At 39.5% G+C, this 72089-nt stretch overlaps 5 protein-coding genes across 8 annotated transcripts; 3 read left to right on the top strand and 2 right to left on the bottom strand.

Moving 5' to 3' along the window:
- Positions 1 to 74: 74 nt before the first annotated feature.
- LOC103426848 (uncharacterized) lies at positions 75 to 509 on the top strand. Its single transcript, XM_008364927.2, has one exon. It carries the CDS (start codon positions 75 to 77, stop codon positions 507 to 509), a length of 435 nt encoding a protein of 144 aa, XP_008363149.2.
- A 4660-nt stretch (positions 510 to 5169) lies between these two features.
- On the bottom strand, positions 5170 to 6893 carry LOC103403082 (uncharacterized). Its single transcript, XM_008341907.3, has one exon. The coding sequence runs from the start codon at positions 6744 to 6746 to the stop codon at positions 5526 to 5528; it is 1221 nt and encodes a 406-aa protein (XP_008340129.2). The 5' UTR covers positions 6747 to 6893; the 3' UTR covers positions 5170 to 5525.
- A 29891-nt stretch (positions 6894 to 36784) lies between these two features.
- LOC103403058 (uncharacterized) lies at positions 36785 to 40713 on the bottom strand. 4 transcript variants are annotated; one of them, XM_008341876.4, is made up of 13 exons: positions 40144 to 40713; positions 39998 to 40036; positions 39757 to 39899; positions 39412 to 39487; positions 38984 to 39281; positions 38790 to 38899; positions 38633 to 38680; positions 38339 to 38542; positions 38012 to 38113; positions 37695 to 37828; positions 37442 to 37580; positions 37128 to 37274; positions 36785 to 37044 (listed from the first exon to the last, which is right to left on the bottom strand). In XM_008341876.4, exons 1-13 carry the CDS (start codon positions 40338 to 40340, stop codon positions 37020 to 37022), a joined length of 1662 nt encoding a protein of 553 aa, XP_008340098.2. In that variant the 5' UTR covers positions 40341 to 40713; the 3' UTR covers positions 36785 to 37019. The 4 variants fall into 4 exon arrangements, with proteins under 4 accessions (XP_008340098.2, XP_017180227.2, XP_070671977.1 ...); XM_017324738.3 differs by having other exon boundaries at positions 37128 to 37271; XM_070815876.1 differs by having other exon boundaries at positions 38984 to 39278.
- Positions 40714 to 47605: 6892 nt separating this feature from the next.
- LOC139191225 (ethylene receptor 2-like) lies at positions 47606 to 51649 on the top strand. The gene is made up of 2 exons (XM_070811798.1): positions 47606 to 47868; positions 50590 to 51649. The coding sequence occupies exons 1-2, from the start codon at positions 47606 to 47608 to the stop codon at positions 51452 to 51454; spliced, it is 1128 nt and encodes a 375-aa protein (XP_070667899.1). The 3' UTR covers positions 51455 to 51649.
- A 6938-nt stretch (positions 51650 to 58587) lies between these two features.
- Positions 58588 to 59786, top strand: LOC103418350 (uncharacterized). The gene is made up of 2 exons (XM_008356477.4): positions 58588 to 59098; positions 59231 to 59786. The coding sequence occupies exons 1-2, from the start codon at positions 58708 to 58710 to the stop codon at positions 59308 to 59310; spliced, it is 471 nt and encodes a 156-aa protein (XP_008354699.3). The 5' UTR covers positions 58588 to 58707; the 3' UTR covers positions 59311 to 59786.
- Positions 59787 to 72089: the final 12303 nt, after the last annotated feature.

Here is a 72089-nt window from a genome sequence, read left to right as displayed (position 1 = left end):
CAAGATTCAGTGTGCCAGAAGCAATCATAACAAATAACGGTACGATCTTTACATTCGACAAATTTAAGGACTATATGGCAAATCTAAAGATTCGACTCAAGCAATCTACACCATATTACCCGCAGGCGAATGGACAAGCCGAGGCAAGTAACAAGGTTCTTATTGGTATTCTTGAAAATATGATAAAAGAAAGGACAGGCATGTGTCACTTAAGGATAAACAAAGCGTTATGGGCTTATCGAACCTCTCTACAGACAGCCATCGGAACGACTCTGTATGCGTTGACTTATAGACACGACGCAGTGTTGCCCGTCGAGCTAAGTATCAACTCGTTGCGAATAATTGAAGAAAGTAGTTTGTTCGACGCCGAGTACAGTCAAGCCATGAGACAAGAACTAGAAGATTTAGAAGAAGCTCAACTTAATGCTTATAACTTATTAGTGGCTCAAAAGAAGATCGTCGAGCGTGCATATAATCAACGAGTTAAACAAAAAACGTTCGACGAATGAGAGCTGGTTTGGCAAACCGTGCTACCTGTAGGAATTAAAGACCCCCGATTCGGCAAGTGGTCGTCGAATTGGGAAAGGCCATTCGTTATTCATAAAGTCATCGGCAAGGGGGCATACCATCTTAGAGGTCGAACCGGTATTGTTCACAAGTTGCCAATCAATGGAAGGTTTTTAAAGAAATATTATCCAGTCACATGGGAGATGCGAGAATAAAAGTTCACTTCATTTCATTAAGTTCATTTCATTGGTCAATCAAGTTTACAATCAAATAATTCTAGGGTGACAAAGGAATAAGAGATTCAAGAACAGCCTTCAGCTTCAACCACCTCACCTCACCCATCGTGACCTCAGCTTGTCGATTCCTCTTGTCCATCTTCAGATGCTCAACTCGATTCACGCTCGCCACGTATTCGGTTAAGCAAGATTTACCGCCCGACTCAAAATCTTTTGCAAGCTCAAAAGAAATTGACGACCTTCGATTTTGAAGTTCGGCAATTTGATGATCAAGGTCGGCCATGGTTTCTTTTTTCACCTTTAAAACTTCGACCTTCGGGGGAAGAACGTCTCGACCGACTGTTGTAACTTTCAAGTCATCGTCAGCCCGAAGAGCTTTCTCGAAAATACTGAAATATTCTCGAGTTCACGTTCGATGGCCACTGAGGTGGCCAGGAAATATATATAACACCCTTTGGCGCATAGAATTTTCGGTGAAATGAATAATTGGGCACTTGACATTTAAGGTTTTTCTCGGTTCAGACTCGTTATAACAAAATTGACAATAGAAAGTAGTTGAGCCTTACAAAAGTCGAGGTCATTTCTTAAAAGAGAATGCCAAGGTCCTGGTCCTGCCGAGGTCCTAATCCTGCTGGATGCCGAGTTCACCCTCGAAACGCAGAGTCTTGATTGTGTTCCGATCTATGAAGTCCTTGCATTTGTTGCACTCAGGGGAGAGCTCTGAGATGAAAGAGGCCAGTGATGAAGGCTAAAAATTTCTGAGATGGAAGCTTCAGATTCTCTGGTTTTTAAAGGTTTTGAAAACAGAACGGCGAGAAAATTTCAAAGGTTTTAAAAAGCGTAAGGTACGAATGGTAGGGATCCTGATATTTATAGGCATTTGGGATGGAAGGCTAAACGTTTGATTTTCAAAATCAAGGATAGAATCGAGCAAGAGATTTACTAATCATTATACATGCTCAGAAGATCAAGGCGAAAAGACCGAGGTTCGCGGTTTGAGGACGCACGATGGCATGTTGCGGCGGGTTTAGTTCAAGAGAGACGTTTCGGTAGTCGCATGTTTTCGAGGGTCATGATTGAAGGCTGCTAGGGTAACCAGTGGGCTGACATGTGGCAGGACAGTTGGGAAATTGAGATCGTGGGGTTACGTCTCATAAATGCGCATGGTGGTAGTTCCCAAGAGTCGGTTTCACTTATTCAAGGTCCAGGCTCAAACCAAGGAGTATAAGTTGACGACCTCAGAAGCGAGGGGGCAATGTTTGGGCCCAAAAATATTGGTTTGGGCCGAGTTTAGAATTGTTCTCGGCCCGGTGCTAGTTGGGCCGAGTGTAGAATTGTTCTCAGGCCAAAGGTTGTGTTTAGAGAGGTATCTAGCTCATGGGCCACGTTGTCGAAGCTGGCCATATCCCGTCGGGAACCTATGGGATGTGGGTGATGCCTATTATGAGAAGGAGTTTCGACAGGATAAGGATGTTAGAGTTTGAAATTGAATGCGGCCTGATAATGAGTTAAGTTCAAAGTCCTAACAGGAGTACGACTGGCCAAGATAAGGTTGAATCGGGGAAAGGAGTTCTAATCCGAGAATGATTGGGATTCGATACAGGTTGGTTACTATAAATAGGGAGGGAGGACATCGAACAAGCCCCTCCAATTCAATACACAAACTGCCCTGCATAAACCCTCGCTCTACCCGAAACCTCTCAACAACCTTGAGATTTTTGTTTTCTTTTTCTGCCGACATACCTTCAGTTTGGATAAACAGCACTGTGGAGGCAACCGGGGAACATCTTCAGTTTGGATAAACAGCATTATTGCTGTAGAATCAGCCGACTGTGAAGCATATTCAGTTTGGATAAACAGCATTGCAACAGGGTCGACTAGTTATCTATCCAAGTCTCGGTCGAGAAGGATTTTCGGATCCTTATTGGCAGAGATCATCTCATCAGCCTTCTCGGCAAAGTGAGGTGTTACTAGGGCTCGGCACATCAAACGCCAAGTTGATTATGATTGGGTATTCTTAAGTAAGTTTCAGAGTTCGGCATTCTGACGGCCGAACCACTTTCACGATCAAGACATACATTTTCTTTGAGTACCTGTGTCCCTATACTCTAGTGTCAATTCGGCGTGCTTATACTTTTACGAATATAATCACTGTGACCAAATCTGACGCCGACGATCTGTGAACTTCGCAGAACTAGTAGCCTTGTCTTCAGGCTCTAGAACTCGAAGGCCGAGAGTGTTCCTTCCTCGGCCGCAGTCGCAAGATCGAGAAGTCAGCCGCGCGCTCAACGCAACATCAACACATTTTACTCCTCGGCCGAGCCTGGCCGATGAGTTGGCACGCCCCGTAAACAACCGAATGACGTAGTTAGCTTGTTAATTACTCGGCCTGCGCGCCACGTAGGCTTGGTAGTTTTTAGGGTTAACAGCCGGCCATGCTCTATAAATAAGACTCCATTTTCTTTGAAAGACTAAGTCCACACTCTTGCAAAACTCCAAAAACTCTCTAAACATTTTTCTCTCTAAATTCTAACTTTGGCATCGGAGGTTCTTCGGCCAAAACCCCCCATTCATCGTGTGCGCGTGAGGCTTTTGGCTTTAACCAAAGGTATTAATTGTTTTGTAGGTGCAATTTTGTCCAAGATCAAAGATGAAGAAATTTGCATCCACATATATACTTATTTAGTATTATACTTTTCATTTGATTATTTATTGGTTTAAAATATATTTTTCTTAACAGGTAACGGGTTGGGTCATATTACCTGTTAATATTATCGGGTCGGGTCATTTTACCCGTTTATTTTAACAGGTGTTACACAACACGACCCGTTAAGATATCCGGTGTGATATGAAAACGACACGAACATGAAAAACACGACACAAATGTCAGGTGCACACTTCCAAAAATTAAAATAAGTATTTAATCTTCCGAAAATTCTCTTAGAAAAGTGCTATGCTTACTCCATTCAGCAAGAATTACTGAGTGTGTAAGTCGTAAATGCATATTATCGTTTAAAACAACAACAAAAAAAGGAAGTCCAAAAAATAGACCTACTTAAAATGCCAATTATCCACAAAATTAATACGTACATATACAAAATTCTTTGGTGATCAGGATTCTCTTTGAGTCCTTATTTTGAGAATCCTAGAAATCAAAAAATCATAACCATTCATCTCACATCCTGCTGTCATAAATTATTTAAATTTTTAATTTTTTTTACATGGCATAATAACTTTTAGCCACAGTGTGTAATAAGGGGCTATGATCGATTGATTCCTCCAAAATGATTCAAATCCGTTTTTGGGACCAAAATTCACGGACACACCTAGTAGGCTAGTAGGCTAGTAGGCTAGTACGATAGTAGTTGTGTGTCTTAAAAGCATAACACATAGGAGAGGGTTTCTTCCATGTCCGGGCTCATTCACTCTTTTCTTCAAATACCATTATTTTTCTCGGACATGGATATGCCCTCAGGATTCATTGATCATAATTCATCAAATTACGTAATTCAGATCATTGAAATTTAATTCAACGGTTACAAATAAAAATTCACTTTAAAATTATAATAATTTTAACCGTTTGATCAAATTTAAATGATCCGGATTACTAAATTTGGTGAATTACAACCAAAATCCGAAGAGGATCCATGTCCAATTTTTCTCCTTTTTTTTTTCCCAAATTTCAAGGCAAGGGAAGTAAATTTTAATTTTGCCACTACTGACATTTTCCTGGTTTCACTTCCCACCTGCCAATGCCATTCCTCCCTCCCGCACTCCCCTACTTTGCTTTGGCCCCATGAGAACGGTGTCGTTTAGCCACTGCTCGCTCACTGCCGCCTGGAAGCATATCATGCTGTCCCACGCGGACACAGAACACAGCCCAGCGCATCGCACCATCGCCAAATCTTTGGTTGGGGCGCTCTAAGTTCCAAAATTTTAAAAGATAGCACACGTGCATTACCCCCAAGAAACCATTACCCCATTCTTTCTTCCTATAAAATAATAGAGAAATATTACAAAAACTCTCTCAAAATTAATACTTCCGTGGACTCTCTCACACATCATTTTTTTCTACAATATTTTATAATATTAATGTTAAACCGTAAGTTGTCAGAAAATCTATGAAAAACCATTCTTTAAAAGAGTCTCTTTAGCTTTTTTTCTCAAAACAATATTAAAAATGAAAAATTCCACTAAGTTGCACAATGAATTAACGAATAATAATTTAGTTAAACAAGGGGTAGAGAGGATCTGAATTCAAAGACAGAAAGTTGAAAAGGAGACGCTAACAAGCTATTAATTAGAACATTTTGTCATTTACTCACGAAAGTCTAACTTAAAACCAATCGCTCATAAAAATCGAACATAAAACTATTAATCATAAGTACAGAAAAATAACACTAATACAGAAAGGAGGATAAACCAATTTAAACAAAAGAACCAATCATAATAAAATTAATTAATAGTATTTTTATGCTTTTGTACAACTAAATAAACCCATCAGTATGAGCTGTTTCCACATAATTAAGCCAACAACATAATTACAGAAACCATAATTTTGTCTTAAAAATAGGATTATCAATTATTTATGTTTAAATTATTTCCTTGTAATTTGAACTCTTCATTTTGTCTTTTTTACTCATAATCTTTGTTTAATAATACAAACGCGTCCCCCTATGTATTCGATTTTTTTAACCCGATGGGGGAAACCCGAAACCCGAGGCCCAACGATCCTTTCAATTTCCCAAAAAATTATTTTTAAAAAATAGAAAAATGCAAATATTACCGGGAAACCGACTCAGCCAGTTTCCCTATTTTTTCCACGAGCTCCGGAGACAGCTTCTTAGCCGGTTTCCTCTCCTTCTCGGGTCGAAAATTGAAACCCAAAGCGTCCGAAACTTCCTCAGAGCTCCACCCGGCTTTTCGGAGCGAATCCGAGAACCGATCCGCTTTAAGCAGCAGCGCGTCGAGCACCGCTTGGTTATCCAGCATGACCATTTCTCCCTCGAAAAAGCCGGAGGCCGATACGGAAACAATGTCTGATATATCCGTGTCGCTCCACCCGCCCTGTCTCAAAGCCGACCCGATTTGATCAATGTACTCGTCCACCCATTTCGGGATTTCGAACCTCGACGGCATATCGAAGAACCTTTCCGGCGAAGAGCACGAGGACGAGGAAGAGTTTGAATTCCTCCGGCGACGATCCACGGCGGCGTCGCTCCAAAACTCGACCCATCTCGGTGTTTTGGTTCCTGACCCGTAACCAGTGTCTAGGCTCCGCCGCGAGAAATTCGAAGACGACCCGGCCGATTTCTCGCTCACTGATCTCTGCTTCTTTAGGATATACGGGTCGGTCTCCGATTTCCGAAACAATGACTCCCGCTCGAAGAAATCGGATAGATCCAACCCGCAACAGAAGATCCGATTCTCGTCGACGAAGAAGATGGGGTTCCCCGCCAAACAGGGGTTGCAAGGAATGTAGCAATGGTTGAAAATTGGTATCAAAAGCGGGGCTCTCTTCAAAGCGGTTCTCGCGACCCGCAAGGCCTTTTCCGGGTCGGACGGTCTCAGACCCCAGGACTTAGACCAAAGGGTGTTCCTCGCGATTTGAAACGAAATCGCAGCGATCGGGAGGTCGAGCGAGGCCTTGAGACCGAGGCGGGCACCGGCGGCGCGCCAGTCCGGGAAACCCGGGCCCACCGGCAACCCAGCTGAGAGAATGGCTTTGAGGTCGGGAGGGAATATGAATCCGAACTCAGCTTCTGCCCGGGCGAACTCGGATTCGGACAGACCCGGCTGGACCTGGAAACCGGAACTTTTGAGGTGGGATATGACGTTGTCAGCTAACGAGGCGAAGGAGAGAAGGCCATTCCGTACGGGAAGGGTGGATTTTGAGGCGGTTGTCGGGGTTGGTGGGCCAGCAGCGGCTCGGGCGGAGAGGCGGCGGAGGCCGGCTACGTGAGCCGGGTTGAGGCCGGTCATTCGCCGGTCGACGTCGACCATTGTGAATCGGACGGAGATGGGATTTGGAATGCAGGTGGCGTGTTTGTGAAATGGTCCGAGTGAAGTGACAACAAGGGACGGTGTGCGGGAGAAGGTGCCGACTGCTGCCGAATGGGGAGTGCTTTTGGGTGGGGAGAGAAGATGGAAGGACTTGGTTGTGAAAAGCAAGATTGGACATTTATAGCCGCTCTAATGTGGACCCCATTCAGATTTTGGTCTTGTTTTATTTTAATATTTTCATTTTTCTAGCCCAGGCGTTACTAAATTTACTAATTAATTTCCCTTGGATTTTTTTTATAATGACTAACCTACTAAATTTACCAATGTTTTTGGTTATTTGATTGACCACAGTAATTGACCATGATCCGATAAAGAACAATTTATAATTGTATCTAAAGTTCCGAGTTCCTTTGTTTTTTTTTATATATATATTATAAAATCAAATGATAATATGGAGATTAACTCAAACTCATATAAGAACAATTTATAAGAGCATGCAAGGTCCTTCATCTCATCAATGTAAGATTTATTCTCAATATTCCTCCTCACGCATAACAAATTTTCTAGTCGAACACTTGGACAATATAACTCGGGTGAGGTGGAGCACGTGTGGCATTTGGGCTTCACATGTGGGACAACATACTCTGATAGCATGAAGAAATTTAAGTTTCTACTATAAAACAAATTAGCAAAATAGGAAAAAGCCCAACATCTTATAAGTCTATGTCAAGTCCCTCTCCTCGTCAATATGGAATTCATTTTCAACATTAATATTGCTCGTAAAATACAAATTATGAAATTAGCTTCCTAGATGAGATATCAAATATAAACGGTTTTCAATTTTATGTACTTTTTTATTGTTAAAACCGCAAGCTCAATATACTTTGTTGTTAAAACATCAAACATGAAATATTGCTTTATTTTGAGGGGTAATATTTATGTTTTTTCTGATCAAGTATAACTTTTTTTTTATTCAATAAATTTTTTTTCTGTCGAGATTTTCCTTAAAAAAAAAAAAAACGCATGAAATGTTGCTTAGATGAAATATTCTTCTATATATGATTCTAATCATTAAATCCATAAATTGTTTGATAAAAGAAATTGATGTTCTTTTAGAAATATATAATTTTACCAACTTCTTGAGCAACGGCTAAAAGTTAGAAAGTGTGGTATTTGGGGAATTGATTGTGCTTTGCTGTGAGGTTGTCTCTTTTCTAACGGGATTTTAGTGCAACAAATTCCTAGACCTAATTATTAAGCAAAAACAAGCTTTGTTTGTGCTAATTGGTGTTTGTTTTTTCATAATCGATATTATCTTCATTAAAAGAAAATATGGTCTGAGCCTCACAATGAGTTAATATAATGTAGTTTAAATTCGTCTTTAACGTCTTTGACGAGAATAGAACCTAAAACTTGATGCTTTTTGGGATATCACTAAACTGTCTATAGAAGAGAAATATTACCAGATTGCAGTACTAAGAGGTTGGTAATTGGTATTTTAACAAATAAAAAAAGCAGAAGACTTGATGCCTTCTTTCTTCTGCTATATATGAAAAAGCGGCCCATAAATAATGATGCGTTTTGGGTTTGATTTCTTGGCCGAAAAGATAAAAGGGAAGGAAACCATCATCATGATCAAACCACGACATTGCTGTACACTAGACGTTCAATTGCTTTCTAAATATTTTATTTAGGAAAACAAAGCATTTTTATTTTTATTTTTTCTTTTAGCTGCGAAAATATTAAGATCCCTAATCATTGGTCATCAGAATAATAAGACCAACAAGGAGATTGATGTTCCTCAATGTGAGAGCATGCTTAATTGGATCATGAGAACTGGAAAGAAGATTATCTTAAAAGTGGAATTCTCTGTCACCTCATATTTTTAGCATAATTAATGTTTTATATGTTAACACGAAAATTAAAGTTAAACTGTGAGATATTAGAGAGTCTATGAAGAGTCTCACTTTAAAATAGTCTTCTTAACATTTTTCATTGGATCATCATTGCCATGACAAGTATCCGAGTCCCCTCTAGGGGTGGGCAAATGGGTCTAAGAACCGCGGGTCAGGGTGGTTAATCGCGATTCGGGACGAGTACAAGCCGGGTACAATTTTTCTAAAGAAGAAACGGGGCGAGGCGGGGCGGGGCAAGGCGGGGCGGGGAGGTGGTATTCACGAGGTAGGGAAATTCCAAATATGTAAAAGCATGGGGCCCCGTCCGGGCCGTTTCTAAAATGGAATGAATGGATGGGATTTGTTTCTCCGAGTGACCCAGCCTCTTTTCCCACTCAACTCATCTTTTACCACTGCTATCTCTCCTTGCCGACATCACCGAACGCTGACATCACTGGCACACGAACGGATTCCAATCAAACTGTCACCGATTTACCTTCGTCACCCGAGACCTTCACCGATTCACCACCGATGGTTCAGCTACTGGTGTAGGTATGGTTGCTATTGCTGCAGCTGTTGTCACTGTATTAGCTATTGATGGAGTTCTTTATGCAAAAGGTGGGTTTCAAGAAATGTTGATGATTTTACCATTAGCAAAACAATGGGTAAAATTAGAGCTGGTCCCAGTGATTTGCTAAATGAAGCAGAACTAGCAGCTGCGGCTGAAGAAAAAGAAACTCATGCATTTGAAATTGATCTTTCACAGGTAGATTGTTTGTGATTTGAAAAATGAAGCCCCTTGTTTCTCATTGTTAGCTTGTCTCCCTCACAGTTTAGACTCATGCATTTGAAAATGATCCTTCACAGGTTGATCGAGAAATCAGTTTTGGAGCTCTATATCAAAACAAAAGTAGAGGTGGCCGAAGTAGGAATTGGGAATGGGGAAATGGGGAGGTGGAATCTGAAGCGGCAAGGGAATAGGAAATGGGAAATTTGTAGGATATGGAGGGGCAATGAGATCCAAGAGGTGGGTTTTTGTTTGGGTACTGGGGACTGAGAAATCTCAGAAAGATGATGGAAAAAAAAAAAGTAATTGGACCCGTGGACCCTTCCCGAACCTGCCCGTTTCAAACGGGTTGGGTTAGGTCTAGTTTCCAAACTTACAATCCTTGTACCCGGCCCGCCCCCCCCCCCCCCCGGTTACATTTTAAAACGGGTAGGTCCGGTTCCTCCAAAATTGGGCCAGGCCCGGCCCGTGCCCAGCCCTAGTCCCTTCCAAATAAAGCTCTCTCCTTATCAGTTTCGATAATGTTACAAGTTAAGATTTCATCAGTTGATTAAGTTAGTGTTTTTTTTTCTTTTTTGTAAAATGAAATAGTTTTAAAATAAAGAATTGTCATTCAAATCTACTTATTTAAGAGTATTCACTTTTGTATCTGAGAAACTGGATACTAAGTTATAAATTACTGAATGAGTTCGTGTAAGACGAAGTACATCATTGGTTCAGTTAGGAATCTTAGGATCCTACTTTGTAGGCTATGTTTTGGTGGTTATGGTATTACCGGAAACTCTACTATACTTCAATCTATGACATGCACAAATGCACTAGATGTAAGAATCATTGAATTTGCAACCAAGGTCCAATAGTTAAACATTCAACTACCACAAATGTCATTGTATAGTATACACGAGTGTGTACCAAAAACTCTCATGGTATTATTACTCATGTTTACATATGTCTCTAGCAACGGAATCAACAAAAATGCTACTTTTATCATATATTTGTATCATTATTTGTACTATCTTTTTAATAAAGATGAGACTCACATATATTGATATAAATACGTGACAAGTATCGCATTATTCTGGAATCAAATAGCAGCTCACCAAAAAATAGAATCCAAATTGTGGTACCATGCAGAGGATTTACTTTCAAAAAGTCAACCTAATCGATCAGAAAATCAGAAACAGTGGCCATGGGTGTTTCCGGGCAAGCAGGCCAAAGCCTGCATATTCAAATTCGGAAGTCTGGTTTTTCTAACATTGGATGTTGGATTTACATTATCTCCCACACTAATAATAAATTATTACATAGTTGAGTATTTTCCATGCCATTAAGGACATGTAAGTCATGTTTGATCCAGTAATTTGATTGATATAATAAGATTAGTGACTAAAAAACCACTTTTGTACCCCTTTTGAAGAAACTATAGGAATAAGACAGATATAGGGATGAATTATTTCGAGTTGTCATCGTATGGTACACCAAAATCTTGTCTAAATATTTTATTTTATTTATTTTGACCAAAGCATTTTACTCTCAAGTTAATAGGAAAGTTTGAATCTTGCTTTGTTTTTTCCTCCACATTAAACAAACAATAAAATGAAATTAAATACCGGGTCGATGTGCTTTTGGGAGAGCTAAAAGCGATTCTTAAGGCGTAAAAGAACCTTCATTTGAAAATTAGTTATTTGGAAAAAAATTTAAAACTGCTTTGGATAAAAAGTAGGAAGCATTTGAAATGGTTTTTGAGAAGCACCTTAGAGGTGCTTCCTCCTAGAAATGTTGATTAAGGAAAAACACAAAGACTTTGAGCTGTGTAATCACTACAACAAAAATGAGCTTTGGGTACAAAATAAAGGGCACAATTAAGAATTTTGTGTCAGTTTAACCACCAAAAAGCTTAAACAGTTCCCATTCCATAGAGGGCACCATCTATTGTGCCCAATGTTAAAAAAAGCAGACACAAAACAATAATGGGCACGGAAACCGTGCCGAGTGAGGTCAGATGACAACTTTTTTTATTGAAATTGGGCACAAAAAACATTTTGTGTCCATAAAAATTGTTTGTCAGCATCACTTTATGTGTTTTTTCGTTTGTCTTTACCTCTACATGTTGTGATGCTACATATGACTGATGCTGCGTTGTGATGTTGTATCTACTGATGCTGCGTTGTGATGCTGCATCTACTGATGCTACATATGGAATACCCACTCGTGATTTTCAAGTCTACTACCAAGGTGACCCCTAGGGTAAATCTCTAGGGTAAGGCTCATTGTAATATTTAGGGTCAGGGTATTTAATCACCTTTCCCTTAATTTAAGGGAGGAGACTGATTGGGGTATTGTCTTTGTGTAAGGTTTAGATTAAGTAGGCAACATGCCTTCTTCTTTCTTGTCGGCTGCTTGCTATAGCCATATTTCCCATCTCTTTTCCCTCTCTCTTCTCATATATACCCGGTCACTCTTGTACAAAGATATATGAAATATACATTGAAACTTTAAACCAGAAAATATACACTACCACACCAAAAAAGTAAATTTATAAAATTGTGGTAAATAATGTTATGGAGCTGTTTATTACTGTACAATGTTTTAGCCTCAAAATAAGTCAACAATAATATTGTTTGTTTTTCGGCAAGAATTGAACCTCAGATCTCTCACTTACACGTTAGGGGATGATGATATAGTTCAAACAAGGCCAAATGTTGCAAAAATTGTTATTGCGGAACGATTATCAAACTTATAATGATCAGGAACTTATATCTACTATGTACGTAGCTTGGTCATGTATTTTGTTACGTAAGCTATTACCATTAAGGAAAAAGGGGTTTAAACTTTTTTTTTTTTCCTCCTTGGACTTAGTCAATTTAAGGGTAAATTTGGCAAGAGAATACAAATAAGCTTATGTGGATAATGAATCACTGGACCTCACCCAAAAATTAAAATAAAATTGGACTATAACTAATAATGACATATAAAATTGGACTCCTACAAATTGGACTTCTCCCTCCCTCTATTTTATGGTGCATGTTTAGGTTCCCCACCATCAAATTCAAAAACTTGGGTTTCCCACCATCTATTTTTTATTTTAAACGCACAACATTACAAAATTGTGCCCACTAACTGTTATAATAAAATAAAAAAATAGGTTTTGTGCCCACTAACTATTATAATAATAATTAAAAAAGAGGTGCTATAATAAAGGGTGAGAAGCTGGGAAGCTTCCATTCTACACTTTCTCCCACTTTCATCAGACAAAGGCAATCCCTAATTCTATCTCTCAGTCCATCTCACCCTCAGTCTCCAAAAAATCGAATGACGCTCCTCCCCGCTCCTCCGTCTAGTTCGAACCCACTCATCCGTAGAGTTCGTCCACTTCAACGCCGCTCCTTTGTCCAGTTCAAAGGCACTCCTCCGGTGACACACATAGAGACACATGAGGCCCAAAATACAGGTAAGGTTTCTGAATCTCAAATTTTCAACGGGTGTTTGTTCTTTAGGGTTTAGGTTCAAATTGGATGTTTATTTTGTCGATTATGGTTTATGGTTTGAGGACAGTGGGTTTCAGAGGACAATGGATTTCAGAGGACAGTGGGTTTAGGATTAGGAATCTAGGATAGGTGCAGGTCTTTGGGATTAAAAGGGTTTCAAGTTGGGTGTGCTCCAGTTTAGGGTGGGTGCAGGACCTGCAGGTCATTGGAAAGGTGGGTGGTTAACGGTTCATAGGTTTAGGTTGGATAAATCAAGTCTATAAATCAAGTATTACATAGACTTGATTAAATAGTTTTCGTATAAATTGTGGTTAACAGTTAGATTGGATAAATCAAACCAAAACGATAGATATGATTAAATAGGTTTATAAGTTTGCTCGGGATCGAGCAGTGGTCTGAAGAAACTTAAGTTATGGTATAGAGCCTAGGACAAGATTAGGCAAATTAGTTGGCCTGGAAACCGTAAAGGGCCAGTTTAGGACCCTTGTGTGACTCATACATCTTGAAACTATCTAGACCAAGAATGAAATGAGATGACCAAAATGTTTGTACATGATAAAAAACATCCACGGAACTAATTTAAGTGGAAGTAATAATTCAATACTTTATGCCAATTTCTTGACAAAAGAAAAAGAGAGAGAAATTATGTGAATTTCAAATTAATGCTGCTTGCGAATCATTTTGAGGGACAATCCAATTGAAAATTAGGTAGTTATTCTTCTGTTTGTCCAAAATCCCTTTGTGAAACCATATGGTACAAGTCTTGAAGATTTGTCCTTTGTGGTGTATTATCAACCAAAGAGAAAATGGCACTTCTCTTATTGTAAACCCAGATTTAGTTATAATTCAATTAGTTTGGGATGCGATAAAATGCCTCGATAGCTGTCATAATTCACTAAGTGCCTTGCTGAAGTATACGTTAGTCTTGCTTGCATTTTGCAAGTCTCTTATACTTTTTCTTTTGATGCTTATGATACTCGATGCTCATTAGCGAGAATAAAAGCCACATATTGTCACCAACATTTCATCATTGTTTCTTATCTACCCCCGACTGGTACTCCTCTTTATAATTCAGTTGGAATTCAAGCTTTGATGTGGTACGAAATTAAATCATGTGAATAAATTGACTACAATGGCATCAAGAATTCACTATTATGTGTGCTAAGATTTTTCTGTCCATAGCATTCCATTTTCTTGTAATCATTTTCATATAGTTCCCCTCCCTTTCCTATACTGCAGTTTTAACCGTGTAGCATAGAATTCATTGGTCATACTGAGGCTGATGGTGCAGAACAATCTTTTAAACCTGTAAGTGTTGGCTTAACAGAAACAGAGGAATTGGAGAAGTATATAACTATTAGAGAAGAGGTGTATGAGAAGGCTAAAGATTTCGATTCTAAGATCATTAGTTTTGAAACAGCTATTAGGAGGCCTTACTTTCACATGCGGCCTCTTAATTCTGTAGAGCTTGAAAATTGGACTAGCTACCTAGACTTTATAGGAAGGGAAAGCGACTTGACCAGGTATTTTCAGTGAATTTGATTTTGTTTTTTGATTTATGGCTTGAAGTTTTTAGTTGCCCTGCTTGTTATGCATTAACTCACAGTCGAGTAATATTTGTTGCACTATGCTTTATTGGCTAAATTGTTGGATGAAGCAACTTTTATAATGGGAATTTGAACTGAGACTAAAGCATGGGCCTTTGATTTGGTTTCTTTGAGGCTAAGTATTTCAAACTCTCATTTGTCAATGCACGTTCTTTGAGGCTATGTATTTCAAACTAATCTTGTATTCTCGTAAATTGTAGTTTGTGGACTGAAAATGAATTAGTTAATGAGTTAGTCTGTGTGGACTTTGAGGCTAAGTATTTCAAACTCTCATTTGACAGGTAATATAAACATAATTATGAACATAGATTTTAAAGTATTGAAACTGTTGCAGATTATTGACCATTGAACCCTCAAAGTGAGCTGGGCAAATACAGAATATGATCAAACAATCATCCATGGCATTTCTTTTCTCTATCTTTCCCCTGTGTTATGTTTGTAAACCTTGCCTCTTCGAGCTGAAGAATAGGAAATTTCTATTTCTTTTTTTACCCAACGCTAGATACAGAATTACAGATACATAGCTTTATGCGACATTACTACCAGCCTTTCATACGAGATGCACTCGTGTTCCTTATATTGAAGTTAGTGGTATATTATCATATGTTGATTTAGTTTAGTTATGTGTTGAACTAGAGATATTGCTCATAACTGAACAAAATTTTGGGAACATGCCTTCTTTATGTTATCATTCTGTTGAGTAAAGTTTTTCTTTCTTTTTTTTTCTGGTACCAATGCATGTTTGACCTGTTTGTCTTGAAATTACAGAGACAACCGGAGATTCACCTTTTCGCTGCTCGATTCAAAGAGCAGAATGGGGATATACTTGGTGCTCAAGCTGCCTATCAACTTGCACATTCTGAACTCCCAGCAGAGATTCACTGTTTGTTTTTTGTGTTTCCTTTTATATGTATGTGTATGTGTTTTTCCTCTGAATGATCACTTACATTTTTTTTCTCAACAATCAGAATATGAAACAATAATTTTTTTTTTTTAGCCTAAAGATTTGTAGGTGATTTTGGTTTTTAATTTTTTTTTAAATAGTTGATATATTGGGCACAATAACAATAAATGTGCTAACATGGGTGGCAGCAGTCGTCTGACAACTTTATCAAAACTGGGCACAAAAGAACCTTTATTTGTGCTTACACTTTTCAGCACAGCATACCTTATTGTGCTCTTTGATCAAAGGTGACGCCCATAGAGGGCACAGATAGAAACTTAGTTGCTGCATTGTTGCTGTTGGTCTATGGGCACATATGTTGGTGCTTTTTGGCCTCAAAGGGCACATATAATTTATTGTGCGCAATGGCCATTTTTATTGTAGTGAATGAAACTTTTTACAAAATGTCCAAAATGCGTTTAAAATTTCATAAAATGACAAAAGTATCTTCAGACTCTCTCTCATTCTCTGCTGAGGGCAAACGTCGACTAGATCTCCAACGGCAACCATCTTCCACCCTCTACATCGTGTCCCCGACCTCCCAAGCCTCCTTCCCGTGGAATTCGTTTCCACCCCTATATTCCCAAGCCTCCTTCCCGTCGAATTCATCTCCACCCCCTATATTAGGCCCTTTGAGAGGGATAGGTCGGATATCCATAAAACAAATTATACAAGTATCCAGACCTTGAGAACATCCAAGAATAAACTTTTCAGCATGAACAATCTCATATTAATGAACATGCATAAGTAATGTAAAGAGGAAATTGTTCGGTTCTCAAAAATAGACTTATTATCAAAAGCACTTTTTTATGGTGTAAAAGCATGTATTTGGTTGTTAGCCGAACATAAATAGTTTTATAAAAGCCCTACATAAATTGTTTTATAGCACTCCTAAATGAACGCTAATTAAATGACTACTTTCTCAAGTTGAGCACATGATGGAAACACTAATATTTGACCTAGACAACAAGAAAACAATTCAAATTTACTAATTTAAACGGCTACTTTTCTCAGGAGAAGGCTAGCTAAGGTTATATTGTTCTTTCTTTGGGCAGCTTAATTAAATAATTCACCTCACCATCTCAGAATCTCAGAACATGTGAGATTGGCCTTGAATTTCGTTTATTTCAATAAGATAATTTTGATTTTTGAATTTTGTCACCATTTTATATAACTCACTTGGTCGATCAGCGTACATGCATGTGGTGAGTCAACGGTTTGATGGTGGCTGCAGTAGACTTTTATAATCTCACAATGTAATTTAATCAAATCATATAATATATATAATATAAGATGACGACATAATATACACACACAAATATATATATATATATATTGTTGCCACTGTAGAAAGCCATGCGGGTACGTAAACGGTAAATCCGATAAAAGGATAAAAGGAATTTAACATGATGAAGCAAATATCAACTTGCAGCGTCTTAGTTTGGAAGTAACTTCGACTCCACTCATACGTGAGACTCTTGACTCGTTGGACGTGTTATATAAAGCTGCTTTGCATGGGCCACACGCCATGCTATGCCAAGTTACTAAGCAATAAACGCCTCCAAATTAGTATATAAACATGCAGCCCTTTATACAAAGGGATCTCAATTTTGATAAAAATGGAAACTAGTTGTAGGACTTATTTCATGTCTAACTTTAACGATCTGAACCGTTTATTTTGTAAGTCTCAATTCATAGATCATTCTTACAAAAATTCAATTTAATCCGAAATTATTTGCCTATTTAATTATCACAGTAAAATTTCATTGTTTCTAGTAAAATAATTTCTTTGAATTTAATTAGATGTATAAAATATTTCCATTTAGCTTATATTGTGCAGGGATGATCTATGATGTCTAACTTGAAAAATAGACGGTTCAGATCATTGAAGTTCGATGTGGTTGAGCCCCACAACTAATTCCCATTATTTAAAATAAAAATAGCAATCCCTTCCCTTAAAGGCCTCCTATAAACATGAATATACATACATACATTTGTATGCGGATATTTGCATACTTTAAAAATTTGTATCCAAAACATTTTAAGAGTATGAATATCAAGTGCATAATTATAAATAATTGGGTTACTCATAATATTAATTTTATTGTGTGTAGAGTATGAATCTTACATTGAAAAAAAAAAGACTTTGCATGTGTTTATGAGCTACTGAATTACTCTCTATATTACCAATTATGGATAAGAATTCATCTACTCGAATAGATCGATTTCAGTTTTGACTAGTTTTTAACTGAAATCCCTTCGATCGAGCAACTTGACAGAATATAATTCAGAACTGAAAGTCTTTCAAGCCATACCGAACATGCTTTAGATTGGTGTGTGAATTTCAAGGGGATGCTTAAGACTTAAGTGAGTCGAGCTACATATTTCAATCATCGATGTACATATGCAATAATTCTCTCTATACATATTGCATTCAAAAGCTTGAAATTTGTGTACATTAGCATTGGAACACAATTATTGTCCAATGATCTGAGCTATTCAAATGTTTACCATTTTTTTCAAAGCTGAAAGCAACTTGATTGACCTTCAATTTCCCGGCCAATAAGTCTTCAACCATACCTATAATTGGCTTTAGATTGGCACTGAATCTGCAGGGGCTGTAATTAATATTAAGGGTAAAATGGGTATATGCCATGTCATTTGTCCACCTCAGCATTATTACTTGTGATGAAGTTTATGTGAGCTAGTTGTAATTGTAATTTATACAGCTAATGAAATCGTTTCTACTCGTTCTCTCTCTAGCTAGTTCTTCACCTTTCATCAATTCATCTTTCTTGAATTATTCTGATGTAGTTAACACTTGTTGAACTATATATTTCTATATAAATATATACACACTAACTCTGACACTGAAGTTTGAATCTGGTTCTGTCTAATGAACCAAACTTTCCAATGTTTAGCTAGGTCCCTCTTACTAATCATATATGCTGCACAAAAATCAGCAAAATATCACAAATAGTTGAGGTTCTACCATAAAATTAATTGAGAATATAGAGAGTAGCCCTACTTCTATAAGCTCATGACAAGGTTCATTTTTTCTTCAATGTAGGATTTATACTCTCAACATGGTGACGAATTTTCGATCCTCACATGTGGACAACACAAATTAAATGGGTAACATTGAGCACGTGTAGCCGTTAGGCATCACACGTGCGCCAATTTGGCTATGATACGTACATAAAGATGTTGACGTTCTATCATAAAATAAATTGACAATAACTAAAGCAGTTCAACTCCTTATAATCACGTGTAAAATTCTTTTAATGTGGGATACTCTCTACAAATATAAGAAATTGTTGAGCTAATTGACTTTTTTAAACTGAAGATTAATTGTGGGATCCACTCTGCATCGATTTTTAACAATCTGAACCATTTACTTTGTAAGTCTCGATTCATTGATCATCCTTGCAAACTTTCAATTCAATCTAAAACAATGTGTCCATTTAATTGTCACGAAGAAATTTCAATGTTTCTTATAACATAGTGTTCGTCAATTTCTTTGAACTCAATTATATCCTCATATAATTCCGATTTGACAATAATTTGCAAGAATGATCTATGACGTGCGACTTAAATAATAGACGATTTGGACTTTGTTGAAATTCGATATAGTGTAGGCTCCACAGACTCTCGAGAGAAAATATCCTCATCTCTGAATCTTACCCCAAAAGGATTCCAATTTAACTTACTATAGGAAAGATCAATCAAGAGGAACCTAAAACATGGATGGTCATTCCAATACATTGTGGGGTGGCCCCAACAACGACGTCCACAAATTTTATACTATACATCCATACATACATATTGAGAATTTGTTGTATATGTACATATAAACATTGGACCAACAAGGATCTCAAAAAAGCGAGGCAGGTCGGTATTGGCTTAAGATTTGTGGGAGTTGAGATAAGGACCATGAAGCATGGTCTCTTAACGTACATGAATTTAATACAAATTAAAGTTGAATTTAGATTTGTAGGGTTTTTGAGAAAGAGGTCCTCGATCGATCGCATGGCATGGACCAAACATATAGCTTGGTCAGCAAACCATATGAGAAATTACAGGGATGTCTAGGTCTTGTCTTCGATGGTAAACTGAACGTGGATGTAAGATGCCACTTTGCATGGAAGCCATTGGAGTATGCCACTGTGATGTACGTAGAATAGAAGACATGGTGAGGTCCATGCATACACTGATACAGCACTTTCGAATCACCGAGATCAACCCAGTGGACGTATCGATTTAGTGGGCAACTTTGCTTACTTGTCTTCCTCAATCTCACATTATGTTCCCTTAAACATTGATTAGTCAAGCTATCAATTCTCTTGCCTTGTCTGTAATCTTTATTTGTTGTGAAATGTTAGTTTTCGATATACACACACACACACACACACACATTTGAACATATTAATAAATCAAATGAAAGATACATTTGCTTGATATAAAATCGATAATCTGTTTAAAATATTAACATACGAAATAATAACGTTGTTTTGTCACTACTACTAATTACGGCATCCCTATCTACCAACAGGGACTGATGGAGACCTAGTATGGAATCAAAGCCAGCCGTTTTAAAAGTTTACAAAATATTTTGGAAATTTGGTTTATTAGTTTTGTTTGTACCATACTTGACCAATCTCGAAACTACTGAGCACCGGTCAACGTTATACCGTCAAGGACTCAGAAGAGTTTCCCTCCAACCAGGAGGCCAATCACAGCACGACATGTGTCGACATCAGAAGCCAATCATAGCGCAACACGTGTCAACATCAGAAGTCAATCACAACACGAGTCAGAATGAAACTAGAAACTCTCTTCTATAAATATAGATCATTCTCTCACAATATTTCCTAATGTCATTTGTACTAAATCATTCACTAGTACTCACAAAATGAGAGCTTAAACCTATGTACTTGCGTAAACCCTTCACAATTAATGAGAACTCCTCTACTCCGTGGACGTAGCCAATCTGGGTGAACCACGTACATCTTGTGTTTGCTTCCCTGTCCCTATCCATTTACTTACTTATCCACACTAGTGACCGGAGCAATCTAGCGAAGGTCACAAACTTAACATTTTCTGTTGTACCAAAGTCCTCGCTGATTTTGTGCATCAACATTTGGCGCCGTCTGTGGAAACGACACTTATTCCCACTCTCTTCAGCTTTGCCAAGCTGGTTTCCACCATTCGTACACTCTCTTGTGACCAGGCATCCCTCTCCAACATGGGGAGCGAAGGAAGCCACAGCACACAGAATGACACCCCTCTTGCACCTATTGTGAAGCAACGAAAGAAGGGAGGAAATAGGGTTGCTCTTCAAGCTAAAGTCGACGAGCTAGAAGATCAGAACAACAAGATAACAATGAAGAATGAGGTCCTCCAGAAGCAGTATGAGAAGCTCTTTGAGACGCTCCACGAAACTAGGCGTACTCAAACACGCGAGCTCGTTGCCCCTGTGGACATCAACCATCATCTGGGTGCCCCCCAACACGGAGGGTCACCTCCCTTCGACATGGGTATCCCTGATAAGGAGCGAGCTAATCATCAAAACATTGATCAACATGAAACTTCTCTCAACCCAGATGCTTGGACCCGAAGTATAAGAAGTGGAGGAAAACACCTCCTTGCAGAAGGGTTGGAAGGATCGAAAGCCGTTTATTGTGACTGCCAAGACTTCCTAAAGCAACGTCAAGAGAATCCTCTCCATATATGCTCGAAGATCAATGACCCAAGGGTTTCTAAAAGACTCAGTCCCCTCTCACGACCCATGCCAGCTGCCAATCTAGGGAATGAACGACAGGTCCCAGAGGAACATGAAGGTACGGGGGACTCTGAGGTATTCCGACAGACTCGCCTTAGAAGTCAGTACGGTGAGTCCAAGAAAAAACCACACGCACTTGATCAAACTTTCCTACTTCCAAGAGACGATGAAGATTTACGAAAAAAAATTCCAATGGTACATGACTCCACTCAGGACCTCCTTGTCCTACAACTCCTTGATGAAGTAAACAAGTTGAAAGTCGAACGTCAAGCCGAGATACCTGACTGGAACCAACCCAAGCCTGGCCCTCTCACAAGAAGGATCCTCGACACCCCCTTCAAGCGAAGACAAAACAAAAGCTTGGTTTACAACTCTATACTGGAATGGATGACCTAATTGAACACCTTAACCTCTTTGAGTCCACCATGGTATATCGGATGCACACCGACGAATAGAGATGTCTTCTCTTCCCCTCCACCCTCTCTGGCGGAGCTCTAAACTGATAACTTGTACATTATTCGCCATAAGCGGGACGAGTCACTACGAGAGTATGCTGATGCGAAAATTATCTTAACACACAAATTTAACCCAATTTTAACAATTGTAGTATAAGTATAAGTAGGGATCGTTCTGGACCGGGGATTATGAGGGCTTGCTAATAACCTCTAAACTGACTCAAAAACATAAAACTAAATTTAAAAATACTTAACAAGACTCACAAGACTCAAAGTAAACTTAAAATACTCAAACCAGTTTAGAACAACTAAATAAACTTAAACTAGACACTAGGAATGACTTTGGACGAAAATTGACTTTTACTTGAATCAAAACATTTAAAAACACAAATTAAAACATATTCTAACTAATTAGACACACTAAAGTAAAGGGGGATTGAGTTTTGGACGAAGTTGAAACAAACAAACAAGTATGAAAAACTAGACAGATTGTAAAACAAATTTGAGAAATAAGATGATGGATGGGATAGCTAGAGGCTTTTTCTCCACACATGACATGTATGCAAATAACTCGATTTTCAGTTACTACTTCATTGAATTATGAACGACAATGCTCCAAATTAACCGTGACATCACTAGTTAACTCTAAGATTTTCCTTGTTTTATTGGATTGGATGACATCATTCGACAACCCAAAACATTCTTCTAAAGTTCCCTACATGACATCATAATAGAGATACAATCAAAGATCATTACGTTTAATGAAAATCATAAGCATTGACAAAGCACTTGCAACTATGACATCATGTCACTCATGCTAGGAATTGAACTTAACGCGATCGTTTATAAGCGACCTTCACTACATGTGAATATAAGTTTGTAACGATTATGTGAAACTTCCTTATATTCTAGCAACAGATTTATGCATGCCAATTAAGTGTCGACCCTTAATTAACAAATACAAATAAGTTATAAATCAAATAGTTAAGCCAATTGCTTTCACGATTCAAGAGTTCATAACTGGAATTTATCAAATTATATTGCACACATAATCATGGCTTTAAAATCACCCCTAGCCAAGACGGGTTTAGCCACTCATATTTACAACAAAACGAAAGGAAATGAATTTAAACATTAGAAACAAAAGAAAGAAAACACCTAAACGCTCCAACGATCCAAGTTGGACAGCAAGCACGTCCAAGCACTTTCCTTCCCTTCCTTTACTATGGCACAAGGTGTTGGTAAGTGTTTGAAGGTTTGTTTGTATGGAGGAATGGATGTGAAGATGAATGGATGTGTTTGGATGAAAGTTGTATTGAATGCGGCAAAGAGTGGAGAATTGTGTAGATGATGTGTGTGTGTTTTGGATGGATATTTTCTCCCTTGTTATGGTGAAGGGTGGATGTATTTATAGGCTAGGAAGAGGACCACCATCTAATTAAGGTGGTAGTGGTGTATGTTGTGGTAATGAGTGGATGTAATGGGTGTAGTGGGTGAGTGTTGTGTAATGAGTGGATGTAATGGGTGTAATGGGTGACTGTTTGGTAATAAGTGGATGTAATGGGTGTAGTGGATGGATGTTTGGTAATTGTAGGTCAACACACTTGCACACATACATGCTGATTTCTAGCCTTCAAATCTTCAAAAACGTCCATCCTCATGTCTCCATGCTTGCACTATCCAATCTTGGCCCAAAAATGCTCCAAAATGCTCCAAATAGCACTTTGTTGCTAACTTTGTTATTTGAACCTACAAACACACGAAAATAGCTTAAAGTACTAAAATAACTAGAATTAAACTAAGTAAATGCCAAGAAACAAGCTAACTAAGTTGCATAAATATGCTCCTATCATATGCCAGTCACTTCAGCCATGAGTATTCTCATTGTGCTGAGGCAGATAACAAGATTGCCCTCAAGGCCTACGTCATTGTTTCTTCAAGTACATGATCAATGCCAACACTTGCAAGACTTACTCTGAGGAGATGGCACAGACTTCCAACCACGCCATCGCCGAAGCAAGGACATACCAAGGGAACCCCCATATGGTTAACCCCTATCAACAAATAGGAAGTGGAAGTCAAGTTCTACCAAGTGATGAGATATTGTCCATTCAGACACCCATTGCATCATCTCCTGCCTCATTTAGGTACTCGCTAAGTCATCAAACGTATCTGTCTCTGGGTAAAAGGAATGATTTTTACTCTCAGCAAGCCCATTACAACAAGAGGGATAAAAGTTCGTATCAAGATAACCAAGGGTGAACGTACCGTCGACTATTATGACTATGGGGCCAAGCCTCCCTCTTTCAAAGTGGAGGACTAGGTACTAAAGGAAATGCTATTATAAGAAGGCATACACATTACAAATGTTTTGACTCTCAACCGCTTGAGATCTTTTGTCACGCAAGCCATTCGGCAAATATTTAAAGAATAGGGAATTCAGACAACTTCTTCTGAGTCTTTTGCGTTCCTAGCACTGGAACACTTGGTCTACGCTGACCTACCCTTATACTCCAACTCAGAGCTTCAACATGCATACTTTGACACAAAGTATGTGATACTAAGTGTTACAACCAACATGGTTCATATACCAAAAGCATGGATCCCTTCATGCATAGCAAAACATTCATAAGCATCACTCATATCAATCAACATAAACATTATACATTCCAACGCATTCATACATAAACATCATACATTCCAACACATTCATACATAAACACCATACATTTCAACACATCCATACAATACGCCAACTGTGTTTCGAAAGGGTTCAACATACGTTGTGTCTTCGACACTTGCTACAATGTGCCTCGACACCTTGCCCTTATTCTCACCAACCAGGTGATGAAATGTGAAGAAGGAATTCATCTTCATACCACCAACCAGGTGATGAAATGTACAACCCATACTCTCCTTCATGCCACCAACCAGGTGATGAAATGTACAACCAGTACTCTAATATCATTTGGCAACTTGCCACTCATGCCACCAACCAGGTGAAGAAGGAACTCATCTTCATGCCACCAATCAGGTGATAAATGTACAACCCGTACTCTCCTTCATGCCACCAACTAGGTGATGAAATGTATAACCCGTACTCTAATATCATTTGGCAACTTGCTACTCATGCCACCAACTGATGAAGAAGAAACTCATCTTCGTGCCATCAACCAGGTGATGAAATTTAAAACCTGTACTCTCCTTCATGCCACCAACCAGGCGATGAAATGTACAACCCGTACTCTAATATCATTTGGCAACTTGCCACTCATGCCACCAACCAGGTGAAGAAGGAACTCATCTTCATACCACCAACCAAGTGATGAAATGTACAACTCGTACTCTCCTTCATGCCACCAACCAGGTGATGAAATGTACAACCCGTACTCTAATATCATTTGGCAACTTGCCATTCATGCCACCAACCAGGGGAAGAATGAACTCACCTTTGTACCACCAAACAAGTGATGAAAGCAACTCATCATTCATTCCACCTACCAAAAGACGAGTGGTACAACTTGTACATGTGAACTCCTAGCATTCACAAATAATCAAAAACCCTCAAGCTTGACAACTCAACTAGGGGAGCACTTATGCCCAACTAGAGTTATAGTCATCAACAAAGTCATATTGCAAGCCAACAACAACTTCAGTGCATGGCATACGAAGATCAAGCTATTCAACCCTTTTGCATCTACTTCAAACATTTCCCCTCTGTAACAATGCAAACACTACAACTCGTAGAAAGCTTCACACACTCTTGATCAAGACAGTGTGAAGCAAAACCAATTTATGGTGCCAACAAGAGCTTCATCAATGGAGGGCAACGACAATTCTCCAAAGCTTCACACACTCTTGATCAAGACAGTGTGAAGCAAAACCAATTTATAATGCCAACAAGAGCTTCATCAATGGAGGTCAACCACAATTCTCAAAAGCTTCACACACTCTTGATCAAGACAGTGTGAAGCAAAACCAATTTATGGTGCTAACAAGAGCTTCATCAAAGGAGTTCACCCACAATTCTCAAAAGCTTCACACACTCTTGATCAAGACAGTGTGAAGCAAAACCAATTTATGGTGCCAACAAGAGCTTCATCAATAGAGGGCAACCACAATTCTCAAAAGCTTCACACACTCTTGATCAATACAGTGTGAAGCAAAACTAATTTATGTTGCCAACAACAAGAGCTTCATCAATGGAGGATAACCACAATTCTCAAAAGCTTCACACACTTTTGATCAAGACAGTATGAAGCAAAACCAATTTATGGTGCCAACAAGAGCTTCATCAAAGGAGTTCAACCACAATTCTCAAAAGCTTCACACACTCTTGATCAAAATAGTGTGAAGCAAAACCAATTTATGGTGCCAACAAGAGCTTCATCAATGGAGGGCAACCATAATTCTCAAAAGCTTCACACTCTTGATCAAGACAGTGTGAAGCAAAACCAATTTATGGTGCCAACAAAAGCTTCATCAAAAGAGTTCAACCACAATTCTCAAAAGCTTCACACACTCTTGATCAACACAGTGTGAAGCAAAACCAATTTATGGTGCCAACAAAAGCTTCATCAATGGAGGGCAACTATAATTCTCAGACCTTCGAAGCAAATTCAATTTATATGGTTCATCCAAACCTTCGACTACTACAAGGTGTGGCTTGCATCACAATCTCTTGCTCAACAGTGTGGAAGCAAAATTTGTATATGTTGTCTCTCCCACATTTTCAAATTTCTAGTTTCCCAAAAAAAGAAAAGGGAAATTCAACAAAGCTTCATTAATGGAGGACAACTACAAATTCTCAAAAGCTTCACACTATCTTGATTAAGATAGTGTGAAGCAAAATCAATTCATGGTACCCAACAAAAGCTTCAACTCCAAAGCTTCACCTACAAAGCTTCAACTCCAAAGCTTCACCTAAAAAACTTCAACTCCAAAGATTCACCAACAAAAGCTTCATCAATAGAGGACAACTACAAATTCTCAAAAGCTTCACATTATCTTGATCAAGATAGTGTGAAGCAAAATCAATTCATGGTACCCAACAAAAGCTTCAACTCCAAAGCTTCACCTACAAAAGCTTCAACACAAAAGCTTCACCCACAAAAGCTTCAACACAAAAGCTTCACCTACAAAAGCTTGACCCACAAAAGCTTGACCTACAAAATCTTCACCCACAAAAGCTTCACCTATAAAAGCTTGACCCACAAAAGCTTGACCCACAACGCTTGACCTACAAAAGCTTCACCCACAAAAGCTTCACCTACAAAGGCTTCACCCACAAAAGCCTGACCCACAAAAGCTTCACAAAAGCTTCACCCACAAAAGCTTCACCCACAAAAGCTTCACCCATAAAAGCTTGACCCACAAAAGCTTCACCCACAAAAGCTTCACCCATAAAAGCTTCACCCACAAAAGCTTCACCCACAAAAGCTTCACATACAAAGCTTTAACACAAAAGCTTCACACTATCTTGATCAAGATAGTGTGAAGCAAAATCAATTCATGGTGCCCAACAAAGCTTCAACCTCAAAGCTTCACCTACAAAGCTTCAACACCAAAACTTCACCTACAAAGCTTTAAAAATATATATATATATATTTCAAAAATTCAAAAATTCAAAAACTCAAAAATTCGAAAATTCGAAAATTCGAAAAAAAAAATTGTCTAGGCCTCCTCTTCTTTAGACCTAACAACTTTCATAAAAAATATATATGAAGGAGTTTTGGACTACCCCTTAGAAAAGAAATGCCTTATTCGTCCACTCCCTCGACTGGAGACTTGGGGGACTCCTACCATTTGCTACTACAGCTTGATACTCGGAAGTCTCACGACCACTCAGTGACTTGGATTTTTCAAGTCTCCAAACGAGAAGTTTTCCTCACTCGGGAAATTAAGGGAGCACTACCTTAACCTACATGCTTCACTCACAAAGCTTCAACAAAAGGAAAAATTCAAAAAACTTAGTGAAGAAGGCCTTGGTGTATTTAACACAATACGTTGAAATGAAGCAAAGCTTGTTTATTGATATCTCCGATAAGTTACAAATATGTACATATACATGAATCAAAATAAACAAACAAGAGGGGGCCTTCACAAATGTTGCTCAGGAGAAGTCTTAGCAGTCGGCAGAGCCCTAGAAAAAGGAGGCACTAGAGGGTGATTATTCGGAGTCTCAGTACTAGGCAGAACCCCAGAAGGAGGAGGCACTGAAGGTTGATCATTTGGAGCTTCATTATGCGGTACAGCCCCAGAAGACAAAGGCAATAAATGTCTTTGGAACAAACCCACAAACCTCTGATGATCAAGTAAAATCTGACCATTAGATTCCTGCAGCTAGTCGAGCTTCCTCTTCATGTTTGTAGCATAGTCATGTGCGAGCCTATGCAACTGTTTCTTCTCATGCTTGAGCCCTCTGATCTTTTGTTTGAGACTTATCACTTCAGCCGCCAATGATTCAACTTGGTGGGTTCGAGCAAATAGGCGTTTGGCCATATTAGACACAGAACCTGCACACTGAACACTGAGAGCCAGAGAATCCTTAACAGCCAACTCATCAGACCGTTTGAAAAGTAGTTTGTTATCTTTGGGAGTGAGAAGGTTCCTAGCCACCACCGCAGCGATCATATCATTCTTCATCACAGAGTCCCCAACGGTCAGATGACCAGTATGGGATAAGAATGATGGGCGCCATATGTTGTCTTAAGAAGGCATGGCTGCCTCTTCACCAAAGTTTAAGTCAAAACGACGATCGGATGGGCCAAACATTCTCAGAAATGATGAAGGAGAAATGAGGTGAAATAAATCTCTGAAGTAAGGAGAAAATTCCTACAACAATAACTCTCTGAATGTACTCCTTGCACACAATTGGTGCCCTTATAAAAGAAAGCGCAACATGGTCGTTGGTTCAAAAATCGAAGAAGCACCACTCTCCGGATTCCAAAGAGGCACCACTCTCCGGATTTCGAAGAGGCACCACTCTCCACATGCAACATCAGTTTCTCGGGTACCACAGATAACTTTACCAAAGATCTCTAACAAAGCTTAGACACATAAATTTTGAAGGTCCAACTACCCTACTACTACCCAAAAGGGTAAAGGAACAGCACCACTGCTTGATAACTAGAAAGTCCCAATGTGTGTCAACCTCTGTGCTTCGTGGCAAGGCAGACTGGCAAAAATGCCCAACCTTTACTCACATTCGAGAAAACACTCCCAACAAGATTTCTTGCTCAAAAAACGAAGAGGAACCACTCTCCGAATCTCGAGAGCCAGACTCCCAACAGGATTACTTTCTCAAAAATCGAAGAGACACTGCTCTCCGAATCTTAAGAGTCAAACTCCCAACAGGATTGCTTTCTCAAAAATCGAAGAGGCACCGTTCTCTGAATCTCGAGAGCCAGATCCTCGACAGGATTGCTTGTTTGAAAACCAAAGAGGCACCGCTCTCTGAACTTCAAGAGCCAGATTTCCTTGGATAAAGCTTGTCTGCAATCTTCACATGCAACATCAGCTTTCCAGATACCATAGACCATTTTTTCAAAGCGCTCTGACAAAGTTAAAACATGTGAAGCTTACAGCTCTCACTACATTGCTATGACCAAGAAGGGTAAAGGAATAGCATTATTACTTGCTCAAAAATCGAAGAGGCACCGCCCTCCAAATCTCGAGAGTCAAACTCCCAACAGGATTACTTTCTCAAAAATCGATGAGGCACCGCTCTCCGAATCTTAAGAGTCAGACTCCCAACAGGATTGCTTTCTCAAAAATCAAAGAGGCACCGATCTCTGAATCTCGAGAGCTAGATCCCCGACAGGATTGCTTGTTCGAAAACCGAAGAGGCATCGTTCTTCGAACTTCGAGAGCCAGATTTCCTTGGGTAAAGCTTGTCTGCAATCTTCACACGCAACATCAGCTTTCCAGATACCACATACCACTTTTTCAAAGTGCTCTAACAAAGTTAAAACACGTGAAGCTTGCAGCTCCCACTACATTGCTACGACCAATAAGGGTAAAGGAATAGCATTACTATTTGTTGTTAGGGAGACTCATATATATGTCGACCTCAATCCTCCACGGACAGGCAGACCTGCAAAAATGCTCAACCCTTCCTCATTTCTGATAGGGCACTCCCAACAAAGCCTCTCGAAATACTTAGCTTTCTTCCCCCTCCCAATAATACCTATGCAAACCAGCCACACCAGAGCAAGAGTATCTCATATCATCAGGGTCAAAAGCAAGAGTATCTCATATCATGCTTTTTCCCTGTCTTTTCCTTTACCCTTGTTCTTACCTGCAAGACAAGGAGAAAGAGAGTAATCAGTCAGCACTTGGAAATAAGCTTCTAGTCAGGAACTGACTGCCTGGAACCCCTTGCATGATTACTTACCTGGCATTGCTCTCGAGTACTCATCTTCAACATCTTATGCTTCCAGAAAAGATACCGCATCTGCCTGAGGAACAGATAGGGCAAGTGAGAAGGATACAAGGAAGCATATGGAGATAAGCGCAACAGAACACATGCCGATTCATCTATTACTTCGTTAATAGAAAAAGTATCTCATATCATCAAGGTCGAATGCACTCTTGATTTGATGGACTTGTTTTGACTCTCAAATTCTTAAGTCGACCTTATACTCTGGAGGAAACCAGAAAACCTTCCAACCCAGTTCAAGAATAAGCCTGTAGAAAGTTACTTCTTCAAAATCAAAAGTATCTCATATCATCTCTTCTCCATTTGCTTCTCCTTATCCTTGTTGTTGTTTACGACACAAGAAGAAAGAGAGCAATCAACCGGAAGCCAAAATCGAACCTCTGATCCAGGTTGCTTGCTTGGAAGTTTGATTGCTTACCTTGTCTGTTACCTCTTTCGGCAAATCTCCTAGCTCGACGACTTGGGGGACTCCTACTATAGGGTTTTGTATCGCACTTGACCAAGACCGAAACTACAAGTAAGCTTCAAGTAAAATTGATACATTACCTTGTGCATCTTCATCGGTTAAAGATGCCACCCCTGGATGGAGGAAAAGTACTTCCAGAGAAGATACCACATCTACGTATGAGACAGATAAGGCAAGTGAAAATGATACCACACTTCGATACTTAGAAGTTTCGTGATTACTCAATGGCTTGGATCTTGCAAGTCCCCAACCAAGGAGCTTCCCTCACTCGGGAACTTAAGGGAGCACTGTTTATACCATACTTGACCAATTCAGAAACTACTGAGCACCGGTCAACATTATACCGTCAAGGACCCAGAAGAGTTTCCCTCCAACTAGAAGGCCAATCACACCGCAACACGTGTCGACATCAGAAGCCAATCATAGCGCAACACGTGTCAACATCAGAAACCAATCACAACATGACACGTGTCAATGTCAGAATGAAACTAGAAACTCTCTTATATAAATAGAGATCATTCTCTCACAATATTTCCTAATATCATTTGTACTAAACCATTCACTAGTACTCACAAAATGAGAGCTTGAACCTATGTACTTGTGTAAACCCTTCACAATTAATGAGAACTCCTCTACTCCGTGGACGTAGCCAATCTGGGTGAACCACGTACATCTTGTGTTTGTTTTCCTGTCTCTATCCATTTACATACTTATCCACACTAGTGACCGGAGCAATCTAGCGAATGTCACAAACTTAACACTTTCTGTTGTACCAAAGTCCTCGCTGATTTTGTGCATCAACAAGTTTCATGTTCTTTAAGTTTTTTAATACAACCTAAATTTTGTTTTTAATACAACGAGGTTAATTAGGAGATTAGACTAAGTCACATAAGGATACTAACAATTTAATATCAAACTCTTTATTTATAAAGTTGAATCTATTACCTTACTTAAGAGTAGAGATAAATATTACTAAACTAGCCTAAAATTTTATGAGGTAAAATACTAGGCTTGAAATCTAAGAGTAATTAAGATCAAAGTTATTTGGTTAGTTCCTTCCGCTTGCAAATTTTTGAAGTGAACTCTTGGGGTTTGGGTTCGACGTTAAACTCCGTCAACGAGCTTTCCGTTCTCCAAGCGCTTGGGGTACATGGTATGCCTTCTAGGGTGCCCAATTCTTTGGCTTCCTCCTTGTGCGTTTGAAGTCAAAGTTAATACTGATGGTGTGGCTCGTGGTTTTCCAGGCAATGTTGGATTTGGTGGTAATTTATGAGACTATTTGTCATTGTCTAGGGTGCTTTGCGGGTTCTTTCGGTATTGTTACTGCTTTAGAGATGGAGCTTAAGGCTATTGTTCATGTTGACATAATGGTTACGAAGAAGTTGACATTCTTTTTGGATTGAGTGTGATTCTGCTTTGGCAGTGCATATTCTTTCCAATAGATCTATCAGGTGCCTTGACGTTTATTAGTTGAATGGTCTAACTATTGCACCATTCTTTCTACTTTGCAGATTCGAGGTTCTCGTACATATGGTGAAGGTAATTAGGTGGCTAATTGTTTAGCAACTTTGGAGTAAATAATGTTCAGATTATTCATTAGTGGGATTCTTTTCCTCCGTGTGCAACTGCAGCTTTTGTTCATGATTTTTGGGGCTTTCGAACTTACGCTTCTCATAGGTGTTGTTTTAGTGGTTTTCTCATCCTCTAGTTTTGAGTTTCCTTGTTGGTTTGAGCCTGGGTAGTTCTTTTCAGCTCTATCATTTTCATTTTTTGTTATGTTTAATGGTTTTTTGATATTGTGTTAGCGTTAGGTTTCTTGTCTCCCTAACTTATTGTACCTTTAATTTTTATTTTAAGATGAACGTTAGCTTGGAAGTGTGGGGTTAACTGTCCCTATTTGCCTAATTCTAGTTATATGGTCATTTTCTAGTTTCTAGTGGATGAACATGCATATAGCATTGATGCTTGGTCCCATCTAGGGAATCCTAGAAATTCTCTTCTTTTCGTAATCTTTAAGTTTTTTAATACAGCCTTACACTTTTTGTTAGTGACAAAATTAAGCTAAGTGGAAGTTAATTACATGCATGAAACACTAAAGTGTCAGTATCAATATTTACATAAAATTAACCAATCTATCAAAGTAAACAATTAGTTTTGTCTTCACTCTGCTGGCTGCTTCATCCCCTTTCAGTATCATCCTCATCTTGTTTCAGATTATCTAACAAGTATATCTAGATGTGTCACTTAATTAATTAATTAATTGGTTAAATGAAGATCTGTGACCGTGTGACATCACTATGATGTCGAAGATGCATGGAGAGGGGAGAGGAGAGGATGGGAGTTTTAAGATTCGATTTCAAATAACTAGGATAGAAGGAAACAAAGGGAATATTTTTACGCACCACACTTAAGTGACGTTGATGTTCATCACTTTATTTGTCATTGTTAAATATTTCAAGATCTATGTAGTGGATAGACACAAATCTTAAAATTTAAACTCATCTAATGATGATAAATAAAGTAATGAGCATTATCACAACTTGAGGATAGTGAGCAAAAATGCACTCGAAAACGAAAGAAGATTTGCAGTGGTTCGTTGTGATTGGGATGATGATATAATATAATATCAAGGCGATTAAAAGATGGGAATGCATGCTTAGAAGAATAAAATCATTTTGTAGGGCAGTGACTGGCCTACGATTAATCTTATTTTATACACTGGATTGAAGATTCAATATAATTTATAGGTTGATCCAAGAAAGATACACCATCCCATGTGCTTCTCTTAATTATTAAGTTTAAACATATTTTATGGTTAATTTGGAACAACTAAACAATAATTGTACCTAATTAAGGTTTCTAGGAAGAATGGGGTCATATATTTAAACCTCGCGCGCGTGGGATTAAGGAGGAAAAAATAAATGAATGGGATTTGGGTTCATTTTCTTCGTTTTAGGTAGAAAGTGGGAAAGGCTTAAGCGTATAATATTTGATAAATGAAGAAACCTAAAGGAAGTCATTGATTGTTGTCGGATCCTTTTACTTAAAGTTTGTACTAGACGATTAGGGTTCGGATAAATGAGAATATTGAAACTGAAGGTGATGTTTTCAGTAATATTTTCGATATGTGAGGATGTTAATTTTGATATGATTAAAATAAAATTCACTTTACCAAAACTTTAGAGTTGATTGGCAAATTGATGATATAATATACTATATATATCGTTTTGGAAAAGATTATTTTTCATGCTCATCAAATATAGATTTGTTAAAAAAACCATCAAGGCATATGCTCAATTTTTTGGGACGAATTTCAAACATGTATTTTGCTCGGGACCTTCTAAGTTCAATTGATGGCGCTGGTGAAATCACACAAAGATGACTAAGAGAATGTTGAAATGCCTTGTGAATCTTTCTAATCCCCAGAAGAGTGGACTACCTTGATGAAACCACCAACTGACCCATTATTTTTAAAAAGTACAGATTTGTTCTTTCGGCTACTTAGTATTTTAAAGTGAGACAAAGGGTACCCTAACAGTTCACCAAAAAAAAAAAAGGTACCCTAACACATTCCTAATTGTATTTTTGATATTTCCCAAACCATCACCATTAACCAAATTGCAAACCTACCTACATCGGTAGCTAAGACGCGAGTGGTGGGGATTTGAATGGAAATTACTTTCACATCAAATTATCATTCCGCCACAAAGTTTAAAGGGAGTTTATGATTAGATTAGAGGCTCCCTCATGTGTCGGTAAGAATTCTTCTAGTTTTATATCACAACTTTCTCTCCTAACATCAAGTTGCTAGGAAGGTATTTAAGTAAAGGTAGGGTTTGATCGAAGATAAAAGGTAAAGTTGATGTGAATATATGGGGTCGAAAGAGATGGAATTAGCATCACTTTCACAGAGTGATGGATACGTGCGTGTGATATGGATGGAATAAAGGGGAAAGGCAGATGGAGGTTTAACTTAAATCTGATCTCTGTGATGGCTACGCTTTAACTTAACAGAAACCCAGAACAATTCCGTGTGGCTCACGGGATGCAGGAAAAAAGATTAAAGTGCTTAAAAAGGAAGATGGTGGATACTTCTATACCATGCAACTTGAACTTTGCCTTTATCTTCATTCATCTTTACAATCTTTCCTTTGTTCCCATTACACAACATTAAAATCTCCGATGGGAATTTGATTTAGAAGAAAGTTGAGACTCTACCATACATAATACGGGAATAATTCAACTACTTATAAGTACATGCAAAAGTTTCTTCTTTTTTCGATGTGGGATTTACTCTCAATATGCCCCCTCATGCACGTGTGGCAAATTTTCAAGTCTAACACGTGAACAACACAAATTGGGTGACGTGAAGCATGTCTGACCGTTGATCTTCACACATGGGACAACCTTACTCTGATACCACGAAGAAAGTTAGATTCATCATAAAAGCTATGACAATATAAGGAGTAGCTGAACTACTTATAAGCACATGCAAAGATCTCTCTTTTCCCTTATATGAGATTACTCTCCACATCAGAGGCCCTCAATGATTTAGAAAATTACGAATCCATGCATGCTCTAATTAATAAAAATATGTACGAGGCGAGTTGTTTAGACATCTACGCTTTAACAAATGCGTACCGAAGCATTGTCTAATAAGGAAGTTGGTCCCGATATTTTCCTCATTTCCAAAAAAGGGTTTTTCATTTAGAAGTCTTTAACACCATTTTATTGACAAACACTTCGAACTCAATACTTTAATGAACAGTTTTGCTAACTTCTTACAAATAACCAAAAAGAGAATACGTATAATATAACCCATCATTTTGTTAGTTACAAAAGCGTTCTTCCATGAAAGAGTTCACAAGTAAACTTCAAGATGCACCTTCAAATTGAATGCCTGCTTTTACTTGTTGAATACCAACAACCGCAATAGTTTTTGGGTAAATTTCAACGTCACTGGTAAAATTCAAGCACGAGAAGAATGCTCATCATCCAGCAGGCTATTCGACAAGATCGAGCGGGATCGGGAGCATAACTTCAAATTCTCTAAATTCTAATGTGATCTCTCAAAATATTGTCTGTCAACAGTATCTTGCTTCTCAAGAAATATCCCTCACATTGCATAAATGTGTTGAACGGTAGTTCCATCCAGCTCTATATTTTTCTTTTCAACAAGGATATAAAAATAACAAAACCACGCATCAAATCCATGTTCAAAATTGGATTAGCACAGATATGCCTGCAATCTTGAACAAATCATGAATTGGACAATGCAAACTCAACCAAAATTCTGGCCCAAGATGCCTAATTAAGCCAATTTTTTTATTTCTCGAACCGAAAAATTACAAACCAAAATCAGAACATAGTCCAACCAAACCTGCAGATGCATAACAGAACCATCAAATCCATGGTCCTCTTTTCTATTTTTTTCTTTTTTTGAAAAAATGGGAATTAGTTATGGGATTTACTTCACATTGAACTTCAATAATTCGAACTGTTTATTTTATAAGCCTCTCTATTAATAGATCATCCTTGCAAAAATTCAATTCATTCAGAAATCATTTTGCCTATTTAATTATCACAGTGAAATTTCATTATTTCTTATAGAACAAAATATTCGTCAATTTTTTTTAACTCAATTAGATGTCTCAAATATTTCCAATTTAACTAATATTTTGTAACAATGAACTATGAAGTGCAATTTAAAAAATAGATAGTTCAGATCGTTAAAGTTCGATATAGTAAACGCCCTACAACTAATCCCCAGTTATAAAAAAATGGAGGTCCTTCCTTTAAAGGCCTTCTATATATATCAGCCTATTTTTAAACATTACCAATATGTAGGCATCGTGTCAATGATTAAATTAGATCAACTCTAGATTTTCAACCTACGTTACAGGAATAAGTGGATGTGAGTTTTCAAATCTTGTCCAAGTCGAAGATAGAAACTGGATTAGTCATAAAGGCAACATATCTCTTTTAATTCTCACAAAAAGTAGCAAAGATCGGGAGAGAAAAAAGTCTGATTCTTGACGAATCCATGTTCCACCTTCAACTTAGGCTGACATCCATTTCTTCATGAAGCATACAATGAATCCAATCCAATCCAAGACACCAAACGAGACCAAACATTTGGTTCGTGCCTTTATATTAAGGAAGAACTTCAAACAGGTAATGTGAATAGCCTCATAGAACAAACATAAACCATATCATCCATTTAATACATTATTTCATATACAAACAAGTTTCGGATATCATAACTCACAGATGGAACCACAAACGTAGGAATCAAAGTAGTGAGTAGGAATCAAAGTAGTGACCAGTGCTATACCTTATAGAACTACAAGTACAGAGACACTCGAGCACAAGTATATGAAGTACCCCGATCACCTTGTTCAATATATCCATCAATATCTTGAACGGCTCCTAACCCTGTAAGGTCAGCTCTCGAAATCAATCCCCAGGAGTACAAATAGGCCCAGGCAACAAAAGCAAAAGGAACACAGTGGAGTCACCTTGGCGAGCGGGAATAAGTTCGTGAACGATTACGAGTTCGGGAGGGGGAGCGAGATTGAGAACGAGAACGAGACCGAGACCGGGAACGGGAATAACGCCTTCGCGAACTCTTGCTTCTGCTCGGACTTCTACTACGTCGGTGTCTTCTGCCATTAACACATCTTCACAGTCATGGGAAAGACTATAATTACAGCATGGTGGTACGCATAAATTTTTGACCCGCCAGACAAGACTATAACATGATTTGGTTATCAGGCTTATTAAATTCATACTTGCAGCCAGCACCTATTATGTAAAAAGAAAATTCAACTACCTTGGAGGAGAGCGGCTGTAGCTCCTACTGCGACTACGACGCCTAGATCGACTTAATCGGCTTGTTTCTGCAAGTTTTTCCAGCCTCTGACGCTCCTGCTCTCGCTTTTTAGCTATTTCAGCAGCTGTATCTTTCTTAACTGAAGAAGCAATTAAGTTATCATATTATATACCACAAGTCAGGCACTGAGTAACAAAATTCAAAAAACAATCAGATGTTTAACGTAAGAAATGCATTAAGTTGTCGGACATACTCTGTTTGTTCAGCTGCTTACTCATAATCCTTTTAAGTCGTTCTTGAGGAGTTTCTTTCTTCTCCACTGGTTGCGGCTTCAATGGCCCAACAGAAGTACTTCCCTTAGTTAACTTAGCTATAGCCGAAGATGTGCTGTGAGTAAAGAAAAAATACACTTTAAAAGTGACAAATATATAGTTTCAAGGATACAGAAGAACCAGGTGAAGATGAAAACAATAAGCACAATGATTAACAAAGTCTTCAATAGTTAAGTTTCCTCGAAGATAAAACATGAAGAAAAACAAAAGATCTTCTGATCCAGGCTTCGTAAGATACCTTGCTGGTGGTTTCACCACTTTAGTGCCTTTATCCTTCTCAGGGGATGCACCAGATGCAGGATCAACATGCAGAGCCTCGAGTATGAGACCAGTTGAAGGCCTGCAGGAAAGAAGAAGCATTAGGAATAACAATTTCGGGGAACAAAATGAGCTTCAGAAATGAAGCCTCCTTCCCCCTTCCTCTTGGCAGTTTGATAACCCTATAAGCCTGAACTATTCTAAACCACTATATTTTGCCTCAGGTAACAAAATGGGTGAAAAGCTGCAGCAGAGTCAAGAGTGTCCAATGAATCTTTTGCAAGAATAAAAGGTTGAGTGCTCCGACCGGTTTAACATATCGGTCTGTGAGGGAGGAGATGACGGTGGAGAGAACCCTTCACGCTTAGAGCCATCCTTGTTCCCGGATCCCCCGAATTCAGTAATATATTCTATTTTAGCAGTTGTTGGTTTGCTTCGATGAGCATCATCAGAATGTCGTCCGCGAGGATATCTCCGTGAGTATGATGGTGAATATGATCGCGATCTTGATCTGCACACGCAAATAAATAACAAGAGGTATCTAGCAAAGTCGTTTTGTGAGAAAATATAGATATGCACAGCAATGATATAAATATTTTACCTTCTTGAGCGAGGGTAAGCTTCATATGTTGGACTTCGTCTAGTTTCACTGCATACACAAAGAGTGTGCAATCTTATTGTAAGTGTTATGGGAAGCAAAATACCATTTGGCATTGGGAAGACAATTAGTTTTGGAAAAGAAATTTTGCATTTTTTACCGGTATGGGTCATGGTGGAGCACCCTACTTCCAGTTACACGTGCAGCTTCTCTTTCTCTCTCCCTCTCTATCTGAGAAGCCTTCCTTCTTTCCTTGCGACTCAGCTTCCTCTACAGAGTTTTTTGCAAAATCAAATAATGCATTATGACAACTAGAACAGAAAGCACATGTAACCCACAATTGTGAGAACTTACAATTGCAGGATCGCCTTTGATCACTTCTTTTTGCCTTTTCTCCTCCTCCTTAGCTTTCTTATCCATGTAAACAAGCCAACCATATCTTTTTACGCCAAACTCTTTTGCTATTTTATCCATTCCTTCATCACTGCTGTCATCACTGTTGAAATCATCATCATCCTCATCTTCGTCATCATCTTCATCGTTATCATCAGGGTCCGAAAACTGGGCCTCATCTTTTCCATCCCCTTCATAAGAGTACCCCACCTGCGAATAAGAACCCTTAGCAGCAGAAGGTTGTTGCACCTGAGACCTGCTACACGTGCATCAAAACACAAGAGCAAGACTATCATAGTAACCTTCATCTTATCACTAACGAACAAATGTATTTAATGCACTATACGAGAAGACCTGCACATGGAAAAATGCAAAAGTAAAAATCAAACCTCTTAGGAGCAAAAGGAGCAGTAAACTTGGCCTCTATCTCTTGATCCACATGTAGCAAACCCTCATCATCGGTAACTGTTAACGTAAGAAGCTTAAAACTGTGACAATCTTAAACTAAAACCCAATATCGCATTTAACATTTCGAACATCAAAGATTGATAAATTTTGTCTTCCAATGGTAACATTTTGCATTACTCTAGCCTTTACAGATACAGAAAAACAATGTATAACCTACGAACTTGAGACCGTGATAGAGCTAATTAACATAAGCATGGTCTGTAATCTACAATGTAATCCACATTTAAATGAATACACACGATAAGAAATTAAAATAAAGTACCGACATCCTCTACGACGATGCTTAATTAAATCCCGATAACGCTCAAAATTAACAAACTCTTCTAATTCCTCCTCTTCTTCGGACTTTTCTTGAGCACGCAAGTGCCGGGTATCTCGAATAAAATCGAGCAGAGCTCGGCCATCAAATCTGCATTTCACATTACCAATACACAATTCAAGCTAAAAAAACTTGACAAATTTAACATAAAATCGACAGCAAAACGAAAAAAGAAGTGAAATTTATACCTATCGATCAGAACATCCTGCTTCCCATTCCAAGGAATCCTGAAAGGAATTGAATTCGAACAAAACGACGTCGTGATTATACATACAATACACATATGCAAACTGGAGCTGAAAGAAGAAGGAGAGTTGAGGAAAAGAGGCATTACAGGCCTTGCTGGTCCTCGGCGGCTTGGTAGAGGCCGTCATCGCGGTACAAGCGGCAACGGGAGCCGACGACCTGGATCGACTGCTGGGGGTCGCCGCGGCGCTTGGCCAGGAAAACGGCACGTCGTTGAGCTCGCTTTCGAGCGGCGTCCATCATGTCGTGGACCTTCCGCTCCGATCTCCTAGCTTCGTGCCACATCTTTCCACCGGATTCGAATCGATTCGATTCGCGTCAACTGGTTCAGTTGCGAACCTGACAGGAGCCCTAACCCTTTTGGTAGTTGCACTTTGCCTCCTCTCACACCGACTTATGCCATGAGAACGATGAGCAGAAGTTACAAGACTTTGGTTTTTTGGGTTTTTTCCAGCCCACATGTTTTGGTATTTTGGGTCTTGGGCCCACATTTACTCGAGCCCAAGACTGTCATACTTTTTCATATCTACTACTTTGGAGAATTTGAATAAGGATTTTATGCAGGGGCGCAAGTTGGAATTTGGAAACTTTTGAAAATATTGTACGGATTACCGTAGTTTGGCCAACATTGCAGCCCTAGTGGAACTTAGGTTACAATAATGAACGAAGGAAGACAGAAACCACTTGTATCATAAATTCAACTAGTCGGTGAGCTAGGTCGACGTGTCGGTCCATCAAGCCTTCAAACCTTACAACCTCTATACTAGATAGCTAGTCTAGCTCACATTATTATGTCTTGACTCATAACTATGTGACTAATAGTCCATTGCTTGGCAACTGGTCTAATCTAGGGCTGGGCAAATGGGTACTGGACCCGCGGGTAAGGGCGGGTAATGCGGGTACGGGGCAGGTACATATATTGTAAATTCAAAACGGGACGGGGCGGGGCGGGTACAAATTTCAGAGAAAACAGGCCCCCAACCGAACATTTTCCACCGTTGATTATAGGGAGATTAAATCTCCACCATTTATTTCTAACACAGCCACATGGGTTATATCAAAATCTCCAGATCCAGACTCCAGAGTCCTCTCGAGTCCCCGACTTCTCTCGACCTCAATCTTGACCTCGACCTTGATATCTACCTCAACCTCGATCTTGACATTGATCTCGACCTCGAATTCTTTGTTTCAACAACCATTTCCAGCCTCCAGAATCCAAATCTCGACGCCTCCAGTCGTCGGGGGTCTGTCGGTCTTCAGATTCCGTTCCTGTGTTCAGCCATGCCCGGGAAGGACGACGCTCCTCCGAGAAGGAAAAGAACCTCAAGCTTTTCGTCAAAGACGGATTGGACGAGCGCACGGCCAAAAACATCATCACCAACACCGCCAACCTCACCGTCGCCATTCACGAGGTACTCACTTTTGGGGGTGGTGGTACGGTTAGGCTGAGTGTTTAGGGTGGTTGGTAGAGGCTTGGCTGGGGTTTATGGGGCTAGTGCGACTGTTCTGGGAATTTTGAGGGGATGGGATTGACTAATAGTTATATTTGGGAGTTGCAGGTTAATTTGTTAAAGCAAGGAAAATTTGAAGAAGAAATATGTAGGGCTATTTTAACTAATCAATCGTTGATTTTCTTCTTCTTTTTCTGCTTAATTTTCGAGGTTTTTCGATTTAAATGCATGCGATTCATAATCCCGCGGATGTATACTTTTAGATTTAGTCTACTTATTTTGTTGTTCTTGAATAATTCCAGGTGGTGGTTACTGATGGATCCAGTTTTCTGATTTATCTTCGGCAGCTCTTCGACTGGAATCTGGGTAGGATGCTGAAAATTGGAGAGAGAGAAAAAAAAAAGGTACCCGTTGGACCCGTAGGAACCGGCCCGTTTTATACGGGCCGGGTTAGGTCTGGTTCTCAATTTCAAAATAGCCAAACCCGCCCCGCCCCAGTCCGTTGTATTTTCAAGCGGGTCCGGTCCGGTCCCTCCAATTTTGGCCCCGGCCCGGCCCGTGCCCACCCCTAGTCTAATCTTCCTATACCTAATTTCCAACATCAATGTCGACCCAATTTTCATAAAAATCTTTGACCAACAAGGAAAAAAATTACATGTAACGAAGTGCATATGGGCTTGAGCCTCAAATTTAACTAAAAGAGGACACCTTAAAGAGTTCAAGGTCCTTTTAGGTGAGGAGGCCACCTCGGCTTCATATTGGAGCCCTTTGATTTTAGGGAACTTTAACGCAAAGCTCTTGGTACTGTTCACCTTAATGAAAAATTACATTTTTACACTAAAAAATCAATCCTGGTACTATTCACTTTACCCTTTATTTTGTCTTTATCGTTAAAATTCAAACCATTTTCATTAGTTTTTCTTTGATTTTATATAATGCCTAAAAATTAATGTGTAACATTAAATATATTTTACTGGTTGAAAAAAGAAAATTACAGCTCGTCCCTTTTTCCCCAAACTTCTTCACGTGATGCTTTCTCTTCGGGCTTCTTCACGTGTTGTGCAGCAGCAAGCTTCCCCCAAAAAATTCCTCATTTCTTTCAGAGTTTTAGCGTGTTCATTAAAAGTTTAAGGGGAAAATTGGTTACGCTCACCCTTAACGTCATTTAGTATTACGATTTATGTATTCTTTTTTACTTGTAAGTAACATACCTTAGATTTGACTCTAGCAAATTTAAATCAAATTATTATAGCTAGCTTACTATGAAGTTTAACCTATTTTTTTCATCTGTTTCCTTTAGTGATATTAAATGTGTTAAAAAAACTCTATCTAAAGACTCATTTCTTATAGGGACGGCTTTACCTATGCCCCAATTCCTCTCTCTTGCGACATAATATACTCATTAACAAACTAATGGGGTTTGCCACCTCTAAAAGCAAATAACAAGGCACCATGATAGGATTTTTAGGTACCTGTGCAAAGAGGTTAAAATCACACAAAATACTTGTAAGAGAACAAAGTTGTTGTGGTATAAACAGCTCAAGTAATGTCGTTTTCCACAGAGATTATTTAAAACAATTTATGAAAAACCCTAATCCTAGTTAATTATCTGAAAGTAAAGATTGGAAAAGGTTGATTTTGAATTTAAAAGTTATAAAAACGAATTTTAATAAAAGTAATTTAGGGAAAACAACTAATAACCAATTAAAAAGGAAACAAATCAAAGAGAAAAGATTTTGAGAAACAAATTTGGAAAAGCACAGGGTTCCGCCGTCACCCTAATAATCCTACATAGTTCTTCTAATTCCCTATGAATTACACATGCATATTTTGAAGGTTAGGTTTTCCTAAAGTACGCCCTACTTGGAACCCCCAATATAGAACGTATATCTAATATGCAACCCGTTCGTGGCGTCCAGATCAAATGTGAACATGCAAGACTCATTAAGTTTTGTGAAGACCTTTTGAAAAACCATATAACTCCTAAGATTTGTCGTCCATCCTAAGTAGTTACGCATGTTAACCACAAGAAGCCTAGCCCTCCGCCAAAATTGCATCAAATTACTTTTCTGATTATCCTAATGGTTGCAAATCACTAAGACAAATGGATAGTTTAAAGCACAGTGATTAACAATCCAAAACTTGCATGCATAAATTCATAAGAAAGTTGAAAGAGACTACATATTCTTGCTAAGGATCATGGCCTCACCTTAACAAAGAGAATTAGTTACACATATTCAGAATAAAAATATAAAAAAAAAGTTTTTATTAGAAATAGAAAAAGAATAAAAACACCTTGTAGAATAAACTCTAAAAATCTCTTAATCTTTAGCTAAATCCCTCTTCTCAAATCTTGCGTACGTCAAAGAAGAAACCCTAGATCTACCAAAAGGCTTATTTATACCACTCTAAATAAAATCCTCCTAGTAAAAGGTCTTAGAATAAGACTAGGAAACCTAATAAATTGAAATAAAATAGGAAACATAATCCTAAATTGACACAGCCACGTTTTGGACCCAAATTAGCTCTAAAACTGGCCCAAAATAGCTGAATTTAGTGCTTGGATTATTTTGAACACTTCTCCAGAAGGCCACAAACCCATTTGAAGTCATATTAGGCTCCAAAAATGTAATTCAAGCCTAGAAACGTCGAGCACTGATCCTTCATTTAGTCGCCAGAAAATAACCGTTTGGTAGAAAAATCCCAAATTTTGACACGAACACTCCAAGAGACATACTAACATCCTTCAATTTGAATCACTCCAAAATTCGTTCGTTTGATCATGTTTTGCTTCAGAGAAAATCGAATGTCCTATATTGAAAATATAAATCAAAGTATCAAAATTTTACCAAAATAATTCCCAAATTCATATTAAAAATATGGTAAAATATATAATATAATATTAATTCTTCACACCACCTTATGTCTTCAAAGTATGGGTAATCACTTTGTTACTTGGTTTTTGTCGTTTTGTACCCAGACACATGAAAAGGCGCGCATTAAGAATTCAAGTCAAATGGTAGCTTGGGATCCCAGGACTGAATGATGGGTGCCTGCCTTCTTTTTTGATTGGGGAAACAAACTTAAATTAAGATATCAAAAGGCACTTCCATTGATAGCTTTTGGCTTTAGAATTTAGGTGAGATCATTATACGTAGAAACCCCACGAAGCAGAAACCAAATGATATTTGCTTTAAACTGCTGCTTTTGCCCAAAATCTACGAACCAATATGTATTGAAATGAGTTTTTTACTTTTTTTTTTATTTTTCAAATGTGCTGGATTGATTTTCCGCCGACTTGAAACTGCTGCGCTGACTAATTACTACTAATTAGAAAGTGCTTTTGGGTTAAATTTCAAAAGACATGGGACACCTGACATGATAAAAAGCACAGCGCATAATTCCCATGTCACTATTTCCTCAGCTTTTAGTTGTAGGGCTTGGCATGGACGGGTCGAGACATGGGACTCCAAAGTCATAACCATCAAACACACAGCGGCAAATTCCCAATTATAAAATATCATAATTCATACAATATTTGATGTATCGCATAACATATGATATATCGCATATCATATGATAAGTAAAAGTAGATAGCAACTTATAATATACTGCTATCGTAACATTGTATATTAATGGTAAAATATTTTGTAGACAAAAATTTACATATATTTTATATTATTAATATAGGACGTTACAGTAACAATGTACTTATATCATGTACGTACTCTTGAAAATAAGAACTTTGGCATCACCAAATAGGCATCCACCTTCTCTTCTTGGTCAAAGAATTAATGAAAGAAAATTGCATGGATTCACCCTCTACCATATATGATTAGTTGGTAGTTTATACAGAGGTTTGCGTATTGGATTGTTTATTAAAGAATGTTATAATTAAGCTTTAGCTAACTCAATCGTGAAATTGTGAATTAAAATATTATGGCGTGTTCTATCTGTCAACCAACTATATATATATATATATATATATATATATAATACAAATTAAGCCTGCTCATGTACTTAATTACTCTCATAATTAATTATGTATTATCACAATACCATAGTTTCCTACCCAAAATAAAATAATAATTAATTGCGTACTATTTTAATTTCTTTAGATGCAAACGTAGCTATAAAATTATTGAAGTTTGAGCAACCCTGGTTAGTTGTTACCCACTCCATTAACATGAAAATGAAATAAAACTAAACAGCAAGTTGAACTGATTGAAAATGAAACAAAACTAAACTGATTATCAAGTTACTTAAGTAATGTCATAAATGAATGCACCAACTGAAGCATATTCCCTTCTACTACGTACCGTGTGTGTCAAGTTACGTAATTGTGCATCCAACCCTATCTCAAGCTGTTAGTGCATATCCATTGTATTGGCATTTTCCTAACAAGTTGGGACTTGATGTTAGGATCAACTTTACTCAAGCTATCCAAGATCAAGTCCAATCAATGTCCGTTGTTCTACAGTTTCTTTGTCACAATCTCAAGTTTAGGGCGGTAATTAAGTAAGACTTAGAGATGTACGTCATGCATTCTTCGACGGTTTAGAAGCATGACAATGTTTTTCTGCGTGTGCAGGATTGAAGTGTCATTTCAATCCTATGTAGACATCGAAATTTCGTAAATAAATGTTGACCGGTAAATCAAAGTGTCAACGCTCATGTATTACATAAATTTTACACGTAGCGTGCGACTCAACGAAAATTGAAATGAGTTGGAAAAGTCATCAAATAGGACACGTGTCAACACCTGGCAGAAACGACTTATTTCATCTGGAATATTATATTCAAAATTAGGCCTTGGAAATTTCTATAAATACAAGCCTATTTCATTCATTTAAGGGAACCATTTTAGATTACACCTTGAAGCTCTGAAGCTCTGAAACTCCGAAGCTCTCAAGCATCCAGGTTCCCGAAGAATCAAGAAAGCTCTCTTCGTTCTTTGTTCTTTGTCCATCGCTCTTTCAAGATCAAGCCCCGACGGCCCTTGAAGAAAGCACCATCATTCATCATCCGTTCATCCAAGATCAAGCCCCAACGGCCCTTTGGATCAACAATCATCCACCTTCAAGATCAAGCCCCGACGGCCCTTGAAGAAAGTGTTCTTTGTTCTTCGTTCTTCATTCATCATTCTTCCAAGATCAAGCCCCGACGGCCCCTTGGATCAACAATCATCCACCTTCAAGATCAAGCCCCGACGGCCCTTGAAGAAGGTGTTCTTCGTTCTTCGTTCATCGTTCATCCAAGATCAAGCCCCAACGGCCCTTTGGATCAACAACGTCGACAAATCCACACATCCAACCGTTCTTCAAGATCAAGCCCAAAAGCCCTTGAAGATCCGTTCATCACTGTTCTTCAAGATCAAGCCCAAAAGCCCTTGGAGATCCGTTCATCACCGTTACTCAAGATCAAGCCCCAACGGCTCCTTGAAGATCCGCTCAAATCCACCTTCAAAGATCAAGCCCACGGCCCTTTGAAGAAACTTCCAACAGTTCATCCAAGATCAAGCCCCAACGGCCCTTGGATCAACGAAACATCCACAAATCAACACCTTACGGAGATCGAATCAGAGGATCAAATTAGAGAGAGATTGTAACCCAAAATCATCATCAAACACAAATATTTGTTTGTGCACGTTGTTCTTGTCTCTTTCGTTTCAGGAATTTTCCGTGTTCACAAATTGGCACGCCCAGTGGGACAATCTCTGCCTCTCATCTCTTTCTCCGTTCAAGAAATTCAAGCGCGCTTCCAAAATTAATGGCATCAAGGAAGGCTCAAACTATTCCCGCAACCGGCGCAAAGAACAAAAGCGTCCTCGTCGCAACTGGTGTCACTTTGGGCATCACGACTCGAAGCATGGCAAGAGCTACTTCTGCCGCCTCTTTCACCTCTGCATCAACTCTGCCAAGGGAACAAAAGCACCCAAGGCACGAGCCTTTGATTACCTTAGCCTCACTAAGGGCACCAAGGGGGGAAAGCCCAAGGAAATACTCCGAATCCATACTCTCCGATGCCGATTCAAGCGACAGTTCAGCCATGCAAGTCATGACCATTGGAGCAACTTCAATCGATGAGCAGCTGGCTCAAATGAATGAAGCAATCGCAAGGCTAACCCGAACTGTGGAAGAAAAAGACTTGCAAATTGCAGCACTAGTCAACCGATTGGAGGCACAAGACGGCGATAAACCCGACCCAGAGGATGATCCACTAAAGGGAGGAGCTGGCGGAGACGAAGAACCCCCGGTGAAGAAAATCGATGGAAAGCCGGAGCCAGACCAAGCAGCAGCACTCATGAGATCTCTTTCTATCCAGCAGCTGCAAGAGATGATCACCAACACCATCAAGGCACAGTACGAAGGGAGCTCAAATACCTCCGGGTTGTACTCAAAGCCGTATTCAAAGAAGATCGACACCTTAAGGATGCCGAGGGGTTATCAACCACCAAAGTTCATGCAATTTGATGGAAAGGGAAACCCGAAACAGCACGTTGCCCACTTCGTTGAAACTTGCAACAACGCAGGAACAGAAGGGGATTACCTCGCAAAGCAGTTTGTGCGCTCGCTGAAAGGAAACGCCTTTGAGTGGTACACAGACCTAGAGCCTGAGTCCATCAACAGCTGGGAGCAATTAGAGCGGGAATTCCTCAACCGCTTCTATAGCACCCGCCGCACTGTGAGCATGCTAGAGCTAACGAGCACAAAGCAGTGGAAGGACGAGCCAGTCATTGACTACATCAACAGATGGCGCACTCTGAGCCTCGACTGTAAAGATAGGCTCTCGGAAACCTCTTCAATCGAGATGTGCATCCAAGGCATGCAATGGGGTTTGCAATACATCCTTCAAGGCATCAAACCACGGACCTTCGAAGAGCTAGCCACCCGCGCCCATGACATGGAGTTGAACATCGCCCATCATGGGAAGAAAGAACCGATCGCCGACTACAAGAACGACAAAGTTCTTGGGACAAAGGGGGAAAAGGCTGCATGGAAACCCACCAAGGAAGCGATGACGGTCAACACAGCTCCCGTCAAAATATCCACACGAGGCAAGGCGATTCAAACCGAAGCTTTTCATGATCAAGAGATGCGTAAACGCACTTTGAAAGAGCTTAAGGAGAAGACTTATCCATTCCCCGACTCTGATGTGGTTGCCATGCTGGATGACCTGTTGGACAAGAAGGTGATCAGTTTGCCTGAGTGCAAACGGCCAGAAGAGATGAATCGCACTGACAGTCCAAGGTACTGTAAATTTCACCGCTTCATCAGTCATCCGACAGAAAAATGTTTCGTGCTGAAAGATCTTATCATGAAGCTGGCTCAGAAAGGAATCATCGAGCTAGATCTTGACGAAGTGGCGAAGTCAAACTATACCACCTTCACTTCTGGCTCTTCCGACTCAAAGTTTTCACCTCAATCGCTGGGGGCATCGTCCAAGACAAGCAAAATTGAAGGATGGACTCAAGTCACTCCTAAGAAATTGCACAAGAAGCATACGTCTCCTCCACAAGTCCGCCAATCGGAAAGGGGGCAAAGCAGCTCTTGTCAACCTTCAAAGCAACGTGAACGTGTTGAAGATGATGAAATTTCGACATATAGATCGTCCATCCCCATCACGATGCGTGATTTCTTGCCCGAAGACTTCTTCAATCACGCAGTCAAAGCTCCTTGTTATGAAAATTGTGAGGAACGCCTCTCCCGGATTGCTTGACAAAATTCACAAATTCTCCTGGCCCGCACGAGTCTAAACTGCATGGCACAAAGCTCCTTGTCCGCACGAGCCTAAACTGTAGGACACACAGCTCCTTGTCTGCACGAGCCTAAACTGTAGGACACACTGCTCCTCGTTCGCACGAGCCTAAACTGCACGAGCCAACGCTCCTGGTCTGCACGAGCATAAAAGGCAACACCAATGCTCCTGGTCTGCACGAGCCTAAAAGGTGACAACCCAAAGCTCCTTGCCTGCACGAGTTGAAACTGCAAACGACACCAACACTCCTTGTCTGCACGAGTTGAAACTGCAAACGGCACCAAAAAGAAAATACCAAAAAAAAAAAAGTATGTATTTGAACTACGTTACGACTTGATCTCTTCTTTGGAAGGGTACGTAGGCAACTCGAACGTTCAACTTTGAGTGCAGTCACATCAAAATAAAGAATAAGAAATTTTATTAAAGTTTGATGTTATTACAATATTATTTTGTCCAAAAAAAAAATACTACAGCTTAAAAGAAAAAAAAAAAATATATATATATATATATATATATAATATATGCCTCAAGCAGATCAAATAACATCTGCAATTCCAACAGGCCTAAGCCTTCCTCCATTTTCACAGCTGCTTCCCCTTCCCAAATCCACACCATCAAATCCTAACCCGTGGCCCACCTTTTAAAGTTCAAGGCCCGGCCCAGGAAAATAGCCCATATCGGTCCACACCGCAGGACCAGGTCACTCTCTACACTGGAGTTGGCTCGTCCCAAGTCACCGACATGGTTCTAGATGTGACTCCCGTGGCCATCTTCACCATCACCTGTTGCTGCTGAGTGCTCAGATCGGCGCCATTAAATTGTTGGGTGCGATGCCCACGTCCACGGCTAATGTAACTCCGCCCAAGCTCTCCTTTAAATCCACCGTGCTCTCCGCCCCAATTCCTTCCCTCTCCTGCAAGCTCTCATCTCGACCAGGCCCATCGCAGCCATGCCAGAGGAAACGTCTGAGAGTGGGTGTGCAGAGAAATTTATACCCTCTCTGACATAGCAAGGAAGCTCCCCAAGTTTCTCTTTCAACCCACATACCACGGGCCAGCCTAGGGCCGGCATCAATTCCACTCCCGTAGCATCACCTCGCCAAATTCCTCACCATCATCATCTCTGTCTCTTTCTCTTCATCAAAGGCAGCGACGATTTGATTAAACTCGGGCGACACTCACAATCAGCTCGTCCAGACAGTCGTAGAGGCGCAGAGAAAACAAAACATTTTCTAACTGAAGCCGCTGAACTGCTCAACTCCAGGTCCGTCGCGAGATCTCTCCGTTTGGGTCCAATCGGTGACGGAAGTCGTGTCGCCAAGACAGACGATCGAGATCGCGATTCCTCTCCGTTTGGGATCGTGCGATCCGGAATGCAGCCCCGCCTACTGTGCCTCTGACCCTCACGTCTGCTCCAACCACCGTAATCGCAAATGACGTCGTCTTGTCATCCGATCCCAAACGGCACCCCCCGCTGTCGTCCCAGCCGGGGGAGAGAAAAAAAAAAACCGACGGCGTTGGACGATTCTCGGAGACTCTTCCAGAAGCTGTGGACCGACTGGACCAGATCCGGAAGCAGGCGGACGATCATCGGACCCTAGCCCTAACGTACGCGAGCTGTGCGCGGAAGCTGAAGCTCGAGAAATCGAAGCTAGTTCGGGTCTTCGCCGATCTCTCACGGAACTACTCGGATCTCATGAACAAACCCGTCGCATCTGTGAAGAAGTTGTCTATGACTTTGATTCAATCCCCAGACTTACCTGTGTATGCCGTTGGAGATGAGAATCGGCTGTTGCAAACTATTCTCAACGTCGCCGGTAATGCTGTGAAGTTCACAAAGCAGGGCTATATTTCAATTACAGCATCTGTTGCGAAATCAGAATCTTCAAGAGACTGGCGACCACCGGAGTTTTATCCAGCGTCAACTGATGGTTACTTCCACCTACGAGTTCAGGTTAAGGATTCTGGCTGTGGGGTTCTCCCAGAAGATATTCCTCATCTTTTCACCAAGTTTTCTCAGCCCCATGGATCCAATCAAATAAACAACGGTGCAGGACTTGGACTTGCCATTTGCAAACGGTTTGTAAACACCATGGGAGGTCGTATTTGGATTGAAAGCGAGGGGTATCGACAGAGGGAGCTTGGATGGCTTGATGTCGTTCTCGCAGATATCGAATCTTGCAAACAATGAGAGGACTGATGACAAATATTATAAAATGATGCAGCTGGACGACACTGAGATGCCACCACAGAAAGGGCAGGACATGCAAAACACTCTGGGAATTGGCGGCGACTCCGTTGGGACGTCCACGGAAAACCCGAGCGGTGGTTTGGCTGTTCACCATCAGTACTACCCAGGTGCTTCTCATGGGTACTTGTCATCTCTTACAGGGCTTCAATCTCTAAATCAATCTCATCCGTTCAATGTTGGGGGTGGGCATGATCCTGCCTCGAACATGAGCCTGCTGCAGGGGTTCAATCTCTCAGCTCCTGCACAGAATGGTCAGATGGTTCAGTCGCAACCACAGCAGCAGCGCAGTGAGCGGCGGTGTGCAGCAATCTCTGGCAGCCTGCTCTTCTTCACCACCGTTAGCTCTCCCCTTCTGCCCATCAGTTCCAAGCAGCAACGGCGACGGCAAAGTCTCCGACATCAAGGTTGCACCGCTCTTCTCTTGCCTCCTCCTCCGTCTCTTGCCTCGCAGCTGCCAATGACTTCAACAACCGCCGTCAAACGACTAGCCGGTCGTGAAGCTCGAAGCACCATCTTCTCCGTCGCTTGCATTTCCTCCCTGTACCATGTGGGGAATATATATAAAAAAATGAAAGGGGACAAACCAGTCTGGAAAGAAGAAGAAATGGTGGAATATAGGTGGATCAGCACCAGCATGTGCAAAAAAAAAAAAAAAAAAAAAAAAAAAAAAAAAAAAAAGGAAAGAAACGTCTGGCACCATGTGCAGGAAAAGAAAGAGCACCATGTGTAGAAAAAGAAAGAAAGAAACGTCTGGCACCATGTGCAGAAAAAGAAAAAAAAAAAAAATATATATATATATATATATAAAGAAGTAAATGGATCCTTGGTGGCTAGCACCATGCAAAAAAAAGGGAAAAGGTTTTGGAATGGTGGATCAGTCCATGTGAAAAATTAATATGTATGTATGTGTGTGTGTGCATAATATTATGCATGTTTACGGCAAAAAAAAAAAAAAAATGCATCGAGAGAAATAAAGTCCGTTTTTATTCATTTTTTCTGGAAATTTTACATAAATTTGCATTATACATACTTAAAAAAAAAAAAATCAAGTTTACAAGAGGGGATCTTCAAGGACAATCAGGTGGCGCCTCACAACTCGGCAGAGCTCCAGGAAGAGAAGGCGTCGGAGGTTGGCTGTTTGAAGCCTCAGCAGTCGGTACAGCCCCAGAAGACGAAGGTAAATGCTGCTGGAACAAACCCACAAACCTCCGATGATCAAGTAAAATCTGACAATCAGATTCCTGCATCTGGTCAATTTTCCTCTTCATATTTGTGGCATAGTTGTGTGCAAGCTTGTGCAACTGTTTATTCTCATGCTTGAGCCCTCTGATCTCCTGTTTGAGACTCATCACTTCAGCCGCCAACGATTCAACTTGACGGGTTCGAGCAAATAGGCGTTGGGCCATGTTGGACACAGAACCCGCACACTGCACACTAAGAGCCAGGGACTCCTTAACAGCCAACTCATCAGACCGCCTGGAAAGTAGTCTGTTATCTTTGGGAGTGACAAGGTTCCGGGCCACCACCGCAGCGGTCATATCATTCTTCATCACCGAATCCCCAACAGTAAGAGGACCAGTAGGGGATATGAAGGATGGGCGCCATATGTTGTCTGGAGAAGGCGGGACTGCCTCTTCACCAAGATTCAAGTCAAAACGACGATCGGAGGGCCCTGACATTTTCAAAGTGTTGAAGAAAGAAGAGGTCGGACGAATCAAGATCTTAGAAGTGCAAGAAGGGAGTTTTCACAAGTAAAATTCAAGTGTGCTTTGAAACGAATAGCGTGCCTCTATAAAAAATCAGCACTTGACGGGATTTCAGAGATCGAAGAGGCGAGCTCAGAATTCGAAGAGGCCATTCAAAAATCGAAGAGGCAAGCTCAGAAATCGGAGAAGCATCTTGCTTTTCCAGACGCGTCGGCACCCGTCACACGCAAACTCAGCTTTGCGAAAATCACGGGTAATTTGTCGAAGCACCGATCCCAGATATCGAAGAGGCGCCACGCTTTTTCAGCCACGTCAGCACCCATCACACGCAAACTCATCTTTGCGGAAATCACGGGTAATTTGTCGAAGCGCCGATCCCAGTTATCGAAGAGGCGCCAGCCTTTTTCAGCCTCGTCAACACCTGTCACATGCACACTCAGCTTGGCGGAAATCACGGACAATTTGTCGAAGATTTTTGGGTGAAGGAGAAAGCACGTGAAGTTTACTGTTCAATCATCCAACGATTGCCGACACGAGTGAAAGAATAGTACCTCTACAGGTATTAAGGGACCTCCTATAACTGTCCACATTCACCTTCCATAGCAAGGCAGACATACAGAGCCTTTCTTCATCTCCAAAAATGCTTTCCCAACGAAGCCTCTCGAGTTATTCAATGTTCCTTATTCCTTGGGGTACCTCTGCAAGCCAATGACTCCAAAGCAAAAGTATCTCATATCACCAGGGTAGAAAGCAAGAGTATCTCATATCATGCGTTCTCCCTGTCCTTTCCTTTGTCCTTGTTCTTACTTACAAAGACAAGGATAAAGAAAACAATATGCCGGAACCTCCACTCAAACTCGGGTAAGGAACCGACTGCTTGGAACCCTTCCCTGATTGCCTACCTGGCACTGCTCTCGAGTACTCGTCTCCCACTGCTGCTGTACTTCCAAAGAAGCTGTCACATCTACCTGGAGAACAGATAAGGCAAGTGAAAATGATACCTTGCAGCATGTGGAGACAAGGTGCAGAAGGAACAAGCAGAGAAGAATGCGGTCTGCACGGTCAACTCAGCAGAAGGAGTCCGAACTGAGGAACTCGAGAAGCTGCCACATCTGCCTGAAGAAACAAGCAGAGAAGAATGCAGCATGCACAGTCAACTCAGCAGAAAGAGTCTGAGATGAAGAACTCGAGAAGATGCCGCATCTGCCTGAGGACGGTGAACTCGTTTTGACCCTCAAATTCTTGGGTCGACTTACTAGGCATTGTGGGCTGCACGTGCCGATTCACCACCCTTGAATCAAATCCTTAAAGACCAAGTCACCAACTGGAAGAAGAGCCCATCAATCTTGAAGATCATACCGTTGACCAAACTGCTCAGGTGTGAATTAGAAAGATTGAACAAAGCAACAAGTCGTCACCTTCACCTCGTGCCTGCTTGCCATGTGTTCGAGTCAGCCTTCAAGAATCAAGCCCCAACGGCCCTTGAAGAAGCTTCCAGCCAAATTCAAAATCAAGCCTCGACGGCCCTGGAAGAAATCACAAGTCCGATTCAAGATTAAGTGTCTACCACCCTTGAATCAAAACCTAGTTCAAGAATAAGCTGTGGAAAATCAACAATTGAAGGAATCCAGAAAATCCTTCAACCCAGTTCAAGATCAAAGCTGTGGAAAGTCAACAAGCGCAACAAAATACGTGCCGATTCACCCACTACCAAAGCCAAAGATCATCTACCACATGAAGCTCCTTGTGGTCCAATTTCAACCTTCAAGATCAAGCCTCGATGACCCTTGAAGAAATTTCAAACAAAAGTTCAAGAACAAGCCTCAACGGGCCTTGAAGAAATCTCAAGCCCAATTCAAGATCAAGCCTCAACGGCCCTTGAAACAATCTCCAGCCCAATTCAAGATCGAGCCTCGATGGCCCTTGGATCGACATCTACAGTAAGGGACTTCAAAACGCATCTCCTACACGTGACAAGCACATGTATACGACGTGCCTTGAAGTGGGGGCATTTGTAGACATCGAAATTTCGTAAATAAATGTTGACCGGTAAATCAAAGTGTCAACGCTCATGTATTACATAAATTTTACACGTAGCGTGCGACTCAACGAAAATTGAAATGAGTTGGAAAAGTCATCAAATAGGACACGTGTCAACACCTGGCAGAAACGACTTATTTCATCTGGAATATTATATTCAAAATTAGGCCTTGGAAATTTCTATAAATACAAGCCTATTTCATTCATTTAAGGGAACCATTTTAGATTACACCTTGAAGCTCTGAAGCTCTGAAACTCCGAAGCTCTCAAGCATCCAGGTTCCCGAAGAATCAAGAAAGCTCTCTTCGTTCTTTGTTCTTTGTCCATCGCTCTTTCAATATCAAGCCCCGACGGCCCTTGAAGAAAGCACCATCATTCATCATCCGTTCATCCAAGATCAAGCCCCAACGGCCCTTTGGATCAACAATCATCCACCTTCAAGATCAAGCCCCGACGGCCCTTGAAGAAAGTGTTCTTTGTTCTTCGTTCTTCATTCATCATTCTTCCAAGATCAAGCCCCGACGGCCCCTTGGATCAACAATCATCCACCTTCAAGATCAAGCCCCGACGGCCCTTGAAGAAGGTGTTCTTCGTTCTTCGTTCATCGTTCATCCAAGATCAAGCCCCAACGGCCCTTTGGATCAACAACGTCGACAAATCCACACATCCAACCGTTCTTCAAGATCAAGCCCAAAAGCCCTTGAAGATCCGTTCATCACTGTTCTTCAAGATCAAGCCCAAAAGCCCTTGGAGATCCGTTCATCACCGTTACTCAAGATCAAGCCCCAACGGCTCCTTGAAGATCCGCTCAAATCCACCTTCAAAGATCAAGCCCACGGCCCTTTGAAGAAACTTCCAACAGTTCATCCAAGATCAAGCCCCAACGGCCCTTGGATCAACGAAACATCCACAAATCAACACCTTACGGAGATCGAATCAGAGGATCAAATTAGAGAGAGATTGTAACCCAAAATCATCATCAAACACAAATATTTGTTTGTGCACGTTGTTCTTGTCTCTTTCGTTTCAGGAATTTTCCGTGTTCACAGGTGTTTTGGAAACTAATTTGGTCTAATTAAATTAAGCTAACTAAGTTATTTTATATAATCATATTAACGTTTCTTTTAAGGCTTATAATTTTGGCGTGGATTAATATGAGTGGCAGGTGCAGGTCCTTATTAGTTTTAAATGTAAGGCTTTGAAAATAAAGCCCCTCAGCCTTGAAGGCTCGGTGCTAGGGTTTACACATGAAACATTATCTAGGCTAGCTTGTTGCCCAGAAAGTTGTACACAGAATAGAGAGAATCACTTATACTTTAGAGATAAAATATTCTATGTGTGTAAAGTTTTTGATGAGCGAGTTCATGTGCATATCATGTTCCTAGAAGATCTGTTCCGTGTTTGAGATTTTTCCAGGGTTTCATCACAATTCCATATCTTAAGATTATGTGTGGAAGATCCTGTGGAGAAGAGTAGTGAAGCGAGATTGTCATAGTGGCGAAAGACAAAGTAGCAGCTGTGTAAGTCCTGGGAGTCTTGGGGTGTCCTTGTGTGCTAGGCTAAGGTTGCGTCATGGTGCTTGCATAAGTCTATTATATGAGTCTTCTAAAGTTACTTTTCTAATAGTGGATTTGTTTCATTGGTTGTGTGCCCGAGGATGTTTCTCCATATGTTGATGTTTTTACCTCGCTAAATCCTTGTATCCTATGATTTAGTTTCTGCACTTTATTTATCTGTGTAACAGGATTGATATTTGCTTTCAATCCTGATGTCTGTTTATTATTTGCATCGCTCGTTACACTTGTTAATCACAACTTATTTTCTATTTCTACTGTATACATAATTAACGTGATTAATAATCCAAATTTATGAAAATTAGATTAAGCTTATTCACCCCTCCTCTAGGCTTTGTGTTACAACCTATTGTCTTCACAAGCTCAATTCACTTGCAGCCTTGCAACAATTTTAGCTTCACTAGTTATGAGAGCCTTTCAGTGTGATACTGTGATTACCTACTCCAAGTCCAAGACAGCCAACTTTGTGTTGGTAAATCTAAGATCACCCTTTTCTCTAAATACAATAATCCAATTTTGTGATAAGTTTATCATATGAGTAACTTCATTTTAAGTATTGTTAATGTTGGAATTTTTGGATCGCCGGGTCCGCCCCACTCTAACGACACTGATATTATCCCCAACTTAACTACGTGCACAATTCTCAGGTGTTGGATTTTATCACAAAAGGCCTCGGTGTTAGTTAGAGTGGGGTAATACTATTTAAACCTCTTTGGTTTTCTTGCACCCACCGATGTGGGACTTTAACACTCCCCCTCACGTGTAACCTCATTTAGTGGTTCACACGTGAAGATCCATATCGGTAATTGAAACTCAGAGGTCGACTCACGTTGGGCCCACATTTTTTCAATGGAACTCAGCGGTCGTCTCTTTGTTAAGAGTTTAGACTTGTTTCCTTCTTGGTGACAAGCTCATTGGCTTGCACGGGCCCGCAACCGTGGGCTCTGATACAATGTTGGAATTTTTGGATCGCCAGGCCCGCACCACTCTAACGACACCGATATTGTCCCCAACTTAACCACCTGCACAATCCTCAGGTGTGGGGTTTTACCACAAAAGGCCTCGGTGTTAGTTAAAGTGAGGTAATACTATTTAAACCCTTTTGGTTTTCTTGCACCCACTGATGTGGGACTTTAACAGTTAATTGATTCTTGCATACTTAATCATTTGAGGCTAACATAATTTTTTTAGTATACGATATACGTACCGAGAATGGGCTTCATATATTTTCTCCAAACCCATAAATCCTAAACATGTAAGTGATTTTCACACTCTCGTTTTTTTCTTGTCCACTTATTTTTTTAATTTATTCTGTAGATTTTTTTTTTATTCATTCAATTGTAGAACTACAAAACAATGACATAAGAGCAAAAAGAGAAAAAAGAGTGCAAACCATTTCCCCTTAAAGCATAACCACAGATTAATCCATCACTTCTTCATGCATATCATATATTTACCTTAATTAAAACTAAAATACAAGGTGGTTGGTGTACCCGTTTAACCACTTTTACTCATGTGAAGCATCAAAGACGAGAAGTTTCCAAACCCTTTCCTCTCCAAACATTTTCCCGAGAACCAAACAGAAAATAAATATTAGCCAAACACTTGAACAAAGATAAAAAAATGAGAAGTTTCCAAAACCTAGTGAAGAAGCAGCAAAGGGAACAGGTCATCATGACGAAGACTAACCAAAGCAAAGTCTCTACTGGGCCCCACCATCCACCTCCCCTCCTATTAAACCCTCTTCCTTCGTAACAAACCAAAAAAAGCCAACCAAGCCATAAGCGCTCTCAAAGAGCCCCCAGCGCGCGAGGTCCTCCGACCTCCGCCGCACATCCCCACACCCACAACTCCCGGGGCGGTGGCTGCGCCCATGTCTGAACCCCACCTGCCGCCTCCTCCTCCACCGCTCTACAAGCAGCGGTCGTGGTCCCCGGACGCATACCGCGACGAGGCATGGCACCGCCGCAAGAAAATCAACGGCAGATCGAACCTCCAGCGGAGCAAAAGCGTCACTGACGAAGACCTCGACGAGTTGAAAGCCTGCATCGAGCTAGGGTTCGGGTTTGACTCGCCCGAGTCGGATAAGCGACTCGCTGACACTTTTCCCGCGTTGGGACTTTACTACGCGGTTAACAAGAAGTACTGTGACTCGGTTTCTAATAAGTCTACGGCGACTACAACGACGTCGTTTTCCCCGACGCCGTCCGAGTGCGACTCGGCGACCTCCCCCATCGGCAGCCCCCATACCATTATCGGACCAGGTATGTATATATATTTTCACGTGATTTTAAAAATAGACAGGGTTTTGTTTCTTCTTCATTTATTCATCATGTTTATGATTCAAGTTCCTTACTTTCTGTTTGTTTCTCGGGAAAATGTAATGTTGGGTGAAGGAGATACGCCGCAGACGGTGAAGACGCGGCTGAGGCAGTGGGCCCAGGTGGTTGCTTGCACGGTGAGACAGGGTTCGTGAGGTGATCAATGTAACCAAACCAGAGTTAAGATTGTAACCAAAACATCAACGTCAAACTTTGTCAATGATTGTTGTTTATGGTTCCAATTTCCCCCCACCCCACCGCCACCGACTTTGCTTGCATGGATTAAAAATAAGGCCAAATGGGATTAATTGTCACACAATCTTTCTAATACACTATATCCACGGAATCATTAATCTGATTTGGCCTAAAAATAATAACGGGAGGGATTAAAATTTTGAAAAGCAGTTGTTTATGTGAACCAACTTGTACTAGGATGGATTGACTTTTTGCTTTTGGTTTTTCTTTGGTTGGTAATCTGGCAATGCTCTCATTCTATTTGTCTTCTCTTTTTTTTTTCTTCTCATTTAGTTGAATGAATTAATTAGTCTGTTTGTCTGACTGTTTATGTCCGAAACTTTGATTCTGTAATTTGAATGTAACAAATTATAATATACAAAGCACTACAACATGATGCCTTCTTTTTCTTTTTGTTTGTTTGTTTTTTCAATCAACGCATGCTTAGCTCTAGCTCACATAGAACTTTCCAAGAATATTCCTTGTCTTAATTTTTGATACTCTGGTTTAGATCATGAATATATAAATCTTTTAAAAAAAGCGGTAGAATTTTCATTACCAAGAACAACAAGTATAACAGGTATGGGTACATATTTTTCAGTAACAAATTTATTGATTTGGAGGATAATTCGTAAAAAATATAAATGAATTAAACCCTTATACGGCTACCACAAAAGACCATTAGAACCAAGATTGTTCCACAATAGATTTGTCACAAAAGACGATAGATGTGACAAACTTTAACACCGAGACCCTCACACAAAGCTACTGCAATAAGCGAGGCTACCAAAGATCGTCGAGGCGACACAAACCTGCTTATACCCTTCACTTTAAAGTGATTTTGAAAATGAGTCTCAACATTTTAAAATTCTCATATTGCATCATAAGATATTGAAATTGTACCAACTTATTTTTGTTAGTCTAATTGAATGTTTGATCCTTCAATAAATTGATGAAGCGATGAGCATGAGACTAACATATGGGCTGGAGCGATATGTAAACCATATTTGCGCCATATTTACAAAAAAAAAAATTGCATCAATTTAATGGATCCTCATGACCCATTTTGACCAATAAAAGGTCTAAATTGATACAATTTCAAAAATTTATAGTGTAATGTGAGAAAATTGGATCCTCATAGCCTATTTTGAAAATTAAATATTAGTCCCATAAAGTGTGGGGAAACTTCGTGGTCTTTACCTAAAAAAAATAAATAAATAAATAAAGGGTTCCATTCCTAAAGGATATAAAATATAATTAGCCCTAAAATAAATGTTAAATTATATGGACACTTTTAATCACAAGGAATGTTTTGTCTTTTACTTTTGCATGGTAAACTAAGGAAACTGAACAAGAAAGAGGAAGGCAGCTAGACTCATGCTCTTTCTTGAAGAGGAAGGTAGTGAAGTTAACTGTATAAGATTCTGTTCATATGTTATACTTTCATCTTAATCCATTAAGGTTTAAGATTACCTTTAACAAAACATTTTAGTTGGGTCGGTGATATAGTGCATGGATACTTTAGCTTGCTTATCGTGGATTTTACAGTAATTTACTCGATAATGCTTAAAACGGCAGATTACTTTAAAAAGCTATTCAACTTCAACAATGTCAATGAATATGTGGTTTTTAGCCTATTTAATTAAAAGCATTTGTTTTTGTAATCAACTTCTCATTTGAATTTCCACCCGTAATTTAAATAAATTTAAGAGTAAATAATCTTATTTTTCTTTTAAATATACTTTAAAAAGCTATTCAACTTCAACAATGTCAATGAATATGTGGTTTTTAGCCTATTTAATTAAAAGCATTTGTTTTTGTAATCAACTTCTCATTTGAATTTCCACCCGTAATTTAAATAAATTTAAGAGTAAATAATCTTATTTTTCTTTTAAATATATAAACTGAGTTTGAAGTGTCTCAATCGAAATGGCGTGTATGCTGCGTTGGTCTTTTGTTATGACTATTGAATTTAGGCGGTGGATTTAAATTAAAGTGAAGAAAACAGGTTGGCTCCAACAAGCACTACCAAAAACACTAAGCGTATGGTCTTTATCGTTGCCAAGATTATTAAAACTTTGAAAACATGCTCATGCCTATGACTTTTTATATGATGTATGCATACTGATTTAAAGACATATTCTACTGTAGCTGAAAATGGTACCAATTTTTTTACATGACTTTTGACACTCTTTTGTGAGTCCACTCCGTAATATATTTTTAATGATCCGAATTGTCTATCCTTTAAAACATCATTCATAGATCATCCTTGCAAAAAATTAGACCAATCCAAAATGATTAAGACATCCATTTGTGGTGAAAAAAAGAGGCTTTTTAGCCAAAGTGATCTCTGAGATTTGTGTAACTCCTCACTTTAGTCCCTAAGATTTGAAATAGATAGAGTTGGTCCCTGAGTTTGTCCGCAATCAATTATTTTGGTCATTAGCTAAAAAATCTCCATAAAATAAGAATAAAATGACAAAAATACCCAGTCAAATCATTTTGGCCTATTGTTTATTAAATTGAGGGTAATTTTGTCATTTTGATCATTATTTAACATAATTTTTCACTCAGGGAGCAAAATGATTGATGGTGGACAATCTCAAGGACCAAAGTGAGGAGTTATGCAAATCTCAGGGACCATTTTGGTTAAAAAGCCAAAAAAAAAAAATTACGGTTCTACAAACAAACCCTAAACTCTTAATCCATTTGTCATATGGATTCAGTTTGAGTGACTTTTGGTAGACATGATATCTGAGGGAAACCATATGACCGTTCTACCAAAAAATCACCCGAATCCAAAACCATATGACCGTTGGATCAAAGGTTTAGGCTTTCTTTGTAGAACCGTATTCGTCTATTTTCTTCACTACAAATAAATTTCTTAATGATTTTGTATTTGTCTAATTTTTTGTATGCATGATTGATATTCTAAAAGATAGACGGCCCGGATTGTTAAAATACATTATGAAGTGAGCTTCACAAAAACATGTGTAAAAAGTTATGTAAAAAAGTGTCACGAATCATTCCATATATATATCCTTACATGTCTTAAATTTACTAAGTGAATATGATATTATTTTAATCCACTACATTCCAAGTTTTGTTCCGTTAGTATTAAAAACCTCACATAAATACTACCCTACAAAAGAAAATGGCATCTAAAATTCCAAATCATTACTTGTAATTATCATGGTGGTCCATTTAGTAGAATTTCCAACCAATTTGCCATTGGTGTGGGCCGACCTGGGCCCAGAGTTGTGATCTGTTACAAGATGTCTGAAGACCCAATATCGAAATATGTGGTTGGTTGTCATGATTTTGCCCACTTCTCATGTCTCTGCAACACAATGACGTTGTACACTAACACTTGGGCACAGCATCTTGATCGGTTCCTGACACGCTGTGGCGATTGCAGTGATCGTTTTGAACACATGCATTTGATTATTAGATCATATATATGATTGCCCATGGTCATCTGAGTTTCTGGCTCAGGTGACAAGAAAGTCCAGGGTTGGATTCTTAGATTCGATGTTAATAAGGTTATCCTCTGCCGAAAAAACTATCATTCCAACCTTTTTTATTGCAGTATTACTGTGTTCTTAATTTTTTTTCTTTTCTTCTGATTTATGTTTTTTTATGTAATAAATGAGAAGGGGCACAAACATTGACGCAAGTGCTGGTGTCAAAACTTGGATAGAGCCTGACTAAGTTCAACATGTTATTTGTTCCAGGTGTTGATATCGGTCTCAATGCTGCGAGATGACTTGAGAAAAATAGAAAATAGACGTTTGGTTATGTAGGATCACATAGGTTTGCACTAAGATTAGACTTCTTAACCAAAATGAATGTACACCTAATGAGACTCTAGTTCGGTTAAGTTCTTTCTTATGCCTAAAGTGAACGAAGACTTGAAATCCAGTGTGAAATATGTGATTCTCTAAGTTTGTTGATGAAAACTGAATGTAATCATTCATGATTGAGTCAAGATTACAAACATTCATAAGCAACGTGGGCTGATAAGCCAATTTACAAAGTGAAAAGTAAATAGACTTCAAAATGTAAAGAAAGCAGTAAAACTCTAGCAAGATTCAAGTAATGAAGGGCAGGATAATACTAGAGGAGTCCGTCAATATTGCTAGTATCGAGTTGAGCTTGAGGGAAGACATCGCTTCAAAGAGGTGATCTAGGTTCATAGAAATGTTCGTCAACTAAACCATACTATGTGCTGTAAAGCAGTAAGAGTTTTAGATCTCATGAATTGTAGGTTGGATTCACTTGAAGAAAACTTGGGATTGTATTTGAAGAGCTAAGAGATTTGCTGAAGAGCAATTGGGTTGTCCTGAAAAAAAAATTTTGGTTGATTGAAGAATCACTTGAAATTTGTAATCGTAGAGATGGATTTGACGAAGGTTTTGAGCTTGAAAGCCTCTGGTTCAATTTGGTGAAGGTCCTCCATCATATTGATGAGCTGAAGCAGGGATAAATCAATTATTTGACACTGAAATAACTGAAATTCGTGGTTGGTGGCCTTCTTCTAGGATTCACGACGGTCGCATGCTGCTTTGGTGACGTCAACTTGTCTGGTGACGCGTTCTTAGTCATTTAGGGTGCGTTTGGTACGTGGGATGGGACGGAACAGGGTGGGACGGACGCGTTCCGTCCCATGTTTGGCGCGCTAAAATTATGTGGAACGGCTGTCCTGCAGGACAGAAATGGGCTAAATTTTGGTTCCGCGCTCCCCCCTGGAACAGGTTTTTCTATCCCGTGGAACACAAAATTCGTTCCCTCTCCCATTGTCTCTTTCCTCGGATCTCAGCCTCTTCGTCTCCTCCTTCTTCCTTCTCACTTCCATCCGACACTTAATTTCCAGATCAAGGCCTCCTCCGCCTAGGCGTTCACCGAGGCCAAGCAGCGGCCTCCACGACAAGTCTGTACGAGGTCCTCCGAGTCACGGCTAATGCGTCTCCAAAGAAGATCAAGTCGGCGTACCGGAGCTTGGCCAAGCAATACCACCCAGACGCGTCGCGGTCGGAGTCATACGATCGGATTTCATCCAGATTTTGGCCAAGCAATACCACCTAGACGCGTCGCAGTCGGAGTCCGACGACCAGATTTCATCCAGATTCACAACACCTACGCCACGCTGTCCGATCCGGCAACCCGAGATTTCACCCAGATTCACAACACCACGCTGTCCGATCCGGCAGCCCGGGATTTCACCCAGATTCACAACGCCACGCTGTCCAAATTCACACGTCGTTGGGTTTCAAACCGACGGGTTTCGAACAGAATCTCGCTGATGGGTTTCGAACTGACGGGTTTCGCAGTCATTTGCGTTCCGTCCAATGCGTACCAAACGCAGAACGGAACAATCAACATGTTCCGTCCAGCGCGTACCAAACATACACGGAACCTTCGTCCCGTCCTGTCCCGTTCCGTTGCGTCCTGTCCCGTCCCGTCCCGTCTGCGTACCAAACGCTACCTTAAGGAAGTGCAAGATTCTCATGCTTGGTTGTCTACGTGGTAGATGCGCTTCGGGAAGAGATGAGCATGAGCTCTAGAGGGGTTGTTGTGTGCTTGGAAGTAGTTATCTCGAGCTGCAAGAAGCTGGACTGAATTGGGCTTCAAAGTGAATGGATGAGTGTTCCACTCCTTTTTGTAAATGAAAATAGATTGGTACTATAAATAAAATTTATTTTTATTTTTTGGCCCAAACAACAAATGTAACTACTCTCAATCACTTAAGAAGAACAAATATTTTTAGGTCGGAGAGGAACAGTCCTAACCAAAACAACTCAACTCATTAAGATTACTTCTTCATAAATCATGTACACAGTCCACTAGTCCACTCTTGCATATGTTCTTTTATCTTATATCACTATGGCCCATGGGTAATAATGTTCTCTTGACAGTTACTTTATATCATGTTAATCAAAATTATAAAGTGTGATGTATAATGTAATTTAGATAATTTGACAATACATGCGTGACTCTTTCCGATTGAATTTTCCTACCAATTTCACATTGGTATTGTATTATTTACAAATCAACGGCACAGATTCAAAGTTGTGCAAGAAATTTAAACATCCTTGTATAAAATTGCTCAAGTTGTTATAAAATAACCCCAATTGCTAATTGTAGAGGCTTAAATCATTTTCCAAAGCTTTCAAAGTTGGTGTGAGTTGACATTCCCTTCCCTTCTTAGTTCTTATTTTATTCCTTTGGTTGGAACCATTACATGCATGGTACCAAAATGCATTTCATCAAAATTTCAAATAGTTGATCAAGACATCCTTGACAATTATGTTATTCCTATATCGGCCCACCTAGTCTATCTGATTTTCCTCCATGTCTAAGCCGATTTTTAGAACAGAATGTCACATTTGAACATAAATTTCTTCTAAAAAGTTTCAAATAGTCTATAAAGTCGAACATCTTGACCATTTTAATAGTTAGGATAAATATCTTTGAATTTTCATCCCAATTTATGGCTCCCTTATGGACTGATTCGGATCGCCTTTTTCTCTCCTTTTGTTTATCCCACAGGGTACCGTAAAGATAATCATTCTTTGAAAGCATTTTAAACATGGAAAATAATGGGTGCCTTTGAAATTTCGTACATGGCTTACAGTTGTTTTTTTAAGGAAATGCAACATATATTTTTTACACTTAATTAATAAGTGATTTAATTTTTTTGTAGGATATTACTATATTATACCTCAAGGCACGTCGATCTCCACACGACCGTTTCAATAGTAATAGGTTTCATGGTCTGTTCTTGATTTTGGCCCTTTTCTTGTCATCATCTCTACATAGACTTCATTTCCATCTGCAAGAATGATGTTGGATTGGGATTCAAGTAGACAAAAAATAGTCTACAGTCTATCTTAACAATTTCTACCATCTATCTTTTAGGAATGGGACCAACTCTACAATGTATCTCAACAATTTCTACCATTTATCTTTTAATTTCTATCTCAAAAAGGTTATCCCTATATAAAAAATAAAAAAAAATCACCCAACTTTGAAACTACCATTGAATTAAATGGAATGAGAATTAGTGTTTATTTGAAGAATCGTATTCGTTCATTTTTTTTTCATGACAATTGATGTTTTAATAGTTTAGGATTTATCTAATTATTTGCAAGAATGATCTATATGAATAATGAATTAAACTATAGACGGTTCAAATCGATGAAAAAATTTATGGAATATGTACCACAAAGTATTACTTGAGGGATCCCCAAGCAGAATTGGACTGGGGGCCCTTTATGCAATTATACATATTAGCCCTTACTTTGCTCCTAATTTATATGCATTATTTGGTCCTCTCTTTGACTGCTTGGGTTTGAAATTTCAAAGCTGCAGGTTCATGCAAGTCCTGGAAATTTTCTATAAAAAGGTGTGTTTAATTAGAGAAATGGTAGGAAGACTGGCATCACCCATTTAGCTATGGTGTCAACAAAAACCCTACGATGACCTGTTCGACAAGCGCATGCAAATCGAAAGTATTTGTCGCTGAAAACGACTTCCATAATTCCACTAGAATTATATTAGTGCGTATAGAACTTTCAAACAGTTCGATTCACTGATGCGAGAGAGGCCACTTTCATTGAATTGTGAGGACCAAATAATTCATGTACACGTACTTTGAGAGCAGAAGACAAAATCTGTTCACACTGTGCAAATTTTCAAACAAGATTAGTTAGGCCTCATGTTCAAGTTTATATGCCTCATGAAACGATCAAGCTGCTTTTGGGGATTCGGAGGGAGAGGCATGGCACTTCAGGCCTACACGTGGCTCTCTCCAAGGGCATCAAACTATCGTGTGCCCTGTGCGGTGACACCACTCGCATACCCTTGAGCCGATTCTAGGAACCGACACATGAAAATAAAATAGAAAAAAAAAACCAGTTGTCAACTGAAGCACCATGCTTACGACAGTTTGATTAACAACAAGCGGATCAAATTGGTAACAGTTGGTTACACTGAAAAGTTCGGACGTTGATATAGATAAATTTTTAGAAACCTCACATGGGAAGGACTCTCCCACTGTATTTTGGCAATTTAAACCTATTATTCTTGCTTTCTTTGCGCTTTTGATAAATCTTCGAAAGTACTTAAAGGGGATATTGTTTGACTCGAACCCAAAATAAGCTTTATCAATTAGGTGTAAACGCAAAGATATAATAAAGTGTCAACACAAGGAAAAACACAGCATGCTTTTCCCACAACATGTCATTGTTAAGAAAAAAAGAGAGAAGAAAAGATAGAGGATGGAAGAAATTTGAGAGGTAGATGAACAATGAGAGACGTGAAACCGAAAAGAAGTTGAGCACACATCCGAACGCTTCTTGACGTGTTGCGAATCAAACATGTGGACAACATATTGCGTGACATTAAGTATATATGACCTTTGCGCTTCATACATGGATTAATATGTCCTAATTAATACCATAAATTCCAATGGCCGTATAAGCACGAAAATATGAATATGGGAGGCTTCGTCCACTTCACGTTAGCTATTGTTAGCTGCCCTTGATTCAATAAAGATTTTTCAGCTCCTGGAAAACGAAAGTTGGCCTGTTTCTTCATTTCTAATTAAGTTGTGACAGATACATAATTTTGTTGTTATTCGCAGGATTTTTATCAACCTTCCTTCATGAGAAAATTCTAATTGCAGTACTTATACTTTTCGTTGAAGAAATCTTGTGGTGATTTTCGTTGTTATTGATTGATACTGAAAATAAATTGAAATGTTGAAACTTGTTCTTAATTAGAATTGTCAAATGTTTTCACCAATTTTAAAATTTGGACTTATCCTAAATATTTTGGTTTTAGTAATCATGTAACTTAGCTTGTATAGCATTCCTATATATACTCCTTCTAAGGGAGAAGAGAAATACGATAGAGTATATTTCCCCATAGTGTATATGTATGTACGTACCTTCGGTTCGATCCTAGTATTTAAAAATATAATGAGAGAAAGAAAATATACATCACAGCGGAACACAACAAAGTTAGCTACTACAATTAAGCTAGCCATGATTACGTGACGACCCGTCCCTAATCTTACGTATTAAAAAAATTTAAAAGTGTGATTCTACGAAAATGCCTTTAGAGGCGAGGGTCTTGACTTCCGTTGACCAACGTATAGTGAGGTGTATGAATTAATCCATTAGCGTTTTCCTGAAGTACTAGACATTACAGAACTGTAAACCTGAGAAGTACTTTTGGTTTGGCCACTATTTATATATTTTTTCTAATGTATATATTTTATTTATTATTTAGTGATTTGGAAAAAGTGGAAAAAGGAGGAAAGAAGAAGAGGAAAACGGGAGAGGGAAGACATATGGGCTACTGCCCAATCGCAGGATAGGAAGAGAGGAATTGACCAACCAGTGAGAAAGGAAAGGAGGGAAAGGATGGAAGGTGAGAAGGAGGGGGGAATCGGGTCTCCTCATTGACCCGTGCGACTCGGCCAAGTATCAAGGCCAAATTCGTGCATTTTCCGGCCAATTTCCGGTGAATTGAGTTGGGTCACTACTTGGAAATACCACGCTAACCCTCTCTCTTCCATTTTCATCCCAAAATTAGAAGAATTTGGTAGTATTTTGGAGGAAAAATCGACGGTGGCCCATGTGGGTGTATGGCGGCAATTCGTAAAAATTTGAAGCTAACCCACCCAATTACCACCACCCATAGGCTCCCCTCAACCTCAGGAATAAAGCCCAAGCAATGGTCGAGGCGTCGGAGTGAGTATGGAGGTCGAATTGAAGCACACCATTTTCTAGGGTTCCGACCGGTTTTAGCAAAATTGGGGCTCTTACAGGCCAAATTGAACTTGGCTACATGTATAAAGTTTGCTCTACTATTTGAGATCTTCATTTCTGTAATTTTTGAGAATTTTAGAAATAGTTGAATTTTCCGGTGAGCCGGGGCGGCCGACCGCCACCCGCGGCTGCTGGTGCGGCGGCGCATGGCTAGGGAGCCATCGATATTATTCTTAGGCTAATTAGATGCCTTGAGTTCAGTTTTGGTAGTTGTATGACGTAGGTTGATTGTTGGAATCTAAATTCTCTATGTTACGTTAATAGGTCATTATATGAATCGACGATCCGACCGTTGGATCATCACCAAACCTTAGTATGTTATAATACGTAATATTTGAGAACCATAGAAACTTACGGATTGGCAATCCGACTTACAGATCTTCCCGATTTGGAATTATAAGTTCATAAAATAAAATGTTGACCGCCACTTGATTTTGGCAATTGGCGGAGATCCGACCGTTGGATCATAATGAAACCTTATGATGTTGTTCTAGAAGCATAATATGGATCTTTGGAAGCAACGGATTGAAATTCCGTGATGCAGATCTTCCGAATTGAATTACGTAGGGATGCGTTTTATGTAAATTATGTATTTTATCGGTCAGAACTCTGAGATGTGATTTGATAATTGGTCATAGGCGACGATGGTCCATGATGTCTCGATATGCGTGCTAGGGAGTCGTAGCATGGACCTCAGGTAAGTGGGTCTTTTCCATTCTATCATGTATTATATATATATATATATGCATATGATTGACAATTCCATAAATGTTTATAAATTGATTATTTCTTATGATTAATGTGAATGCTCTGAATAAATATTTGTGAACTTTGAATGGCTTGATCTCGGTTTAGGGTATGTAGGCAGTCTAACGAGACGTTAGATGCAACCATACAAGAAGTGAGACTAAATAATTGAAGTAATAGTCTTGTTAGGGAATTGAGTAATGTGAGGGACATTGGTAGAAAATGTGAGAGTCAACCCTATGACTTGGTGATTAATTGTTGGTCATAAATCAATGTGTGAAGAATCAAGAATTTAAAGCAAGGAAATGTAAGTAATGATAGCTAATTAAACTAGTGTCTAGTTGGGCTTATCACCGGTAATTATTCCTGAAAATATATAGTTCGAGAGTAGTGTGTTATAACTTATGCATTTTTATGCCATATATATATATGTATATAAATTGATGATGCTATGTCATGGGTGAGTATTAGATTGTATCATGGTTTACCTATATGTATATTACTCGCACATAATTATTGCGAATGCTTGAAGTGTAAAGGTGAACGCAGGATACCCAGGTAAGTTCAGGTAAGTTTATGGTATTAGTTGAAATGATGGAGTTATGGCATGACTACATGCATGTTTTAAGCAACTCCGACACTGTCGTGCGGGATGCCCATGAATCGTACATGTTATGTTGAGATACATTGAGAGCTCATAAACCTGCTGATAGGAGCATATTTATGCGACTGAGTTAGCTTGTTCTCATGCATTTATGTTGTTATTTCTTAGTTAATTATGTATTTTAAGCTATTTTCGTGTGTTTGTAGGTCTATAGGCCTTATAAAGCAATAAGATGCATTTTGGAGTACTTTTGGGCTTGGAATGGATATCACATGAATGAAGTAAGGTGGATGGATGAAATTGAAGACTAAAGAGGCTATGAATGTGTTAAAGAGAAAGAAGAATTAGTGTAAAAAGGACAAAGAGCTCAACCACAAATGGGTGTCACTCCACCATTCACCTTTCCATCATTGTTGTGCACCACCATTGCACTCCTTTTGGATTCCTATGTTGTGCATCATCATCCATGTTCCCTCCATTGACTCATTTGTTGCATCATTCCACTTTCTTTCCTTTGTCTACCATGTGCACAATATCCTTTCACCTCCTTGCACTCATTGATTCACCACTTACTCACCGTTCCACCCATGCCATGCATAATCACCCTTGTCCCTTTCATGCACCAGATTTCTTGCACTCATTTCATGCACCATTACACTCATTACACTTCATTGTCGTGCACCACCCTTGTCTCCTTCATTATTTCTGATTTCATGCATCAATACATTGAATCATTACACTCAATTGCTGCACACTCCTTGTTCCCTTCACCCATTAGATTTCATACTACTTTTACCTCTATTACATGTACTCATTGATGCACCATCCACCACCTTTGGAATCCCATGTCGTGCCTCATGACATTTGCTGCACCTTTGACTTATTTCTGCACCATTCCACCTCCCTTTCCTTTCTATACCATGTGCACAATCATTCATGTTCCCTAGCTGCAACACCACTCCATTTTACCTCCCATGATCATCAATTCACTTTCACCTTTGAATCATTTCAACACTACTCCTTGCACTCATTGCGGCAACACCACTCCATTTTACCCCTCATGCTTTGCATCATTACTTCATTTTCACCCTTGAATCATTGCACACACCACCAATTCACCTTCCTTGCCGTGTACTTCCTCTATAAAAGGAAGTGTGTGTGGCAGCCATAGAGCTTAGTTTTTGCTTGATCATTCATCCCCATTTCAATACAACCTTTATCCAAACACATCCATTCATCTTTACATCCATTCCTCCATGTAAACAAACCTTCAAACACTCACCAACACCTTGTGCCGTAGCAAAGGAAGGGAAGGAAAGTGCTTGGACGTGCTTGTTGTCCAACTTGGATCGTTTGAGCGTTTAGGTGTTTTCTTTCTTTTGTTTCTAATGTTTAAATTCATTTCCTTTCGTTTTGTTGTAAATATGAGTGGCTAAACCCCTCTTGGCTAGGGGTGATTTCAAAGCCATGATTATGTGTGCAATATAATTTGATAAATTCTAGTTATGAACTC

This window comes from Malus domestica, chromosome 02, assembly GCF_042453785.1.
Source record: "Malus domestica chromosome 02, GDT2T_hap1".
Taxonomy (NCBI): domain Eukaryota; kingdom Viridiplantae; phylum Streptophyta; class Magnoliopsida; order Rosales; family Rosaceae; genus Malus; species Malus domestica.
Note: the sequence above shows the minus strand (reverse complement) of the source record. Positions and strands in the feature narration are given on the sequence as shown.

Coding starts and splice junctions, on each gene's coding strand:
- LOC103403082 (XM_008341907.3), bottom strand. CDS start 6,746: ATGGTCGACGTCGACCGGCGAATGACCGGCCTCAACCCGGCTCACGTA.
- LOC103403058 (XM_008341876.4), bottom strand. CDS start 40,340: ATGTGGCACGAAGCTAGGAGATCGGAGCGGAAGGTCCACGACATGATG. Junction 38,681..38,789: donor CTCCACCATGACCCATACCG/GTAAAAAATGCA, acceptor TTGTGTATGCAG/TGAAACTAGACGAAGTCCAA. Junction 38,543..38,632: donor GCTTACCCTCGCTCAAGAAG/GTAAAATATTTA, acceptor TTGCGTGTGCAG/ATCAAGATCGCGATCATATT.
- LOC103426848 (XM_008364927.2), top strand. CDS start 75: ATGGCAAATCTAAAGATTCGACTCAAGCAATCTACACCATATTACCCG.
- LOC103418350 (XM_008356477.4), top strand. CDS start 58,708: ATGTCTGAACCCCACCTGCCGCCTCCTCCTCCACCGCTCTACAAGCAG. Junction 59,099..59,230: donor CCATACCATTATCGGACCAG/GTATGTATATAT, acceptor TGTTGGGTGAAG/GAGATACGCCGCAGACGGTG.
- LOC139191225 (XM_070811798.1), top strand. CDS start 47,606: ATGAATGAAGCAATCGCAAGGCTAACCCGAACTGTGGAAGAAAAAGAC. Junction 47,869..50,589: donor ACCAACACCATCAAGGCACA/GTACGAAGGGAG, acceptor TCGCCAAGACAG/ACGATCGAGATCGCGATTCC.